This window comes from Lissotriton vulgaris, chromosome 10 (assembly GCF_964263255.1).
Source record: "Lissotriton vulgaris chromosome 10, aLisVul1.2, whole genome shotgun sequence".
Lineage (NCBI taxonomy): Eukaryota > Metazoa > Chordata > Amphibia > Caudata > Salamandridae > Lissotriton > Lissotriton vulgaris.
The window spans coordinates 480,012,566-480,084,654 of NC_141698.1; positions in this window are offsets into that span (position 1 = coordinate 480,012,566).

The window sequence follows — 72,089 nt, forward strand, 5'->3', positions numbered from 1 at the left end:
GTAAGAATCATAAGGCTAATTGTGTAATTACCTAATCCATATACTTCATTTTCTAGATCAGTTCCTATTCTAGTGGGGAGTCCCTCCTTATCAGGGTAACAGACGTCGAGCAGGACCAAGTTCAAGTTTCCCCAAACCCAGCCCCCATCGAAAACAGCTATGTCAGGATCTAAGGAATTAATTATTTTAAACCATGCACCACAGGAGCCATTGTGAGTGAACGGGTACGGAAAGAGGGGCAGAGCTCCCTTGTAATTCTGGTAGGGAGGGAGTCGGCCACATATCCAGCAGTTTGTAGCATTGTTAGTCTGATGGGAATGATGTAGCATACTAATGAAAGTGTTGTTGCGCAGCGCAAGTCTGTAGGAGAGTTCATGTGGAGGTAACTCGCTAAAAGTGTGTTCAGCAGAAACATTGTAAGCAGATTGTTCACGCTTGAAAATAGGGTAGTAAATAGGGAGAAGCACACTTACAACTATTATCAGAAGACTTAGAAAAAACATTATTAACAATGTCACTATACAGTGACTACGCAGTGATTTACAGTATGTACGTTTCTTGAATTGTCTTTCTCTCTCTCTATCTCGATCTAGGGGATACATGTCAGAAACTATTTAACCGATTCACCTAGGGGAGGACTTAAACAATTAAACTGTCTGACTTGCTAGATCGGAGTTTAAGTCTATACTCCTCTTGGGGAGTTTTCTCTCGTTCGGAAACTTTAAGGTCTCTGAGCTCGATACAGTCTTTGGGAGAGGTGGATGAGCCTGGGTCGGATTTCAGTTCATTACATAGCTTAACGTGGCTCATGTGGACCCACCCCTTCCTTCCCTCAATCTTCACCGCTGTCCTGGTGGTGAGTAGAACGGTCTTCGGCGATTTCCAGCGGGCTCCAGCGGACTTTTCCGATCGAAGTTCCTGATGAGGATCAGATCACCTGGACGGACATCATGTGGCTTTACATCGGTGTTGTCAGGGAAGGCTGCGGCAACCTGTGAACGACATGATTGGAGTGCAGACATCAAGGAGGCAAGGTAATCTGTCAACATATTACAATCAACATCAGTAATCTTCTTCGGAATGGGCGTCCCCCACATATTTGGTGGTCTACCAAAAACCACCTCGTACGGGGATAGCCCTGATCTCGAATGGGCAACCATTCTCATATAGAACAGTGCCACTGGCAGGGCGACTATCCAGTCGACCCCTTTCTCTTGACATATCTTTGCAAGCCGTGTCTTTAGTGTCTGATTATTCCTTTCTACAAGGCCTGCGGCTTCGGGATGTCGGACACAATGGAATTTCCATTGATATCCCAGCAGTAAGGAAACCTGCTTCATTAATTCGGAGGAGAATGGCTGACCGTTATCTGAATACACGACACGAGGCAAGCCGTACCGTGGGAAGAATTCACGAACCAACTGCCTGGCAGTGGTCGGAGCAGTATAATCTGGGACTGGATATGCTTCGGTCCAACGGGACAGAGCACAAACAATTACGAGGACATATTTGAATCCTCGACAACGGTCCATCTGGATATAATCCATCTGGAGGACTTCAAAAGGGTGATCAGGAGGATGAAATCCACCTTGCTCTACAGGGACGCTTTTACCTGGATTGAACTGACAACAGATCATGCAAGTACGCACTTTCTGTCTTGCTGCTGCTCGTAAGTGTTTATTGCTCCAAAGATTTTGTAAACTGTCTAACATCGCTTTCTCTCCTAGATGTGCTGGACTATGTGCTGTATTAATCATGACCTGAACCATAGAGTCAGGGAGAAACCATGTAGATTTTCCCTTCGTCATCCAACCTTGATCTGTCTGGATCCCTCCTAGTTCAATCCATTTCTTTATTTCGTCTGGGGTAGCATGTGTCTGAATATCAATAACATCTAGTGCGGGATCCCTGACTGTCATGCAATTTGTCGGTCCTATTGTCTTTGTCATGTCCGTTGTCTGAGTGTGAGTCAATAGTGTATGTTTTGCTGTCTGGTCTGCCAGGTCGTTACCCTGGGAAACAGAATCTGTGACTTTAGTATGTGCTTTACACTTCATGACGGATATGCCTGAAGGCAGATGTATTGCTTCTAACAGTGCTTGAATGAGGGGACCGTGTTGGATCTTGGCACCATGAGAGGTCAGAAAACCTCGTTCTTGCCATAACATGCCGAAGTCGTGTACAACTCCGAACGCATAACGGGAATCAGTGTATATGTTGACATTTCTGTTCTTGGCTAGTATACAGGCTCGGGTCAGAGCAATAAGCTCTGCCGCTTGGGCAGACAGTGTGTCAATACGATGTGTTTCTTTAACTTCTGTTTCAGTGGTCACGGCATATGCGGCCACTAATTCTCCTGTACTTGTTCGCATACATGAGCCATCCACATAAAGTGTCAGGTCTGGATTTGTCAATGGAACATCTGTTAAGTCTCGTCGGGGCTTTGTTACTGCATTAATGATCTCTATGCAATCATGCGGGGCTGGATCTGTCATAATTATAGGTAACAGTGTTGCGGGGTTCAGAATGCTGCAGCGTCTGATTTCTATGTGTGGTTGGAATAGTGTTAATTCGTAACCTGTCAGTCGTGCTATGGTCAAGTGCTGAGTCTGGGTTCTGTTTAAAAGAACCTCTACAGAGTGTGGAACTTGTACGGTTAACTGATGTCCTAAAACAATTGAATCGCTCTGTCTTATTGCTAACGCTGTTGCTGCTACTGACTTTAAGCATGCAGGGAGTGCCTGGGCTACTGAATCCAATGTACTTGAAAAATAAGCGCAAGGCTTATGTGAACCTGCTTGATCTTGAGTGAGGACAGACAATGCTGTACCATCACGTTCTGTAACAAAAAGTGTAAACGGTTTGCTGTAACATGGTGTCGCTAAAACTGGTGCTTGACATAATGCTTTCTTTAATTCCTCAAAGGCTTGTGTATGTTCCTGAGTCCAAGGGAGGACAGTCGAAGTTGCTGCCTCCTGCGTCGTTAACTGGATGAGTGGTTTAGCTAGAAATGCATATTGAGGAATCCATTGTCTGCAGTACGAGGTGAGGCCTATGAAGGCCCGCACTTCCTTTTGTGTCTGGGGTCGTGGCATATTTACAATTAACTGAATGCGATCGGGAGTGAGCTGTCTCCCCACTTTGGACAGCAAGTGACCCAAGTACACAACTTGCTGAACACAGAATTGTAGCTTCGAAGGAGACACCTTGTGTCCCTTGTCTGCCAGGAAATGTAAAACTGTCAATGATGCTTGTTCACATTCGGGCTCACTTCGTGCGGTAATCAGTAGATCATCGACGTATTGCAGTAAAGCGGTGTTAACTGGCATTTGAATACAGTCTAGTTGTCTTTTCAATGCTTGACTATAGATGCTGGGGCTTTCTGTGAATCCTTGAGGTGCGCGGGAAAATTTGAAACTTCGTCCATTTAAACTGAATCCGAAGAGATATTGGCTCTCCGGATCAATGGGTACACTGAAGAAAGCGTTCTTGAGATCAATTACAGTGAAGAACGTTGCTTCTGAATCAATAGCAGTCAATAGGGAAGAGATATCGGGGACCACAGGGTACTGTGGTACAATACATTTATTCAGTTCTCGAAGATCAATCACCAGCCGATATACTGGCGGTGCATTGGGATCAGTACGTTTAAGAATTGGAATGATGGGTGAATTACAGATATTGGAGTCGGTCTCTACGACCACTCCTTGGGCAATGAGCTCTTCAATGATTTCCAGTAAAGCCACTACAGCATCGGGTGGTAACTTGTATTGTCTGATTCGGGGTAGAACAACTCCTGTCTTGAGTGTAACACGGTATGGTGTGATATGCATGCAACCTACATCAGTTGGGCCTTTTGCCCACAGGTGATCTGGTACATTTTTTAATCTGACATCGAATTCTCGCACCACATAATGACCCTTGAAATCCCTCAGAAAGAGTCTAACTCCCTCCGGGGAACAGCAGATTATAGCTCCTAGAGCCTTCAATGTTTTAATTCCTAACAGATTTTCTGGACATGATTTCGTAAGTAACAAGTCTGTAACTCGTGATAATGGACCCACAGCCAACGGTACTGGTTCTGATACTTCATTTACAATGGGCTGTCCTGAAAAACCAAGGGAAACATTCTGTGAGCCTGAGAGGGGTGCCCCTGGGACTTCATTATGACTTATTGTAGTGCGGCTTGCCCCTGTGTCAATTAAAAACTTTCTGTCTTTTCCCAATACTTGACTGTGTACATAAGGACCTTCTTGATCTACAGGAATTTCAATAAGAGGCAAGCCAAATTCCCTCTCTAGGCTGTTTCATGTGTATCGTTGATACTCAGGGTAAGCAGATTGGGCATACTGGTACATCTGTTGGGAAACTTGTTGAGTCGTGGCAGTGGGCTGTGGTACTGCTACTGTCTGCGCTGTATGAGATGTGGCATGCATAGGTTGTGTGCTCTGCATGGGCTGTACATTTTGTGAGGTCTGTTGCTGGACCTGATCTTGTCTAGGTGGATGCGGTCTCTCTTTAGTTTTAACTGTTGCTATGTTATGTTTCAGGACTGGACATTCATGTACGTAGTGACCTGGCTGCTTGCAATAATTGCATGTCCCTTTAACGGGACCTGCGACGTGACCTGTTTGGTTCGTACCCTTTCTGTTTCCGTCGGTATGGACCGACTGGGCTACTAACATTTTCATTTTCGTGTCTTTCATACGTTTTTGTTCCTGATCTTGTTCTTCTCTAATTCTATTCTGATGGTATTGTAACATTTGTAACATCTGGGATGGCGTATTTGCTTGCCATGTACTCTCAACCTTGTATACACGATTTTTGACTGCTAACAGGGAATTCTCAACTAACTTTGATACAAAGAGATGCGGGTACGACTCGCTACTTGGTTTAAGACCACTATTAATAATAAAACATTTCTCGAATCTTGAATAAAAGTCACTAGTATCTTCGTCGGGTTTCTGCTTACATGCTGAAATTGCATCCCAGTCTTCTTTTCTAGTTGCCAATAATCTTGGCAGAACCTGTACTATCAAACCTGGTAATGCTTTAGTTCTGTCCCCAAGGCCTACCCCTGGGACACGTTTGCTTTCTTCGTCTTCTATTTCTGCCCATACAATCTTTTTCTCTCCCACCTCCCATTCCTTTTCTTTTAGTTTCTTGTAGATGCCCGTGGGCAGCAGTACCTTTAACATTTTCATGATATCATCATACGTGTAATCCCCCATCAGTAACATATCTTTAAGCTCTCTGTGAAAACCTGCAAGGTCTTTATCATGGCTCGGAACTAGTTTCTTAATTTCTAACAGTTCTAACTTAGTCAGTGGCGTGTGTACATATACACGTTTCAAGAGGTGATCCGCACCCATAACTGGGTGTACTTCTCGTAAGGGGTTCTGACTTTCAATGCCACTCAGACGTTGCATGTGATACATTTTCCTTTCTGGGGGCGGAGCGGGAACATATTCAGGGCTTATGAAAGTGTTATATCTATGTCGTTGTTCTAGAATTATTTGTATTAATTTGGTACTGAGACCTCTCCATCTATCCATGAGTAGTGCTTCTAATGTTTCATGTAAGGGACCTGGATCAGAATGTTGGTCTCTGTATTTCGTGAGGAGGTGCTGCATCATGTATACACCTGCTAATTTCTGCTCGTCTGGGGAGAGGTTCAGAAATGTCTGCGCTACTGTGTCATCATTGTACATATCCGGATTTTCAGCCCATAATATGGCTGACCGGGCTAGTTCTTGTTCATCCATCGAATTGAGTATGTGGTACCCCACTCGGTCTCTGAGTCTTTTATCGGTTTCCTGGAACTGATGTTCCGCAGAATTCGGGTTTGTTAAGGCAGAGAGAAAAACTCTCTTGCTTTCCGGACGGATACCTTTCCTAAGGTAAGTTCCCTTACCTACATACGCTATAGTATCTGTAGTCTTTTCTGGTTCTTCAAGTTCTTCTTCCTCCTCGGAGGAAGCCTTTTCTTTCTCTTTTTGGTGTATTTCTATTACTGTCTTTCTGATTTTTCTATACATACTGGCTATGCAAGTCCCCTTATCATGTTTTCCGTCAGCTATATTTTGACCCCACTTGTTTAGTGCATCCAATTCACTCTGATCTGTTCCAGGCCTGTCTCGTTCTCTTATTAGGCAATTTATGAAAAAACGTAGTATCTGTGCTTGAACGTCAACTTTCTGACGCTCCATGGCTTCCTGAATACTGTCAGGGTCTTTCCCTGTCTGAATAAACTCATATATTCTGTCTAGGCGGTCCTTCATTCCTGCATAGCACAGCAGGAAATCAGTGGCAGATCTTAACCGTAGTGATGCCAACATCATTATATCGTCTTTACCGGGTACTGGATCATATCTGCAAACTGAAAGGTTTTCTTTGAGTGCGTCAAGGCGAGGTGACTTGAACACAAAAGGATTCCGTAAATCCGCGAGCTGTAACCTGCGTGTTAACGGCGGTGTGTGTAGACCCCCGGCCGCACCCCCTGAGGCAGAAGCTTGGGCATTATCTCTCGGCGGAGTCTGTATCTGAACTTGAACTTGTCTTTTAGTAGGATCAGGTAGAAGTGGTTTCGGTAAATCAACTTTAGGTGCGGGGAGTGGTGGGGGTGGTGGAGCAGGAGCATTCTGTTGTGGTACTGGCGGAATAGGATTTTGGGGCGGGTTACCACCCCCGTCCCTGTCGTTAGGCAGGGTAAGGACAGGCAGATTGGTGTAAGCAGGTGCTACATCCTCTAGATAGGAATTCAGGAATATGTCTTTAGTAGTCTTATGCATTACTTTAGTCGGAACTAATGGTGGCGGCAGATTCTTTGGTATTTCTGAAATGGCTTCAGGCGATCCCTCGGCCGCGAGGTACATACCGTTTACGAGGTTATTTCGTGCGCGGTCTACTTGCTCTGATTTTACTCGGATCCCCTCGTTAACTAACTCGTTTTCTTGGGCCTTGTCTGATTCTTTAAGTCTGTCTTCTCTACGTAGTGCTTTTTCAGCACGCTTGTGTGATTCCTTACGCCAAAACTCTATGGCGTCTTTCTGAGATTGTCTGGCTTTCTTTTTCCATAGCACTTCCTCTACCTTCATGATGCACTCGGCATCCCATGTTCCGGTAACAGGCCATCTGTGTCTTTCGTCTAGATGTTTAGTATAGTCAGCCCATAAATCTAGATATAATATGGCATCTATGCCATGTTTGTGGTACATAAAGTTGCCTGGAGTGTCCCTAGGGGGGATAGGAATTTCTTCCTCTAGTATCCCTTTCCTAGTTCCTATCTGCTTTAACTTGTTGAAAAACGGCATCTTGTTTACTTGGTACTGAATGCTCAATCCTAACTACTTAATACTGGATACAGCTAGTTTATACAAGAAACACAATAATGCACATTTAAAACGGTCACATTCATACCACGACATTAATCACATGAAAAGACATTTGAGACATAGATGACTACCCCCTATACTGGATGTACTGCTAAACAGTACAGGTACACTGGTGTAACAGTGCAGAAATTCAGAAATTCAGAGTACTAGATATACTGCTAAACAGTACAGATACACTGCCTAAAAACAGTGCAGACCGGACTTGTGTACCCAAACCCGTCTAGATACGTCCCAGCAATGGTACTCACCGGGAAGCACGGAAACAGAAGGCCTCGGAAAACTCGACTGGACTGGACTCGACTCGGCTCGACTTCGGAAAACTTCGGAAAACTTCGGAAAACTGGTGGGCCTCTTGACACCTCGGACCTTGCTTCTTTCGGCTAGGCTCTGGTCGGGATCCTCCGCACTCCTCACTGCCTCGTCTGGGTACTGATCGCAGTCTTCGTCACCTCCGTGGGTCAGAGGGAGATGCAGGAAATCCTGCCGGTACGCGTAGTTTCCATCTAACTGATGGCAGGGGACAGAGCTTGCAACGCACCAACCGGCGCGTGAGGTGGGGGAGGGGTCCCTATTCGGGCGCCAAAATGACGTAAATATATAATTTACTCTCTTAATTTCTATGCAGGTAAGTACTTAATCAATAATAACTCAATCGGAAAGAAAGAAACCAGAGTCCGTGGTGTTAGAGTTCTTAGGGGGTTTATTCCTCAAAAGGAATGGTCATGACCAAGATATCATGTTCTTCCCACCACAGGGGTGGAAGAAGGGATAGTAAGAGCGCGCTACATTTTATTGACAATACATAGCTTATATACTTAATTCATGTCATAAGAAGTAATGCAGTAGGCGTAACAGCTGAGAGAAGACAAGATAACAGTATCCACGTGTTACTAGTACGTAATCAGAAGGCGTGGACTAGGCGTGAACTGAAGGGGTGTGCTGGAAACGTCACAGGTAGGTGTCACAAAGGGGTGGCACTAACAGAAATGTTGCAATGTCAGCAGAAATCGGAAGCTTGGATGCGCGCGCAGCTGCATGACGTGTGATTGACGTGAAACTGGAGGGTGCAGGGACTTGACATTTACACTAACGGAAAGAGACAGAAGTCTGGCATGTCAGATCAACTCGTACTTCTATCATATCTGATATTTGATGTTTGGGAACCATATTATCTGGACGGAAAGGTCTCTGGGGCAGAAGCTATTCTATACTGACTGTGAATGCGTGTATATGCGCCTGAGTGTCTGCATGAGAAGTGTGGGGGCACGGGGCCTTCCATGGGAGCATGGCAACAGAGGCTATGAATTACTTGCACTGAGACAGGTCGGCCCTTTGGCTCTGCAGCTGAGGAGGATGTTTACTGAAGCTAGTAGGCAGGAATGTATTTTCGAGGAGCGGAACAGATAACTCGAAGGTTATAGTCAGTCTTGGCAGGCAGCAGGCTGAGCTGAGCGCGGTGGGCCGCGCTGGAAGTAAGTCAGAGTTCACAGGTACAGAGGCAGCCTGGGCTGAGGCTCTCAGAGTCAGAAGCCAGAAAAGAGGCTCGATGGCAGAAATTCAGGGCCTACCTTGCCAGAGCAGAAAAACATGTAAAGTACACTACAAAAAGACGGTGGCATAGCATACTTAGGAACGGACTATTCAACCCGTTCAGGGTGGGTCTGAAAGAGGACATGTTGACGTTGGACGCAAATGTATTTGCGTCTTCATAGCTGGCACAGGAGGGAAGTTACATGCACTTTAAGCTGGTACATGGAGACGGTGGGGTACGCGCTAGGGAACACAACTTGACCATAAAATTTATATTTCCTCACCCATTTATCTGCCCTCTTTCCCAATTCTTGGGGAGAGGTCAAATCTGAGTCAACCAAATGTTGATGCAACTGCTGGTTCTGACAATTATTTAAAATGTGTTCTCTCATCAGCAAATTATACAATCCTTCATAGTCTGTAACCTTGCTTCCCAGCAACCATCCCTCCAGAGCCTTAGTGGCACACTCAACAAATTCAGACCAGTCCTGAGTCTGTGTCTTCTGGGTATCTCTGAACATTAACCTGTACTGTTCAGTGGTTAAGCCTAACCCATCAATCAGAGCACTCTTCAGGACCAGGTAGTTTCTAGAATCCCCATCACTAACTGTGAGGAGTCTGTCTCGGCCTCTACCTTCAAAGGAGAGCCACAAGATTGCTGCCCACTGCTCCTGAGGGATCTGCTGTACTCTGCAGGCTCTCTCCATTGCAGTAATCCATTTATGGATATCATCCCCAGCTTTGTAGGGGGGCACAATCTTACTCAGGTTTCTATTATCAAAAGACCTGTCTTTATCCTTGTGGATATTGCTGCCACCAGTGGGTTCTATTACCCCACTCTCTCTAGGCTGTCTTGCTCTAGCAAGTTTCTCTTGGGCCAGGGCAATCTCTAACTCTTGTCTCTGGACTCTCAATTCAGCCTCTCTAATTTGAGATTCTCTCAACTTGGTCTCATGTTCCCTTCTCTGAGGGCTAGTCATCCTCCTTCTGGAGTGACCATGAGAACCTCTAGAAGCATGGGAGTTGTCAGAGTCACCTGAGTGAATCCTTCTCCTCCTAGGCTCCTGGTTAAGTCCACCTGGGGGTCTGAATCGGTTGTTACCTGATTCATTCCCAAGTTGACTTAAGTTAGCCTGGTTCAGTCTACTGACCAGCACCTGACTATCTCTGTCATCATCTGACTCACTGCTTTCCACCTCCTCCTCTTCCTCCTCTTCCTCTACATCTACCTGAGGAGCTCCAGTGGTGGAGGCTTCCTCATCTACCAGGATGATAGGGGCAGGGGTGTCTACAGTGTCATCCTCTGAAGGATGGCCTCCTTCAGCATCCCCTGTGGGGTTTGCTTTAGAGGTCTTTAGAGCCTCAGACTGATCCAAGAGCTCTCTTAGGTGGTCTGTAGTAGGGGAAGGCCCTGTCTTCAGACCCCTTAAGACACAAAGCTGTCTTAGTTCCTTAAAGGGAAAAATAGCAAATTTGGATGGTGCCCTTGGAGGGTCACTCTCAACAGGAGTAAGTCCACTGGACCCCTCTGTTCCAGACATTGCTCTAGTGTGGGTGGATGTGTTGCAATCTACCTACACTGGTGTTTACCTACTAAACCTATCTAGTAGTTGTAGCTAGGGTGTGCTACTCCCTTTGCTCTACAACAACTAAGTTCAGTAGAACTTAAGTATACTAGTCTTGTTTTATATGTACCTAGCAGGTACCTGTATGATCTTTCAAATGATAATCTCAAAGATTGTAATGGTAAAACAACAGCAAGCTCAGATCCCAATCCGCTGCTCACCAATGTGAGAAGTTGGCCTGGTATATAATGCTCACTAATTCTAGTGATCACTTTGTACCATGCCAAGCAACCCTTATGATGATGGTTGTAATTCAACCTTGTAGACCAGTTATCCTAGTGGTAACGTGGACAAAGCAGTCTTAGGCTAAACTCTGAAAGGCATGTGAAGCCAGCTGTTATACCATACACAACCCCCTTGAATACCAAATGAAAGGGACACCACACAGATATATATTGAAAATATATATTGATTTATTAACTATTAAAATCCCCTGGACTCTTTATGAGCACAGAAGCACAAGCGTTAAATCACAAGACAGTTTAAAATACACAAAAGTTGCACAATATGGATGAGCCCTAGGGGCCACCTAAACCATATACTAAGAAAGTGGTATAAGAGATACCAGGAGGAAAGTGAAGAGGCCTAGGGCCTTGGGAATCGCTGGAGCTATTCGAGACTAGCAGTGACTAAGTCGGGAGAGGCCCACGGGACTCGGGTGCAGTGTTCAAAATGCACGCACTTTCCAATGCAAAGTCTATGGTGCGTAAAAAGTACAAAGTTAGAAAGTTAGGAACCTTCCGAGTGACCTACGGAGTTAAAACTTCAGACACAGGCCCTTGAGATGTGTACCAGTGCAGGAGCACCGGCGGAGCTGAGTTACCTCACCCACAGGAAGCGGGTGCACAGGGTCGAAGTAGTGTCGGGTTTCGTCACGCTGGTCGATGGTGCTTGGAGCTGAAGAGGCTGCAGGCGGGTCGATGAGAAGAGTTCCGGTGGATCCAAGGGTGGATCTGAAGATGTGAAGACCTGAAAGCAGAGGGGACAGTGTTCAAAGTCACTAGCCAGTGACTACCGTGGAACCAGATTGGAACCAGGCGATGTCGGGTGCAAACAGGCATTGTCGGGTAGCTTCTTTCTGCAGCCACGTGGATACCCGGGGTCGAGGACGTCCAGGAGTCGGTCACAAGCTGTCCCACGTAGGCTTCTCGCTGTTGGCAGTGTCTGCGACCTGATCGGAGCAAACAGGCATTGGCAAATGCAAGCCACGCAGAAGTTGAAAGATGCTGTTCACTCGGACCAGCAAGGTCAGAGCGGGTGCTCCTTTTCACAGGAGCTTGGGTAGGTCTGGAGCAACCAGACCTGCTGTGTAAATCTTCGGGTTCGTCGCCAAGATGGCCGCTGACCACGTGGCTAGTGGCCGGGATGGCGCGTCGAGTGGCACAATGCAAAAGGGCCCCACGCAGATCGTGGAGATGCTGGAGGGCTGATCTTCGGTGCAAGGGCTGCTCGGTGGTGGGGGTTCTCAGTCCCCAAAGCACAACGTCGAGGATGCCTCAGAAGCTGCGCAGTCAGCTTTTCGGGTGTCTTCCAAGAGGTCCGGTCCCACGTCACTCGGTGCCTCCACGGGTCCCTTCTTTGCAGGGACTGTGGATCGGGCTCTGAGAGGTCTGGGAATCTGGTTCTTGTCGGGCTCTGGGCTCGGGCTCCGGCGGGAGGCGGCGGCAAAGCAGACGTCGAGTTGCTGGTTGGTACCTGTGTTCACAGGGTGGCCACTCCTAGGCCACAAGGGAGATTCTCTTCAGTCTTCTGTGATGCAGAATGTCGAAGTCCAGTCTTCTTCTTTGTTTAAAGTTGATTTCAGGATGATCTGCTGTGCAATGGCACTGCTCCCCCTCTTATTCCCAATCTGGGGGGTGGATCACCTACTAGGTCCCTCCTCTGGGAGGAACCAGGAAGGGGGGCGGTTACACCCCCTTTCCTTTGTCCAGCTCCGCGCCAGGACTGGGGCTGGAAGGCCCCAGAACCGGTTTGGACTGGCCTATGCACGGGGACACCTTGTGTGCCCCGGGCATGTCTGATTCTATTCAGCCCTGTCCTACCCAATACACAAAATCCTGTCTGGGGTGGTGCTCGCACCTCCCAAGGCAGGAAACCCTTTGTCCAGGCCACCATCTGCCGAGTTTCGGTCAGCAGCAGGAGGCCAGACTCGTGTCTGTGGTGGCAGCATCCATTTTGTGATGCTGAGGCTCTGTTTAACTTTAACCGGGGTTAAGGCTACACACATGTTGTGTCCCTCTAGAAGGGTGGAATGCTATCCCCGTCGCCAGAATTGGCGAGGGGATAGTATTCCAATTCGTATGACACCTTACTCGACATGTTTTGATAAAGCCATACCAAAGATAGCAAATAACCGCGAGGATTATAATGCACTTAAGAGTATATGGTATGGCAATATCCCGGAACAGCTTAGGGAGTTGTTCCCGACAGCTGCAGACAGGCTCAGCTCATGCTAGAGCACCATCTCACATATTTCCAAGCACTCTGCCTCCAGGATTGATGAGGCCTTCCATAGGAGTGGCTGATAGGAACATATGTGTCCAGTTTAGGGTTAGGCACAGACATACTGTACCTAAGTAAGAGGTGGTTACACCGACTTACCCCAGCTGAGTGATCAGCCAGTTGTGTCAAATATGGAGGCCAGGCCAGGGGGGGCATAATACATGCTGCAGCCCCTGGTAGGCCTTGGATACACCTATGCCCTGGGCACCTAGGGTGCACTAGTACAGGGGCTCATAAGGTGAACCAGTTCCAATTCGTAATGCACCTAAAGTGCATTGGCATCAATTTAGAGAGAGAACAGCAGGCTGTGGGTCTGATTAGCAGGCCCACAGCCACATTAAGTCAGAAACCAGTGAAGCAAAAAGCAAAAATTTGGGGTGACCATAGGATAGCAGACCCTACTCTCCTACAACGACTGGAACCCAATCTCCACTGAGGACACCATCCGCCTGATGAACTCCATCCACTCAGGATCCCCAACTGACCCATGCCCTCACCACATCTTCAACAAAGCAGACTCCATCATAGCACCACACCTCCGAGATGTCATCAACTGCTCCCTCAACTCCGCCACCTTCCCGGAAAGCTGGAAACACGCAGAACTCAGCGCCCTTCTGAAAAAACCCACAGCTGACCCCACCGAACTCAAAAACTACCGCCCCATCTCGCTTCTTCCATTCCCGGCCAAAGTCATCGAGAAAGCTGTCAACAACCAGCTCGCCACCTTCCTCGAAACCAACAAATCCCTCGACTCCTCACTCCGGCTTCCGAGCCAAACACAGCACTGAGACCGCACTTATCGCAGCAACAGACGACATTCGAACTCTACTGGACAATGGAGACACAGTCGCCCTCATTCTCCTCGACCTCTCCGCTGCCTTCGACACAGTCTGTCATAGCACCCTTCTACAGCGCCTCAGAAACGTCGGATTCCAAGGAAAAGCACTGGAATGGATCACCTCGTTCCTCACCGGAAGAACCCAGAGAGTCCGCCTCCCACCATTCAAGTCAGAGGCCTCTGAAGTCATCTGCGGCGTGCCACAAGGATCGTCACTCAGCCCCACCCTCTTCAACATATACATGAGCCCCCTTGCGGCCATCGCTCGCCAACACAATCTCAACATCATCTCCTACGCTGACGACACTCAACTGATCCTCTCACTCACCAAAGACCCTAACACCGCCAAAACCAACTTACACGAAGGAATGAAAGAAGTAGCCGAGTGGATGAAGCACAGCCGTCTGAAACTGAACTCAGACAAAACAGAAGTACTCATCTTAGGCACCTCCCCCTCCGCCTGGGATGACTCTTGGTGGCCGGAGGCCCTTGGAAAAGCACCCATCCCGACGGACCACACACGGAACCTGGGCGTCGTCCTGGACTCCTCACTCTCGATGACCAGACAAGTCAACGCCGTTTCATCATCTTGCTTCAACATTCTTCGCATGCTCAAAAAAACATTTCGCTGGATCCCCACCGAAACTAGAAAAACGGTCACCCACGCACTGGTCACGAGCTGCCTGGACTACGGAAACACCCTATACGCCGGTACCACCACAAAACTCCAGAAAAAACTCCAACGCATCCAGAACGCTTCAGCCAGGCTCATACTAGACATCCCGCGTAAAGAACACATCTCTGGTCACCTGAAAAACCTCCACCTGCTCCCCGTAAATAAGAGGATTACTTTCCGCCTCCTAACCCACGCACACAAAGCACTTTACGAACTTGGACCCGAATGCCTCAACACACGACTGTCCTTCTACACCCCCTCCCGTCAGCTACGATCCTCCAACCAAGCCCTTGCCACTGTACCTCGCATCAACAAAACCACCATGGGAGGTAGATCCTTCTCCTACCTGGCAGCTAAAACTTGGAACTCACTTCCCACTCACCTTCGCCTTACACAGAACCACCTAGCATTCAGAAAGCAACTTAAAACTTGGATATTCGACATGTAATTCCCCACCCTTCCTCAAGCGCCTTGAGACCCTATGGGTATGTAGCGCGCTATATAAATCTTTTGACTTGACTTGACTTGAATGGTGACCCAGGTGTGTGAGTTCTCAGGAGACGCGTCGTACACTGACTGAGCGAGACGTGCGCACGCATAGGCTTTTGCTTGTAATGGTGACCGATGCATGCGAGCTCTCAGGAGATGCGTTGTACACTGACTGAGCGAGACGTGCGCACGCCTATGCTACTGCCTGCAATGGTGAACAATGCGTGTGAGTTCTCCGGAGACACGTCGTACACTGACTGAGAGAGCCGTGCAAACGCATTGGATAATGGATGTAATGGAGATGGACGCGGATTTGATCGTTGTAAGAATAGTGTCCAAATAAAATTCAGTAGGCTCCCTACAACAATGTATCAACAGCAATGGGATGATGTAGTTGAATTTTTGAATCATGCAGGTGGCGTGTATTGATTGGCCATTTTCATAACATGAAAACGTTTAGGACCTATCACATAGGTCGCCTGGGACAGATCTAACTCTGCAACACAGATATAAGACTGTTTGTTCCCCAGAGACTTCACTTGCCTGAACCAACTGCTACAGCATTAGATCTCCGCTACCACTGCTGCTGTCTCTGCATCCTCTGGCTTCAAGAATGGCACATACTGAGGAGAGAGCCCGAGCATTCACCAGAGAGGAGAACCAGGCCCTGCTGAACAGCCTCCTTCCACAGTAGAGCAAGCCGTGTGGGAAACCAAGGGAGCAGGTGAGTGTAAAGTCCAGTGTCTTCCAAATTGTGCATGGAGTCTGACTAGCACTATTAGCATTGTGGTCAGCAATGCCAAGCATGCTCACTTAGTATTTGTAACTCTCAAACAACTCTGTGGATACAATTACTGTACAGGTGCAGTGATGCCAATGTGTACATTTTATTTCTTGTGAGATTGTTCATGCTCAGTTTCCAGTTTGTTGATGCAGGCTTGCACACAGGACAAATTCCCATGACCATAGTTTCTCTACCTGTACACATCATATTCCCTTTTGATGACAAACATGTATGGTCAAATGTGTGATGTACAAACATGTTGCATGTGTAGAAATGGTGTCTTACATTGTCACCCTTACAGGTTGATGCCCATCACAAACAGGAAATCTGGAAGTCCATTGTACGGGCAGTTTGATCAGTGGGGGTCTACCAGCGCCACACCCACAACTGTCAGAAGAGGTGGCAGGACCTTCGTGGCTGGACCAGGAGGACATGCCAGGGTCCAACTGAAGCTATTGCCTCCACGCCGATGGGGTGGAGGACGGACACTGACCCCTCACATGCTGAGGATTTTGCCAGTGGTCTTCCCTGACCTGGATGGGCAGTTGAAGGCCAGACAGCAGCAAGGAGGGGGTACATTCATTCCTCTTTGGTGAACTATGGCTAACATGCTATTTGCACTCCCTCAGCCTCCGAACACTCCCACCATTCGTGTGTCTACTAAGACCACACTAATGTGGACACATTTTGTGAATCCCCATTCTCATCTGCTGACCAGGTGTGTGCCTTTTGGTGTCTGAGTAGTGTCACTAGTGCTGTGTGTCCTTGCTGTTGTCCAGGGATAATGTTTGGGCAGGCATCTACTACAGGTGCCTAGTTCTGTGCTTCATGAGTGTGGCAATTGCTTGACATGTGTCTGTACATAGACAGATGCCTGACATGGACTCTGTGTGTGCAATACAAAGGTGTTGTAATTGCTGATCTGAGGTCAGAGGGATTTAGCAGCCACACATGCATAATGTGATACAAATGTTGGTGACTCTGGTTGAAGAATGTCATGGTTGTGACACATGCATAGCCACCTGCCTACTGTTTCTAGTCATCACCTGTTGCACATGGACCAGGACAGGTATGCCAACTCCGCACAGATGAGACACTCGTACCTCCCAATCCTGGCTGTCAGCCAACAATGTGAGCATTCTGACATGTGCAATGGGGTGTCTGCCTCTGTATCATTATGGACTGGCATGGCTTCTTTTACTTCAAGAGTATTACAATGTTCGTAACGGTTTGCCTTATGATATGTGGCTGTTGTAGCAGCGCATGGGGCAAAACATAGGCGTGTAATTACTTGAGTGTGCCTAATGGTGGACTGAAAATTACAGTGCAAGCTGCTTCACTTTCTTCCCAACAGGCTGTGATGTGTCCATGTTTACTGATTTGTGTTAGCGCAAACTCAAATGTCTAATTTGGATACCATGTGATCATCTGATTCTTGGTGATGTGTGTAGCAGGGGCTGTACATGTGTACTTGATAGCTACAGAGTTTGCATTGCCTGCTAATGCATTGGTGTGACACACTGCACACAGTTGGTTTCTGTATGCACTGCCCCAGTGACAGGAGACACTACAGACTTATTGACCAGACATGCCTGTGGCATGTTGTGCCACATGCAAATCAGGATACTGCAGTATAGTCAGTTTTCCTGCATGCACTCTGTTGTAGCGTTGACTATCATGACATGTGGCCATCATAGTGTATTTGAATGGAATCATATCCATAAGGTTAACAGTGTCTTTGGCCATCCCATTTCCGGACACATGTACAGAGACACTGGAGAGAGATGTGATATGTACATAGTGACACATTACACTCCCAATCCTTGCAGATCTGACACCTGGCCCTTTGTGGGGCATGTTTGCACATATACTTAGTGACATCATACATGCACCAGACGGATGTGTCCATCCCCAGGATGGGTACTTGGGACATGGTTGACTGGCAGGATGACAAGTGGCTGGTTCACATATGTGTCAGTAATTTTTGCTATGCTTATCAGATGATGCCAAGACCTGCTTGGTGATGTGCTGCGATTATAGTCATGTGTCAGCTCAATATAGGTGACGAATGTGAATATGTTTTTCTTCAATTTTGCAGCAGCATCAACGACTACAGGAGGAGACAGCTCCATGGACCAAGAGGAGCGGCAGAGCCAGACTGTGTCTTCCGCAGAGGAGCTGGAGGGACCCAGTGGCATAGAGGGTTAGGGGAGCCACACTGAGGAACACTCAGCTACAACCACCTCAGCTGAGGACTGATCCAGTTCCAGTGATGACTCCCTTGTGGAGGTGGGTGTCAGCAGCCCCAAAACAACAGCTAGCATGTCTGTCCCCGCCATCACCACCATCTCTACCTAACCAGCTGCTCCCATCCCTGATGTCCGTGGAGGCTTCTGTGTTAGGGAGCATGTCTCCTTCAGTCCAGGCACTGCACCCTCTGCCGCCGCCACCCCTGCTGCCCTGAGTGTGGAGTCTGTGGACCTGCTTAAGCAGATCCATGTGGGGCAGACTTCGATGCTGAGTGTCTTCCATGCTCACACCGGTCTGTTGACACAATTGGTGTCCTTCATGGAGGGCATCTCATCAAACATGTCTGCCCAACAGCAGACCATTCAGTCCATGGCCTCCTCGCTGACAGCAGCAGTGTCCTTTCTCGAACAGGCCCTCACCCCTCCCACCTCTGCCCCATCCACAATCCCCACTACTACCTACCCAACACACACTCACACAGGCACAGGCAAGCACATCATCAGACCCTAGCAGCACATAGCAATGCAAGACAAAGTCTAGATGTGCAAGCACGCATACTCCGGGGCCTGAAAGCACACACACAGGGGATAAGGCACAGACACACAGACAAGCATCCATAACCACTCTGCAGTCCTCAGATACATCGCCCTCCAAAACCCCTTCCCTTGCCTCACCTGCAAAACCCACATCTTAGCAACTCTTCCTCTGTGCCCTTGGTATCTTCCCCAGTGCTCCATCTGACCCCACTCACAAGGGGAAAAGCCGGTCATCATGTACAGAGGGAAGTTCCTCTGCCAAACAGACACCCTCCCCCAGGTGCAGGGACACTGAGGCCCCCATCCACAAATCCCCCAGGAACAGGAGGAGCAAGACCCCTCCCCATTCAGCCCCAAGCCTGCCACTCCTACAGTTCCCCCGGACACAGATACACCATCCCCAAAGTGATTAGGCCCTCCTCCCTACCACATGCACTTCACTCACACTTCACACCCTCAGCCTCAGCCTGATCCTGCGACTGTTGTGGAGTCCGTGTACCCCCTATCCATCCTGCAAACTTCACCTTTGCCCCAAGACACTACCTTCGACTATGGTACTGCAGTGGAAACCCCGTCTGACTTGGGCACTGCTGAGGTGACAGTGCCCACTATGTCAGACACCCCCACTGCACTTGCCACTGGCACTCCTGCACCCACCACCCCTTACCTGCCCCATACTGCTATCCCCTGATCCTGTTCCTGCGGTGCCTAGCCTAACCCTATGTATGCCCTTCCAAGGGGAGATGTCCCCTGGCTGTAGCAGTGCAGGCTAGCAATGTGGGGCACTCATTTCTGTAGCACACCTAATGGACAAAATTAATGGACTGGCCATGAGCCTTTATGTTCTCTTTGGTTTCACCACATCCCTAATTTGAAGCTGAATAAAGCAATTTTTCATTCCAATGTTGTTTTGCATATGCTGTGCATGATGTTGTTAATGTGTATACTGAGTTGCAGTTGTAATACTTGTAATGTAGCTATTGATTGTTTTTTGATTGTGATGGACTGCAGGTAGTCCCTGGTATCTGAGTCCTATTACAGTATGTATCCATGTCATTCTTTGCTGCAATTAGAGTGTGTCATGATCCATACAATTTGGCACAGGGAGACTCACAATTCCTTTGCTGTGTCACATCTGTGGCTTGCACTGTTGCACTTATGTTGTGCTTACACTTGTGCACAAAGTCATTTCTTAGAACAGTGGGCACTTCTACACTGGACATGCAGGTTTTAGCAAACATGGTGACCAAGTCATCTGTGGCGTCAGTGCAATTGAGTATGTGCACCGGACTTAAATACCCTCCTGAACACAGTCTGATGTGACATGAGCTTTCAGTGTGCTCGAATTGTTGGCTCACTAACCACACTTTAGGCAGACATGACAGGGCCCTGCACAGACTACTTTTTGCACACCTGACCTTCCACAGGAGTGGAGTCGCCTCATGGCAGTGTGTCATTCCGTGAAATTGCCTAAGCCCATGGGGTATGTTCTGTGAGCATGTCTCTGTGTGTTACCTTCCATTTTTCTACACAGACTATATTCCCTACAGATGTCCTTGTCTGTGATGCTTGATGAGTTGGCCTGTGTTCATCCAAGATTTTTGTGTTTTCTGGGTTGTAGGTGTATGGGAAACTGCTGGCCATTAGTGTGTCATCCCGCAGTGTGTTTGTTGTTAGGGCCTGGGAGGTGGGCAAACACAAGTGTGACATATTTAGGATTTGCCCAGGCAGTTTAGCGTTTCCAACATCAAGTTAATTTCCTGATGGGGTATCTTTCTGTGACTGAGTCACTTTTATGTGTGTGTAACTGCTCCCACTGCCCAGATTCAAAGGTGCATGGTTTTAGGTTTCAACATGTGTTCTTTGTGGGTCTCCTTGTGTTCCTCATTGTTCTGGGACCGTGGCAGGGATCCCAATTATTCAGATATATTTCACGTCAGGCACATGTCCCGCATACTGTGCATGGTGCTTGTGCAATCTCCCCAGGCCATGTGGGATTTGCAGATGCACATTGGTGCCTTTCATTGTGTTTGGTGTTGGGAGTGTCCTTATGTGAGTTGTGGCATGGCTATGCCCCTTCCTACATTTTGACCTTGGATTACAGGCCATGGCCAGTGATTTGTGTTTGTGTAAGTGTGAATGTAGTTGGTGTGACAAGACACATGACCCAGTGTGCACAGGTGACTGAGGTCCACAGTAGGGGCAACATCCCAATTTGTATTCACAGAGCTGTTATCATGCAGGCTACTGTCACCTCAATGTAGGGTCCTTGAGGGTACAGATGGAGTGGACCCGTCTCTTGCATGTGTTGGTTGCTGTTCTACCCAGCTTGTGTCACCTGAGTCTGTTGGGATTCCATTCATCTAACAATGCTTTCTTGCCCACACAGGGGTAGCCTATTCATGATTTACTTTTGTATGGCACTGTGTACACAAATGTGTAATTTGAGTGCAGCACACCATCATGTGTTGCAGACCAGCCTGGGTACACTGACACACACACACATACATGTTGTGTTTGAGATGCAGTGTGAGTCAGCTTGTTTGTGTTTGTGCATCTGCACCAATGCCTGCTATGGCTTGTGTGTGCCATAGGCTGGATCTTGTTTTGACGTTGTCCACTGCTATCCCCGTGTCTCCTACATCATCCGTCAGCACATTCATCCTGGTTGGTATGTCTCATTGCTACCATGGTATGTGGCTGAGTCACCTCACATCTACAGTCTCCACAGGATACCTTCGTTTGTGTGTCTGAGCCTGCAGATGTTTGTGTATGCATTCTGATTCTCACTTCTTACATGGTCTGATTGCCCACAGGAGCATTGTCAGTCCCCATGGGCAATGGTTGTCTGCGCGTGGCTGAGTGTATATTTGTGAGACACAACTATCTTTCCTTCAACAGATCTATGTTTGTTTGGCACACAACCACTACTTTGCCACTACATTGCTTGTTGTGTACGGGCTAGGTATGATACCTGGTGTATTGAAGTGGCAGCAGAATTTGTGACCACACTCACCTTTTGGACTCTGTAGTGATGGTGTGTTTAGACCCCATTACCATGATGTTCCTGATGTGCTTGATTATTGAACACCATGATCACCTTTTGGTCACTGTGGTGTGGGGATGTTTAGACCCCATTATAACACTTTTATGGTGTCAACTGTGTGTTTTACCCTCACATTCACCTTTTGGTCACAACGGTGATGGGAGGACGTTATGTGTTCCCATTCAGTGTCACAGTTGCAGGCAGTTGACACACAATATACGATCTTCTTGATGTGATGGTAGGGGTGGTGTGTTTGTCCTGCAATGCCTATGAGTGAGGAGTACAGTAGTGATGGGCATCCCCCCCTATGAGTAGGGGTACCGGTAGTGATGGGCATACCCCCTATGAGTAGGGACTGCTGGTATTAGTAGGTATCCCCCTATAAGTAGGGGGTACTGGTAGTGATGGGCATCTCCCTATGAGTAGGGACTGCTGGTAGTGGTAGGCATCCCCTCCATGAGTAGAGACTGCTGGTAGTGGTAGGTATCCCCCCAATGAGTGGTGACTGTTGGTAGTGGTAGGCATCCCCCTATGAGTAGGGACTGCTGGTAGTGGTAGGTATCCCCCCTATGAGTAGGGAGTACTGATAGTGATGTGCATCCCCCACCTATGAGTAGGGACTGCTGGTAGTGGTAGGTATCCCCCCCTATGAGTAGGGACTGCTAGTAGTAGTAGGTATCCCCCTATGAGTGGTGACTGCTGGTAGTGGTAGATATCCCCCCTATGAGTAGGGACTGCTGGTAGTGGTAGGTATCCCCTCTATGAGTAGGGGGTACTGGTAGTGGTAGGCATCCCCCCTGTGAGGAGGGACTGCTGGTAGTGGTAGGTATCCCCCCTATCAGTGTTGACTGCTGGTAGTGGTAGGTATCCCACCCCCATGACTAGGGAGTACTTGTAGAGATTGGCATCCCCCTATGGGTAGGGACTGCTGGTAGTGATTGACATCCAACCCCTATGGCTTGGGCAATGCTGGTGGAGAGGGATATCCGCCCCCTATGTTTGTGTTGCATTTTGGTGGTTTGTGACGTTTTTTTGTGTGGTGGGTGTCTGACTTACCTTCTGCGGCATACGCATCAATTACTGTTGTTGATACGGTCATGGATGTACAGTACAGGGATGACCTGCGCGATCCGATTCATGGTTGGTTTGTCTCGTAGGCGTGGATCCTTGGTTCGTCTCATTGGCATTGTGCGTTGGTCCTGTCATGGTCCTGGTGGTTTCATGCCCCCCCCCCCACCCTCTTCTTCTGGGTTCCTGGTGCGTGTGTTGTGAGCGCTAAAACCTCCATTCTTGCAGAAGCGAGTAGCTCATTTCCGCGATGCCTGCGGTTAGAGGCCTAGCCTTCAGTGGCCGGTACCACCACCGCGTCACAGCGCTTCGGGGGAAACCGCATAACAGCAGTGGTTCCCGCTGGCTCGGTGCTTCGTATTGACACCATAACCTGGACCGGAGTATTCTGTTCCTGCCGCTGTTCCAGGTATTTCAGAGGCCGCACAGGAGCGCTGCCTCATTCTGTGTTCATAACTTTTTGTTTATGTTTGCCTGTTTGCGCCTTGCAGGAGCCTCGCTTCCCCTGCCACCGTGCACGCACTGTGAAACCTCAAGGCAGCTGGTTTGTGTTTGGCTGAGCTTTCTTGGGGGTCCGATACCGGGTCTCTGATAGCTCTGAGAGCTCTTCTGTTACTCCGCGCTGGAGCGCTTGGTGAGCAGCATTCACCACACTGGAGCGCTTGTTATTTTGGGCTCACCGCGCTGGAGCGCTTGTCATATTTATTTGTACCCCGCGCTGGAGCGGTTACATTATTTTGGGTTTACCGCGCTGGAGCGCTTACATGCAGAGTGCTAGACATCTTGATTTTCCCCGCGCCGGAGCGCTAGCTACATTGGTCTTCCCCGCGCAGGAGCGCTAGTTACTCTGGTTTTCCCCCCACGCAGGAGCGCTTATCTGTACACTTCTCTTCATTGACTGCTTCCAATATGGTGTTCAATTCATGAGGTAACTTCGGCTTCCGCATGAGTCTTGGGGTGACAAGAAGGGATTTGTTTGTGCTTGTGGTGATTGTGTTTCCCTTGTCTCCCTCCTCTCCGAATAGAAGGGGGTCCTCTACTGGTTTCCTGGATACCTTCCCAGCCATTTTTAAGCTTCATTCCCCGATCCCATCTTCATCCTGGTTCGTGTCCACATCTCGATTGGGGTAAGGTGGGTACGGGGGCGATAGCTCATGTCGTCTCTGTAAGATCTCTCCGCAAGCAACAGGTAAGACTTGTGGGAAACCTGACAGAATACGAAGCCCAAGTGTTCTATCTTACCCAGACGACATGAGCGATCCCGAGATCACATTACAGGACATAGCTGCGATGCTTACCAGCATGCAGACAGAAAACCTCAGCTTGTGCCAAGACATGACAGCTTTGCAAAGCCAGGTAGCGCCTGGGGTAACAGGTCCTTGGGGTCCTTCTCCTCTACTAGGGTTAGGCAGGAAGGGATACTGCGGACTCCCTTGTTCACCTTTGGGGGACACCCTCTGCTTCACAGCAAGACCACGCCATACATGTAATAGCTCCCCACCCTGTACAATTAGCCCCTCCGGAATGCTATTATGGCGACAGCTCCAAGAACAGTGTTTTTCTTCACCAGTGCCATCTGCACTTCATGGCCAGAGAAACAGCTTTTCCCGACAACGCATCTAAGATCGCTTCCATACTTTCATACATGGGTGGCGCCGCCGCCCAATGGGCCATCTCCTTGGTGGACAATGACGACCCCATGTTGTACAACCTGCCGGTTTTTAAGGAAACAATGCGGTGAACGTTCGCCTGTCACACCTTTGTTCAAGCCGCAGACAATGAACTGCTCAGTCTGAAGCAAGGGAACACCGACCTGCTCCTCTACATCATGACTTTCAGTAGACTCGTCATTGAAGCACGTTGGCCCGAAACCACGAAAGTGTCCGAATTCTACAGGGGCTGACGCGATGAACTGAAGGACCTGATTTCACAGATGCCTGATCCTCCAGAGGAAATAGGACCCTTCATCGATCTAGTGGTCACGGTAAACTAAAGGCTACAGGAACGAAAGAATGAGAGTACCAAAGGAGGCAACAGCCACTTTTTGTCCTTCAAGAATAAAGCGATGGATGAACCGGCTCGACCCAGTGACATGCCTGAACCGATGCAAATAGGTGGTATACGGGGACCTCTCACCACCGAGGAAAAAGAAAAATGGAGGAAACAGAATCAGTGCCTGTGCTGCGGCAAGAACGGACACTCTGTTAGGGAATGCCCAGTGAAGCCTACCTGAGCCAAAGGATGAAGGCCATTCGCATTCCCCATAGCCAATCGGTGACAAGGCGGGAAACGGAGAAACGCAGTAGGTAGCGGGGTCCGACTACTCGGTTCCTCGTCCAGCAAGACAGCGACCCCTGCCCTTTACGGTGGCAATCATCATCTGGGTGTTGAGGTGGTCCTTCAATCATGGACAGGCAAGGATTGGCAGGTAATCGCCCTTCTCGATTCAGTAGCCACCAGCAATTTCATCAACACCCAGTATGTGAAGGACCTAGGTATGGTCACGATACCTAAGGCAAAACCAGAGACAGTAAAGGCAGTGGATGGTACGGACCTCACCTCCTGTCTCATACGGTACCAAATGGTATACAACCTTTACAACAAATCTTTTACCACGCACTACCATTACAACACAGTCATTATAACGCAAACCATTACAACGCATTGCGCTGGGGGGGTGCTCTAGGATAGGGAATAAGTTTAATTTACCATCCAACACCTTCCCTAGTGTCCACGGGGACTGGAGTTGGAATAGTAAATTAAACTATTCACTATCCAGCACCCCAAAGCGCTATGCGTTGTAATGGTATGCGTTGTAAAAACAGCGTTGTAATGGTATGTGTGGTAAAAGTATGCGTTGTAACGTCATACATCCGTACCAAACAGAGGACATGGTTATGTCATTCAGTAACAGAAAAGCAGGGTAGTCCCTCTTATTTAATTTAAGAGAAGGGGGATAGACCTTGTTATATCATGCCACCATAGCTCAAGAGATCTACACAAATAAAGCCACTAATAACAATTCTCACAAAAATACAAATACACTTAAAATAAAATCTCACAGATTTATTACACAAGATTTGTACAATATCAAATATCAAATAACTGTGCCACAGTGGTAAAATTAAAAAAGAGTGTCAGCATCATGCACAACTGATGTACATCTCTATAGTATATACATTACACAATTTAAAAACAGCAATAGATTAAAAACCAAGTTGTCGACGCAGCGTTTCGGTTTCCTAAGTTGACACCTTCATCAGGACAGGGTTCTATGCAATAAAGAGACAACGAATTAACACAACATTTTCTTTCGTATCATATATATTTCTTTCATACACCAACCCCTTATTCTCTGTTTTTGATGGCAGATTATCCAATATTTACACAACCATATTCTTTTATTAACAAAGGGACATTTTACTCACAAGTTAAATGTAGTCTAAGGTAACATATTTCATCTAAGTGCGCATTCTAACAAAACAATCAGGTACCATGTGGCACACAGCATCGTGGCAACTAGATCTCATGAGCTAAGTTGGGGGTTGTGGTGGATATTAAATAGTGCATGGGCTAATACTCAAGCAAGAGTGAAGGGATGAAAAATATTTCCACACGTGGTATTCTATAGACTTACTAAAAAACGGACTCCTGTGGTCTTGGAGCCGTGACTTCCTCTCATTCAATCTGAGGAAAGAGGTCCTTAGTACATCACAGGACACCGTGTAACAAGCGAGTCAATTTCAATGATTCTAATAGACTCTCCTTATATCTGAAAATGCATAAAACCTTTTATTAAAGGAATTTTACTCCTAAAAATGCCGGGGAGGTTGTGTTCTGTAACCTCTGGGTAATCATACCCCTTAGTTATTATGGAAGGTATCAAAACCCTTAGCTATAACGAAGAACAATTTAACAAAATTATCAACGGGACGGTTAAAAATATCTCCACCGTCAGGATAGATAACTCCAATGAAGACGAATGGCGAAATCTCTGGAATGCCAAAAAGAAAACAATAAGAACTGAGTTACACTCAGACTTTCTTATTGATTATTGTAAACGAGGCATAATTCCAAAAGGCCTCCAGGTCAACAACGAACCAGGCATATTTATAAATAATCAAAAATTCTTAGAGAACTGGACCCTGGTTGCCAACAGGTGCAGCCGTGACTGGATGCTTTTAATTATAGAAACAGCTACAGACATCTTAGTCATAGAGAGGCAAGAAATAAAAGATTTGGAACAAAAACTTTCTGACAGTACAGCCTTAGACGACGCCCGGAAAAAATTAGAAGATATACAGAACGACGTAAATAGCTATAGGGACTACCTATTCAATAAAAAGAGCAATAAATTTGTGAAAGATGTAGAAAAATACAACCCGGAACATGTGTATCCCTATCTCCAGAAAGATTTTTATGACCGCCCAAGAGAGTCCTTTGCCAATCGTAGACCCTGGCAGCAAAACCAGAATCAAAATTTCCAAAAAAACAAAACAGTAAGATTTTTTGATACCTCTTACTCAAGCACGGACTCTGAGGCTGAAAATCAGGAGGAAAGTAGAACTACTAATAGGGACAGAGAAGGAACATCCAGTAATACAAAAGACACACTTCCTTTTTTAGCACAGCGCCAATCCTACGGACAACAGAGAGGGAGAGGCAGAGGGAGAGGGAGCTATGCCCCTCAACCTCAAGCATATCAACGCCCCTACACCAGGAGCCAGAAAACATGGAACAAGTAAAGCAAGCCCCTATTATAAACCTTTCTGACACTATCCTCACTGACACAGAGACGAAACTTTTAGAAAAAGGGCTGGGCTTTGCCATAGCAAGTCCAATAGATAGATTCAATTTGGAAAGAGATTTACAAAATTTTTTTAGAAAAATTAGACTCTTAACATTTTTTGACGGTAAAGAGAGAATTCCATCCTCCAATAAATCAGGTCTTAAACCGAAATCAACATGGACCCCACATATTGGGCAAACTAATAAGGATATAGAGGCCTTTGAGAGGATCGTAGAGAAAAGTGTAATGGATCTAGTAGACCAAAAAAATTGGATTCAATATAACCTAAGTAAAGAAGAGAAAGAGGCTCTTAAACATCTAGAAAACTGCCCCGAATTAACCGTTAAACCGGCTGATAAAGGCGGTAGTATCGTTATCATGAATACCGCCCAGTACAATGAAAAAATGATTCTAATGCTAGAGAACAAGGATCATTATCAAAAAGTTAGTAGGGAGAACTGGATCCAATTAAAAGAAGTAATAAAACGTACACTTGACCTGGCTAAAGAAGATTCGGTTATCTGCGAAGAAGAGTATAGATTTTTATGGAACAGTAATCCCACCACCCCTGCTTTGTATGGACTACCTAAAGTCCATAAGAATATCCATGACCCTCCAATGAGGCCAATCGTGGCAAGCATTGGCTCATTGACGGAGCCACTCAGCAAATACGCTGATATTTTTCTACAACCGTACGTAACAAAACAACAGGCATATATCAAAGATACAGGGGCCATGATCCAAAAAGTAGAAACCTTACCATTCAACCCAGACACCCAGTATCTAGTGACCCTCGACATCGAGGCACTGTATACAAACATACCTCAAGACAGCACAATAAACATGATAAAAGAACTTCTGTGCCCAATAGATAGAGACCTAAACTCACAGGAAACGTTTATTATTGATTGTGTCAGCCTCGTTTTAAAAAATAATATTTTTATTTTTAACAATGAATATTACAAACAAACAAAGGGGACCAGTATGGGAGCCACCTGCGCTCCTAGTCTGGCCTGTCTTTATGTATCATCATTCGAGAACATCCATATTTTTAACCCAACAGCCCCTTTTTTTGAAAATATATCTGAGTGGTCCAGATATATTGATGACGCTTTTTTTATTTGGTCAGGTTCCCAGGACACTCTTAAAGAATTCATTTTATGGTTAAACCTAGGTGATCCAAATTTGAAATTCACTGCAAACTATGATGCCTATAAATGTGAATTCCTTGACATCATTATCAAACATGAAGACCGAAAACTGTCAGTGGAGCTTTTCACTAAAAAGACGGACAGGAATACTATGCTCCACTATTCCAGCCACCATCCACCCTGCCAGAAAGATAATATACCCTTCGGGCAATTTTTAAGATTAAAACGCAATTGCAGTAATATGAGAGACTTCGACAAACATGCGGCCGTACTAACCAAAAAGTTTCAGGAAAGAGGCTACCCCAAGCGCATGATCAGACATGCTCATAAACGAGCTAAATATTTCAATAGGGAGAATCTTTTTACAAAAAAAGATAATACACAAGAAGAAAAACGGCTCATATTTGTGACTAATTATAGTAATATCAGCAATAAAATCAAAAATATAATAAACCGCAATTGGAAGCTGATTAATACACCAAACAAAGAGAAAGTAGCTAAACCAATGTTTGCATTCAGACGCAATCCAACCATCAAGAAAAGTCTGGTGCACACTTATAGAGAGTTACCTAAAAATACACAATTAAGCATAAACAATGCCCCTTTGCCCACTGGCACTTTTCCCTGTGGGAATTGCTGCAATTGTGAAAACATCATAAAAGGAGACCATATAGAACACAACAAGGCAAAACACAAAATAAACTCATTCATTAACTGTAGGTCAAAAAACCTCATCTATATGATTAAATGCCCATGCAATTTAATATATATAGGTGAGACTAGTCGTGAAATACGACTTAGAATAACGGAGCACAAATCAGCGATTCGAACCAGAAAAAGAGGTGCTCCTTTGACTGAACACTGGCAAGAGGCCAATCACACAATCAATGATCTTGCCTGGTGTGGAGTAGAAAGTATCCGAATGAACCTAAGAGGAGGTGACATAGACCTGAAAAGAAAAAAACGGGAACAATTTTTTATGTCCCGATTTAACACCGTGAGAATCGGGTTAAATAATAAAGAAGACTGGGAGCGAATCTTATAAATTATGTTACTGGATCAGGAACGAATCTTAGAAAGAATTCTTCAGAATTGCATGATAAAATGTATTTGACTAGTTTCCTCCCATAGTGCGCCCTTTGTCGATACCGCTTGTTTTAATATAATATACCAACGGGTGACGAAGAGCAACCACCTATCAAGATAGACTATAATTTAATGTGACACAAAAATGCTGTAATATAGCCACCATAATTGATGAGAAAATTGTAGATCTTTGATGGAATAACTTTGACAAACAAATCTGTTTTCATAAATGATAACCAACTTATGTATAATATAATACCACGGAACATATAGTCTGAGAGTATGTTGATCAATAGCATGTCGATAAATAGCTATAATCATAATAAATTCCACATAATCTAAGTTGTAGTAATAAAATTTGGTGAGCCATAACAGTCGATATGAAGAAACTGTAAACAGACCATTACAAAAGTCGATAGGTAGGAACCGAGAACAGACCACTGCTGTAGTCTGTACAAACTGTCGCGGTTTTTTTGCAGTTTTTTAACCAAATAAATCGTAAAACATAGCTGTATTTAAATGACCTGGTACTCTAAAAATCTGCAATAAATTACTACAGCAGCTCATTGGGATCAACTTAATAAAAAGTTCCCATTCGACTACTGAACTACCCAGGTAGTCCGGAAACATACCCGTCGCTCAGAGTGACACGCAAAAACAAAGCCATAATCTCGCGAGGGTTGCGGATTTAAGCGCGAACCCGAATGACTTAAATTAATGGAAGTCCTTGTTTAGCCAGCTACGACCCGATGAACCCGGAGAGAACAAGGAGCAGGGAGGCCGAATTACGGACGAAAGGTGAGCGCTATAACCCGCTTTTAGTGAAATGAGAAAGCGCAGTTAGTCACTCGCTACCTCTTCACAAAGGAGGCGCCTGCGAGAAGCAATAGCGAATTAGCGCACTTACAGCTCGGTGTTTAATGCTTAACGCGACCTAATGAACTTAGTATGTGCAAATTAACTTGCCATAATTTAAATAGCCCGAGATAAGAGTACGATCTCCGTCTTAATCTGCGAAAAGAGAGATTAAAATGCACTGACCTGACGCAAATATAGATCGCTAAAACCCATATGGTTAGCGATTGGTTAACTACGGAGATCTGCCTGATCAGGGTTTTATTTCCTTTTTTTTAATTATTAATATAATTTACAATGTGCACATGCGAACGCTGACGCATGAACATGACCACTGTAACCACGATCAATTAGAATACTGGCTAAAGTTTACGTTGAATACCATTAAGTGTATACTATGGCATCAACAGTTACTCCAGACCATAGAAATCAAAGTTGCAGGATAAAGACTGGTGGAGCAGAAGAATTGAAAAATGCTTCATGATTGTATATTTATCTCAGGTGGTGAAAGCGAATAATACCTCCTAAATCCTGATAAGGAATCAAACCCTCCTGCAAAAGCAAATAGCCTGACGACATCCAGTCACGTGCTACATTTTCTGCTGGTCCCTTATCCGAAAGGGGTGAGTTCATCAATAAATGGCACAATGATGGTGAAAGTTTAACACTTATATTTAAATACTAAGCCTTGGTCTTAATCTGTATACCATTTTGTCCCCCAAAAAATTTTTTTTGTTTGATAGGAACTTTGAGAAATTAATAGTCCAATATACCGGTGGCTCCTTGTTCCTCCTTATTAAAGCCATCTCCTTGATATTACCAAGGTAATCTGTCTTAATCATGAGATACAAACCCAGAATGCTATCAATTTAACAGGTGCATTTTTAGGAGTAAAATTCTTTTAATAAAAGGTTTTATGCATTTTCAGATATAAGGAGAGTCTATTAGAATCATTGAAATTGACTCGCTTGTTACACGGTGTCCTGTGATGTACTAAGGACCTCTTTCCTCAGATTGAATGAGAGGAAGTCACGGCTCCAAGACCACAGGAGTCCGTTTTTTAGTAAGTCTATAGAATACCACGTGTGGAAATATTTTTCATCCCTTCACTCTTGCTTGAGTATTAGCCCATGCACTATTTAATATCCACCACAACCCCCAACTTAGCTCATGAGATCTAGTTGCCACGATGCTGTGTGCCACATGGTACCTGATTGTTTTGTTAGAATGCGCACTTAGATGAAATATGTTACCTTAGACTACATTTAACTTGTGAGTAAAATGTCCCTTGGTTAATAAAAGAATATGGTTGTGTAAATATTGGATAATCTGCCATCAAAAACAGAGAATAAGGGGTTGGTGTATGAAAGAAATATATATGATACGAAAGAAAATGTTGTGTTAATTCGTTGTCTCTTTATTGCATAGAACCCTGTCCTGATGAAGGTGTCAACTTAGGAAACCGAAACGCTGCGTCGACAACTTGGTTTTTAATCTATTGCTGTTTTTAAATTGTGTAATGTATATACTATAGAGATGTACATCAGTTGTGCATGATGCTGACACTCTTTTTTAATTTTACCACTGTGGCACAGTTATTTGATATTTGATATTGTACAAATCTTGTGTAATAAATCTGTGAGATTTTATTTTAAGTGTATTTGTATTTTTGTGAGAATTGTTATTAGTGGCTTTATTTGTGTAGATCTCTTGAGCTATGGTGGCATGATATAACAAGGTCTATCCCCCTTCTCTTAAATTAAATAAGAGGGACTACCCTGCTTTTCTGTTGCGCCTTAGCTCCTCGTCCCTGGATTAGCTTCTAGAGGAGACCTCCCTTTCTGTTTTTTTATTCAGTAACAGACACACAGAAACCATTGCCTTTCAATCAATCAATCATAACACTTGTATAGCGCACTACTCACCCGGAAGGGTCTCAAGGCGCTTGGGGGAAGGGGTCTGCTACTGCTCGAACAGCCAGGTCTTGAGTTGTCTCCTGAAGGCGAGATGGTCCTGGGTCAGCAGAAGGTGGATGGGGAGGGAGTTCCATGTCTTGGCCGCCAGGTAGGAGAAGGATCTGCCTCCGGCGGTGGCTCTTCGGATGCGTGGTACGGCGGCGAAGGCGAGGCTAGTAGACCGTAGCTGGCGGGTGGGCGTGTAGAAGGTCAGGCGGTCGTTGAGGTACTTGGGGCCCAGGTCGTGGAGAGACTTGTGTGTGTGGGTGAGGAGCCTGAACGTGATCCTCTTGTTGACAGGGAGCCAGTGCAGGTCCCTCAGGTGGCAGGAGATGTGGCTGCATCGGGGGATGTTCAGGATGAGTCGGGCGGAGGCGTTCTGTATGCGTTGGAGTCTTTTCTGTAGCTTGGCTGTGGTCCCGGCGTAGAGGGTGTTTCCGTAGTCCAGTCGGCTGGTGACGAGGGCCTGGGTGACCGTCTTCCTGGTTTCCGTCGGGATCCATCGGAAGATCTTGCGAAGCATGCGTAGGGTGTGAAAGCATGATGAGGAGACGGTGTTGACTTGTCTGGTCATCGAGAGGAAGGAGTCCAGGATGAAGCCTAGGTTGCATGCGTGGTCTGTTGGCTTGGGAGCGGTGCCCAGGGCTGGGGAGCCACCAGGAGTCGTCCCAGGCGGAGGGCGATGGTCCCAGGATGAGGACTTCCGTCTTGTCTGAGTTCAGTTTTCAGGCGGCTGTTCTTCATCCATTCTGCGACGTCTTTCATCCCTTCGTGTAGGCTGGTTCTGGCGGTGTCGGGGTCTCTGGTGAGGGAGAGGATCAGCTGGGTGTCGTCGGCGTAGGAGATGATGTTGAGGTTGTGTTGGCGTGCGATGGCAGCAAGAGGTCTCATGTAGACGTTGAAGAGGGTGGGGCTGAGTGATGATCCTTGCGGAACGCCGCAGATGACTATGGTGGCCTCGGATCGAAACGGGGGGAGGCAGACTCTCTGTGTTCTACCGGCGAGGAACGAGATGATCCACTCCAGTGCCTTCTCTTGGATGCCGTTGTTGCTGAGGCGTTGGACAGTGTCGAATGCTGCAGAGAGGTCCAGGAGGATGAGTGCTGCTGTTTCCCCGTTGTCGAGCAGGGCTCGGATGTCGTCGGTGGCTGCGATGAGGGCGGTCTCGGTGCTGTGGTTGGCTCTGAAACCGGACTGTGAGGGGTCGGGGGATCCGTTCGTTTCGAGGAAGGTGGCAAGCTGTCTGTTGCCGATCTTCTCAATGACTTTGGCAGGAAAAGGGAGGAGCGAGATGGGGCAGAAGTTTTTGAGGTCGGGGGGGTCCGCTGTTGGTTTCTTCAGTAGGGCGCTGAGCTCGGCATGCTTCCAGCTCTCCGGGAAGGTGGCGGTGTTGAAGGAGGTGTTGATGACGTCCCAGAGTTGGGGTGCGATGATGGAGTCGGCCTTGTTGAAGACGTGGTGGGGGTAGGGGTCGGTCGGAGATCCGGAGTGGATGGTGTTCATCTTGCGGGCTGTATCTTCTTTGGTCACTGTGGTCCAGGTGCGCAGGGTGGCGGTGGGGGGCGTTGGTTCGACGGTTGGGTGCGTGGATGGTGCGCCCAAAACTGTTGTGGATGTCGGCAATCTTGCGGTGGAAGAACGAGGCGAGAGAGTCGCAGAGATCTTGTGAGGGAGTGATGTCGTTGTTGCCGGTGCTGGGGTTGGAGAACTCCTTGATGATGGTGAAGAGTTCCTTGCTGTCGTGGGCGTTGTTGTCCAGTTCCTTCAATGATTTCTTCTTGGTGGTGCGGATGAGCTGGTGGTGCTTGCGGGTGGCGTGTTTGAGGGCGGTCATGTTGTCAGTGGTCTGGTCGAGGAGCCAGGCTTTCTCGAGGGTGCGGCAGGTCTTCTTGGAGTCCTTGAGTTCGTCGGTGAACCAGGAGGCCTTCTTGCTTCTGGGTCTGCTGGGAGGGTTCTTCAGTGGTGCGAGGTCGTCGGCGCAGGCGGTCAGCCACTGCGTGAGGTTGCGGGCTGCTTTGTTGGGGTCTGTTGTGCTGGCGGGTGGGTTCTGGCTGAGGGAGGTGGTGAGCTGGTCGACGGTGATCTTGCTCCAGCTTCTGTGAGGAACCTGTTGTGGGTGGTGGTGGGTTGTGGTGCTTCTGAAGCTGAAGTGGACGCAGCTGTGGTCGGTCCAGTGGAGTCCGGTGGAGTGGCTGAAGGTTATGTGCTTGCTGGATGAGAAGACGGGATCAAGCGTGTGGCCGGCGTAGTGGGTGGGGGTGTTGACCAGTTGCTTGAGTCCGAGGTTGGCGAGGTTGTCCAGCAGGGCGGCGGTGTTGCGGTCCTTCTTGTTCTCCAGGTAGAAGTTGAGGTCCCCTAGGAGGATGTAGTCGGCGGAGTGGAGGGCGTGTGGGCTGATGAAGTCCGTGATGTCTTCGCTGAATTGTGTGCGTGGTCCCGGGGGTCTGTAGATGAGGATGCCTCTGAGGGTCGTCTTTGGGTCGGTGTGAATCTGGAAGTGGAGGTGCTCGGAAGCTGCGAAGGTGTCGTTGGAGTCGGTCGTGATGCGGATGGTGTTCTTGTGGACGATGGCGATGTCTCCTCCGGTCTGGTTGATGCGGTCCCTCCTGATGATCTTGTACCCGTCCGGGATGGCGAATGGCAGGGGGGCGGGGCCTCAGGGATTCAGCGGCGGCGGGAAAGGAGGTCAGAGGGCGGCTCAGCGGCGGCTGGGCCGTCCTGGGAGCGAGAGAAGGAGAAAAAAGAGGGGAAAGATCGGGAAAAAACACACAAGGTAGGCAGAAACACACAAGGTCGGCAAAAACACACAGGCAGGTAAAATCACACAAGGCAGGCAAAAGCGATGCAGAAGAAGTGGTGTGTGGGGGCGACCTCGCCTGGTTACAGGCTCAGCGGTTGCTGATGTCATAGATGCACCCCAGTTCTGTGTGATATTGGGCCTTCTGTGGCTGGTAAGCCACAATCCACGGATTGACTGGGCATCCAGGAGCTTGCACTTGGATTCAGCCCATTGCAGTACCTCCTGTTATACGCACAATGATCCTTTCTGTGCTCCTGCTGTACAGGCCCTTTTTCTGCCCCTGACGGGAATGTGCATGACGGCACCGGAAAACGTACCAGAAGCATACCTGGACCCGGCTGCAGTTTTCGACAAGAAAGGAGCCAACACCCATCCTCCTCATCACTCGTTTGACTGCAGAATAGACCTGATTCCTGGCTCCACCTGACCTTGTAGCCAGATCGATTCCCTCACGGAAAAGGAAAACGAGCATCTCCGCTCCTACCTGGATGAATACCTGCGTACTGGGTTTATACGCCATTCCAGGTCCCCGGTATGCTCTCCTCTTTTCTTCGTGGCCAAGAAGGAGAGGGATCTCAGGACTTGCATAGACTTCAGGGCTGTGAACACCATCACCATCAAAAAGAGGTATCCGTTGCCTTTGATATCCATCCTGTTGAACCAGGTGAAGAACGCCTCCATTTACACCAAGCTTGACCTGTGAGGGGCGTATCATCTCATCAGAGTCCGGAAGGATGACGAATAGAAGACATCATTCGGACCCGATTTGGCCTTTTCGAGTAACAGGTCATTCCTTTCGGGCTCTGCAATGCCCCACTGCGTTCCAGTACTTCATTGACGAGGTGTTGAGGGACTACATCAATATCTTTTGCATAGTGTATATCGATGATATTCTGATATATTCAGGAACCATCATAGACCACGACCAACACGTACGCACCGTCCTTAAGCAACTAAAACACCATGGGCTGTACGTCAAACTGGAAAAATGTGTCTTCCACACCACAGCCGTCAAGTTCCGAGGACACATCATCACACCTTCAGGTATTCGAATGGACAACAAGAAAGTGGAACCCATCTTGTAGTGGCCGTCACCAACCTCAGTGAAGCACATCCATCGGTTTCTGGGGTTCGCCAACTACTACTGCCGCTTCGTTACTGGCTTTTCCAAGATCACTATGTGAAAAACAAGGACCCCCTGATAAGGATAAAGTTCCGGGGTCAGGGCAATTAATTTGTGGATTATAAAGCACCCAGGTAACACATAGACACTGGCAAAGTTCAGGTAACAAATTCATATTAAATATTAAATACTAAGGCACTAAATTAGCACAGAAATTTCATTTTAATAAATTGTATAAAAGTGTCACAAAATAATTCATTGACATATTGATTAAAAGAAAATAAAATATTTCTTTCATTGAGTATTTAGCAAATGCATATTGTATGTTTATATAATCAAATGGTAAGGTAGAGAGATGGTTTCCGTCTACGCGTTTCGACACGTTGAAAGTGTCTTCCTCAGGACACTACCATCTTGTTACTGAACATAGATAAACAATATATTTTGAAAGTGTGTCTCTGTGCTAGGCAGTGCAACAAATGTCAAAACATTTTACTTTAACACATTAGGCCAGTGATTTGATGAAATATCATGATATACCACATTACATCAGTTCATTATATTTTCTTTATCATAAGGAAACTATTGGCAGGACATGATCCAGATATAACAAACATTTTTCTTTTCATCACATAAAAACATAATTAGAAACAGGGGAATCACAAAGGTTAAAGGAGAAGATGAGAATAATACAGAGATGCTTAACAGAGAGAAACAAACTGGTATGCATCCTTTACAGAGAGAAGATTGGTGTTACTCCAGTCGATGATTTAAGTATATATCTATTAAGATGGTCAGGAATTCTTTTTGGCCTATTTAGCTGTATTACAGGCAACTACCCTGAGCGGACTATAGGGCACTACAGATGGTTAATGATTAGATAAAGGAGATGCCCTAGTGGTTGGGAGTATTGTTTGGTCGCTCAAGGTATGAATTGTCAGTGTTTACTAGGTCTCATATCTGAGGAAATTGTAAGATTTCATTATTTATACCCATCAAAAAGACAACCAGGAGGGCCAGCTGTTACACTCAAAAACACAGTTATATTTAGCAGAATGAAAAAAAAGGTTAACTACGACTAGTTCTTCTAGGGTTACCTTGGTTGGAAAGTATCTGGCATCCATAGCTAATGGATGAAAATATCGCTGGCAGAGATGAATACGTAACTATTGCAACTCATTTGTAAGAGATAAATCAATAAGGATGGCCTTTACATTTCATTTGATGATGTTGCTGGGCTTTCCTATTATGAAAATTGATATATATATTACAGATAATTCACTATTACTGGAGAAATAAAAGCATGCATTGTCAGATTAATAGGCATTATTCTATAGAATTTGCTAATGCCTATATAATATTTGTATTTGCCAACAGTTCTCGAATCTCGGCCCACCATTTATCGTAATTTGGAATATGTAAACGAATCGGCTTGACTGCACCGGATCTGAATGACTTTATGAGGTATCAATCGTCAGACTACGTTGTTTCGGGTAACAACACGGCTCTTAATACAGGTAACACCCGTCCCCTTCCTTTTATAAAACAACACTGTAGGACCTCGATAAATAAGTTTGCGACACTACTTAATATGTGTTCTGCCTAGACCTTCAGATAGTGGTTAATCAGACTCTTCCTCTACCGTCAGGCTACTTTGCTCTAGTGATCGACGCGGTATTCAATATAGGCAATAGCCGCTTACACTTTTTTTTTTAAATAACATAACTGTAGAATCTCGAAATATGAACCTGCAATACCGTCCAATAGCTTTTTTGTCTTTATCTTCAGATAGCTGGTAAACTGACCCCTTCTATTGTGCCTGGATTATCACGAATTTGAACATCTTCAATTTATCACTGCTCAATCATTAGCAGAGCTGCGCTACTCATATTGCCAGGTAAAGAATGTTCTCTGTTGATAAGTTCATGCTAATGAGGACGCCATTATTCATCCTGTAGTTAGAACATTAAGTCCCATCCATGTGACATTCTTGGGGTAATTAATCTGACAATGCATGCTTTTATTTCTCCAGTATTTGAAGACGTTTTAATGCTTATTTGGCCCACTACGGAAACGCTGACCCCACCTCTCAGCACAAGGAGTTTTACATCACGGACTAGTCACACCTCAGGTATTTATTCTAAAATAGTGACTTATCTGTAATATATATATCACAATTTCCATAAAAGGAAAGCCCAGCAACATCATCAAATGAAATGTAAAGTCCATCCTTATCGATTTATCTCTTACAAATGAGTTGCAATAGTTACGTATTCATCTCTGCCAGCGATATTTTCATCCATTAGCTATAGATGCCAGATACTTTCCAACCAAGGTAACCCTAGAAGAACTAGTCGTAGTTAACCTTTTATTTCATTCTGCTAAATATAACTGTGTTTTTGAGTGTAACAGCTGGCCCTCCTGGTTGTATTTTTCATGGGTATAAATAAAGAAATCATACAATTTCTGCAGATATGAGACCTAGTAAACACTGACAATTCATACCTTGACCGACCAAATAATACTCCTAACCACTAGGGCATCTCCTTTATCTAATCATTAACCATCTGTAGTGCCCTATTGTCCGCTCAGGGTAGTTGCCTGCAGTACAGCTAAATAGGCCAAAAAGATTGCCTGACCATCTTATTAGATATATACTTAAATCATCGACTGGAGTAACACCAATCTTCTCTCTGTGAAGGATGCATACCAGTTTGTTTCTCTCTGTTAAGCATCTCTGTATTATTCTCATCTTCTCCTTTAACCTTTGCGATTCCCCTGTTTCTAATTATGTGTTTATGTGATGAAAAGAAAAATGTTTGTTATATCTGGATCATGTCCTGCCAATAGTTTCCTTATGATAAAGAAAATATAATGAACTGATGTAATGCGGTATATCATGATATTTCATCAAATCACTGGCCTAATGTGTTCAAGTAAAATGTTTTGACACTTGTTGCACTGCCTAGCACAGAGACACACTTTTAAAATATATTGTTTATCTATTTTCAGCAACAAGATGGTAGTGTCCTGAGGAAGACACTTTCAACGTGTCGAAACGCGTAGACGGAAACCATCTCTCTACCTTACTATTTGATTATATAAACATACAATATGCATTTGCTATATACTCAATGTAAGAAATCTTTTTATTGTCTTTTAATCAGTATGTCAATGAATTATTTCGTGACACTTTTATACAATTTATTAAATTGAAATTTCTGTGCTAATTTAGTGCCTTGGTATTTATTATTTATTATTAATTTGTTACCTGAACTTTGCCAGTGTCTATGTGTTGCCTGGGTGCTTTATTTTCCAAGATCACTCCCATCACTTGATTGCTTCGCAGAGGAACACAGCACTGTTATTATTAGCACTGCTGGGACCCAGAAGCCAAACGCGCCATCCAGGAGCTGAAAAGGAGGTTCACTACAGCTCCCATTCTGATAAACCCAGACTCTGATCAGCTGTTTATCGTGGAGGCCGATGCCTCACAAGATGCTCTAGGAGGTGTATTGTCGCAAAGAGACACAGGAACAGGTCTCTTGCATCCTGTGCCATTCTATTCCAGGAAACTACAACCAGCCGAACGCAACTATACTATATCCGACTGAGAACTCCTGGCCATCAAGACAGCATTCGAAGAGTGGCTCCATTACCTGAAAGACGCCAAACATCCGGTGACCATTTACACAGATCACAGTCTCGGCTCGTGCCCTCACATCCAGACAACTACGTTGTACTCTGTTTAACAAATAGGATTTCCACATCATGTACCGACTGGTAGGGAAAATGCCAAAGCCGACACGTTATCCCGCCTTGGAAAAACAGACGAAACTATGTCTGTCGTTGAGCCAGAACCAATTCTCCCTGACCATTGTTTCGAGGGTGTGGTTCTTACCTCTGACTTCCTTTCCCAGCTCCATGACGACATACATCAGGTTGATCCATCTGCCTTGGCAGGACACCATGAGGGCATAACCACACAGAATGGATTTTTGAATAAAGAAGACAGATAATACCTTCCGCTGGTAGCCCGCCAACAGCAAGCCCTGTACATGTGCCATGACCATATACTGTTCAACCATCCAGGCTATCACAAAACCGTGGACCTATTAAAGAGACGTTTCTGGTGGCCTACGTTGGAAGCAAATACCCAAGCCTATATAGCCCGTTGTGCTGTGTGTGCCCAAGGAACGAACACGTCAGGGCCTTCTGTTGGACTGCTACATCCCATTCCTGTTCCTCCTTACCCCTGGCACACCATCGCCATTGATTTCGTCATGGAACTGCCAGCCACTGCATCTGGTTACACCACTGTCCTTACCGTAGTGGATCACCTCACTAAGATGGCTCATTTTGTACCTTTAAAGAAATTGCCTTCGGCAGCTGAACTTCCTGTGTTTTTTCTGCAGAACGTGGTTCGATTGCATGTTATACATAACAGACCAGTGTTTGCAATTCATGTCCCGCTTCAGGACTGAGGTGTGCACTGCTATGGACATGGATGTAAGCTTGTCGTCCGCGTACCACCGACGGTCAAGCCGAGAGGACGAACCACACTCTGCTGTTTGCTGTTGGCAGTGTATAAGGAGTGGGTTGAGGTACTATGGATGGTGGAATACGCATACAACAATAAGCATTCTGCCATCGGGATGTCTCCCTTTTATTGCCTCCAGGGGAATCATCCTAGAACAACACCATGGGAAGAACAGCAGAACAGCCCCTTGCCCACGGTTCAGGCACACCATGCCAGGCTCTGCGGTCTCTGGTAACACGCCCGATTTGAGCTGGCCAAGGCCAAAGAGGCCTACAAACAACACGTGGACGACCACCGGAAGATAGAGCCCTCTGACAAGAATGGAGACAGGGTATGGCTCTCCATTCGAAACCTCAATGTGCACGGCCCCAAAAAGCTTTTGCCCCATTTTGTGGGACCTTATGTTATCGAAAAGGTGATAAACCGCGGGTCCATGAAACAATCTTTGCCTCCACAGATGAAGATACATCCCGTCTTTCATGTATCCCTTCTATGTGCCGTGCACCCTGGGTGCTCAATATCCACTCCTCCTTCTCCGGGTCTTAGGGGCAATCACGTTGAGTATGAGGTCGGGGCTATACTGGGTTCCAGCTGCACTAGGGGGAGGCTCTTCTACTTGGTGGACTGGAAAGGGTACGGTACGGAAGAGCGTGTCTGGGAACTACTGCCCCATGTACGTCATACTTCCCGACTGGTTTGTGCCTTCCATGGTCATCACCCGATTAGCCCTCACCCTGTCACCCCTGTTTGAGATGGCTGTTGTGGTTCGGGGTTCTGTCCGGGTGGTTTCCTGCCCCCCACTGAAGGACTGGGTTATTTAGAACCCAGCGGTGCCAGGGCACAACACCTGAAACCTTCGTGGGTAACCTGCTCCGGCGTACTAATCACAGAGACACGGGACACTTCCTTCGACGTCAAAGATTCAAGGTTTATTTGCTGCAGGGAACACAGAAATCACGACAAGTACAACTCGTGCAACTTGGGGAGACTGCTTCAAATTGGTTCTGTGGATCGCTCCTTTTATACACGATTTTCCCATAGAGTTACATTGAACACAAAAGTTTATGACCCGGTTCCCACAATTATCCCCCAGAGGGGTCGCTTTGGTCACTTTGAAACGCACAAGGTCCGGGACATAAGTGCGGAAACATTTGGCGGTTCCCAACTGTAAAAACCCATCTTCCCACCATTAGCGCATTCCAATCAGTGGTAAAACAGATCGAAATAGGAACAAGGACAGGTGCAGAGGAAGAGGGAAACAGTGGAGAGATCGGAAAGGGTGTAAAAGGGGAGGTATCGGGGAACACGAGATACAGGCATCAAAGGGACGTGCCTAATGAGATGCACGGCTGGAACAATAAACCGGCACGGCAAGATGAGCCTCGAGCGGGGCCATCTGCCTTACAACATCATCCCCCTCGTCATAAAGACACTTACAAAGGACATGTGTCTTCCGCAAATATCTTGGGAGTCCCAGGGTCGCGAAGCGGACAACGTCCGTTCGCTGGCTACTTGAGGGCAAGAGACAAAATGGATGCCGTATCTAAGATGGAACCCGTGGGTACAGATGAAAAACCCACATAACAAGCGAACGGTTTAAGTTAGCACAGCGAAACTGCGCACACTTACTAAACTCGTCATTTGCGGTTCATAGATACCAGACTTGACTATATTCGTGCGAGTCGAAAGCACCACTTACAATTGTCACGGAACCTCAGACGCTCCTTTTGCCCTCATGTAGGCAAGCACTAGTCGGAATCATATTCGATATTCATCAGACCATCTAGATGTTGCTGTAGCATAGCTCTGTCCAACCGAGTTCCATTGGTAACAGGCGGCTGTCTCATACACGTTGTAGCACAGAGGCCACATAAGGCAGGACCGCACTGCACGCAAAGGCAACACGTGAACAGGAACGCCACGACAATTCCGATAATCATCAGAATCTTCCAACCCCAAGTCGACATTAGGCCCCAAAACCACCCAAGTAGCGTCCAATCCCCTACATCCACGTGTATGGATTCAGAGATCTTATGCAACTTAGAGGTGGCTTGATAGACAGTCGGAGCATTATCTGGAATGAAAATGCAGCAGCTCGAATGGATCACCTTACATACCCCACCTCGATCTGCTAAGATGACATCTAAAACCATACGGTTTTGCAACGTCATAAGCCTATCCGCCTGAAGTTCTGTGGTGATATTACCAAGGGCACTGGCAGTAATATTAGCTGTTGATTCTACCACTCGAGTCAACTGTCTCAGGTTCCTACTATTAACCATAAGTCCCCAAAACGGGAGGAAACCCTTGAAAAAGTCTCCTGCCTCTTGACCGGCAGTATCCTCTTCGCTAATTACGCCTCGCACAACTCTAGTCTTATGATAATCGGCATCTACAGTGAACGTCGGAGGCAACAGATTTGCAATGAAACATGAGCCCATGAAGTCAGCGGGCAACCATGCATATGCACGATCATGGCAGATAAAGTATGTACCCTTGGCAGCCAGAAACACAGGGGACGAGACCATCGGCAAAATGTAATTTTCAGTGCAAGCACTCTCTCCAAGTCGGGCTTTCGATCTTCGGCCACGACCCATTAGACAAAAATTACCAATGTGGGGTACGACCCATATCGGAGGTGAGCTTTTAAGCTGCTTTTCACTAGTGAACACACTATACTCGCCTCGACTCAGGACCCTGTAAGCTTGTACCTCTTCTTCGGGAATAAGCGAGGGATCATAGATATCGCTGTCTAAGTCCTCTATTGCTATCGACAAAGGTTTTTGGTACGAGGTAGGACCAGAGTAGGGGGAACGTGGTTCTCGAATGGGGTGGAAACCTAGTGCGCTCCGAAACATTGTTTGGAATGCTCGGGCTGACCCTTGGGAACTATACGGTAACACCAGATATGGAATTCCCTTATCCGTAGTATGTGGCATCAACCCACACACCCAACAATTAGTAGTGTTAACCACTAACTGATGCTGATGAAGGAGCTGATTAAAGGAGTTGTTGCGGAACTCTGCGCGTCTAGCCTGCTCGTGTTCGGGTAAGATATGAAAGGAATGAGGAGAAGCAGTGGAGGTAAGTTTAGGGTCAGAGGTAGGAGTAGGTATAGCAGAAGGTAAGAAGTAAAACATCGTGTAATACACCCCACCCGCCAATAATGCAGAAACAGTCAAAAACAATACGAATATTTGGAATACAAAACATTTGGTGCGACTGAGTTGCTGCAGCTTGAATCTATGAGCCTGAGCTCCTTCCAAATCCGTCAGCTTCGAAAATGCCATTCCCTACGACCGTCCGCAACGTTTCTTGACGCACTTCGTTCTGTGTAGCAATAGTCAATCCCTAGGAGTTCCCAGGAACCGACGGCCTTTAACCTAGCGTCAAGAACTACTATCCAGAAGGAAGTACGCGCGCGGCCCTACGGCCTTTAATGCACTATTATATATGCAAAAACAATGTCTCTCAGCTGTGGAAGCAAAAAGTGTAAGGAACGAAGCTCAATGAATATGTACAAAATAATTACAATGGTACGAATGTTCAAACTGATCATTGAAAACGGGATAATGCAGTTGTCAATACAGCAAAGCAGGATCTTTTATTAGTCTTTAGTGCTAGATCGCAAAAAGTATCGGGTTTTCCCAGGACGTGTCTGCTCGTCGAACAAAGGATCCGTTGAAGGGACCACGTCCTGTTGATCAGCTGAAAGTTCTGGTCTTGAGTCTTTTGCTGACAAATGTTCAACAATGTCTTTCTGCTGCACTGACGATTCTCCAACAGGCTGTGCGTCGCTGAAAGGTACAAACGCCGGCAATCCTTCGGTTTCAGTTGATGCAATGCCTTTCCTCACCCACGAGTCTGCTGGTAACGGGATAGGGACTTTCTTTGTATGGGTGGCATGCACCCAATTCTTCCGCCCCTCAAGACGAACTGCAGTTCTCGTGGCAAGGAGGACCTGGTAGGGTCCAGTAAACCTCGGGTCCAAGTTGTTCTTGCGTGAAAAGTTGCGCGTCACCACCCAATCTCCGGGCTGGAGCTGGTGGCCTGGACCCTCCGTCTGCGTCGGCAGTGCGTCGTAAACCTGTTGGTGAATTAACCTCAGTTTAGCAGTCAAGTCATGAAGGTAATCGATCAACATTGGGTACTCAAGATCAGAGAAAATACCTGGCCTAGGAACCCCCCAAACATTCTCAGGACGACCGAACACTATTTCGTAGGGACTAAGCCCTACTCGGGAGTGTACAGTCGCCCTAGTTGACAGTAATGCTAAGGGTAAAGCGTCAGGCCACGAAAGACCAGTCGTAGCCTGAATCTTTGCTAGCTTTAGTTTAAGGGTGCCGTTATACCCTTCAACCAAACCAGCTGACTGGGGATGATTGGCGCTATGGAATTTCTGATTAATTCCAAGGCCCTTACACACACTCTTCATCACACTTCCCACAAACTCACTTCCGTTATCTGACCACACGACTCTAGGCATTCCATACCGAGGAAAATATTCCTTCAGTAGGATTTTCGCAGTAGACAAAGCAGTATTGTCTTTGAGAGGATAGGCCTCGATCCATCGGGAGAATGCGCAAACCACAACTAAAACGTATTTCAGGTTATTGCATCGCTCCATATGGATGAAGTCCAATTGGATCACCTCAAAGGGACATGAAGGGGGAGCAAAACTGCCAGGAGGAGTTGGGGTTCCTTTGCCAGGATTGTACATCATGCACACCATACAATTCTTCACCAGACGTTCAGCACATTTCGTGATACCATCATTCTTCCACACAGGGGACAGCAACTTACAAATACCTTTCGCGCTAATATGTGCTAACCCATGCGCCATTGTCACAACGGCCAGCACATACGCATCGGGCAACAACCATCTTTTCTGATCCGACAAATCAATCCAACAACCATTCGCATCCAACTTTCCCGTGCTTTCTTTCCACTTCGCCTTTTCAGTCTCGGTGGCCTCATTCTGAATTTCTTTCACACTTTCGATAGTGTCTTCACACATGCTCGACTCTGTAGGCCACCTAACCGAACTCGTCACATACATTCGAGTGCTAAGGTTCCGGGCAGTCTCCTTAGCAATCTCATCCGCAAACGCATTACCACGACCAACATCATCCGTCACCTTACGATGCGCACTACATTTAACAATCGCTACCTGCTTAGGCAACGTAAGTGCATCCAAAAGATCATTCACAAGCTGGCCATGCTGAATCTTCGTACCATGCAACGTCAAGAAACCTCTCTCTCTCCACAATCGTCCGAAACTATGAGCGACGCCAAATGCATATTGGCTGTCGGTAAACACATTCACACGTTTCCCTTTTGCTAACACACACGCTCTAGTGAGAGCGATCAGCTCTGCAGCTTGGGCAGAATTCTGATTTAATCTCGCAGTCTCAACAACAGTATTCAATGTTACAACAGCATAAGCAGTAGTCACATCGCCATTCGGCAACTTGAAACATGAACCATCCACATACAGTACACCATCTGGGTTTTCCAATGGGGTGTTTTTAAGGTCCACTCGACCTTTTGTTTCCTCCTCTGTCCTCAAGTAGCAATCATGTTCTGCTACTTCATCTAACTCTGCGCTAATTGGTAACAAAGTTGCCGGGTTCAGAACATTGCAACGTTTTATCTGAATATGACTTGCCAGCAACGTCAGCTCGTACCCAGGCAATCTCGCACTCGTCAAGTGCTGGGTTTTCGTGCGATTCAAAAGAGTGTCAACTGCATGCGGAACCATCACCGTAAGCATATTATCCATGACCAGTCCTGCTGATTGTCGGATGGAGACCGCGGCTGCCGCAGTTGCTCTCAAACAACTCGGCAATGCTCTAGCTACTGGGTCCAAGGTCGAGGAAAAATATGCACATGGACGCTGTTTACCACCAAAAGGTTGCGTTAAGACGCTCAAAGCACAACCTTCTCTCTCGTGAACATATAATGTAAACGGCTTGCTATAGTCAGGAGTACCTAACACAGGAGCCGAACACAATGAATCACGTAATTCAGAAAAACTTTTCTGACATTCTTCCGTCCATGGTAAAGGAGTCGAAACATCCTTGCACGTAAGAGCCACCAATGGTTTCGCTAGCAATGAAAAATTAGGAATCCATTGCCTGCAGTACGACGTGATACCTAGGAAGGCACGCACATCTCTTTGGGTTTTTGGCACAGCCATTCGCGCAATCGCTGCAATCCTCTCTGGGGTCAACCTCCTTCCCTCCTTTGACAATAAGTGACCTAGATAGGTTACTTCTTGACAACAATATTGGAGTTTAGAAGGGGACACCTTATGATTCAACTCACAGAGATGTTGCAGCAACGATACCGTAGCAATTTTGCAAATGTCCTGAGTATCAGCAGCCACCAATAAGTCATCGACGTATTGGATCAGGGCCGCACCGGCCGGCAACCTAAACGCATCCAGTTGACCCTTCAAGGCTTGACTGTAAATCGATGGACTTTCACAGTAGCCCTGATGAGCGCGTTTAAACCGGAAGCTGGGTCCACCAAGAAAGAAACCGAAAAGGTCTCTGCTCTCCTCTGCAATCGGGATGCTGAAGAACGCATTCTTCAAGTCAATCACCGAGAACCACGATGCAGAAGCTGGAATCAGAGTTAGTAGCGCCGTGATGTCAGGCACAACGGGGAATTGAGGAACCACAATTTTATTCACCTCCCGTAAATCGATAACAAAACGATAAACAGGCGGTTTTGAAGGATCAGTACGTTTAAGAATGGGCAGTACAGGGCTGTTGCACACGTTTCCCCAAGTCTCTTCAATAACGTCTTTCTCGATCAGATCATAAATGATCGCTAACAATGCTCGTTCACCATCAAGAGAGATACGATACTGGGGAATACGTGGCAATCGCACATTAGATTTCAACTGAACAACATAAGGTGAGATATCAAGTAGGCCCACATCATTTGGACCTGTTGCCCACAAAGACGCAGGAAGAGAACTCAATTCCGGTGGAAGCTTACCGAGAGACAAGTACATAGGAGAGACAACCCTCTCTCCTAACGTAAGCTGTACACCCGCAGGAGAACAATACAAAGTTGCATACAAACGTTTAAGCAAATCCAGGCCCAAAAGATTTTCACCACAACCAGTAGTCAAAATCAACGGAGCTTGAAGCTCACGTGGCCCAATTGTAAGGAGCAAAGGGCGCGAAACTGGATTGCTAACGGGGGCGCCAGAGAATCCAACGGAGACATTTGTTAAGCCAGACAAAGGTGCGCCAGGGAGTTTCGAATGCATAATAGAACTTTTCGCTGCACCAGTGTCCAACAGAAAAGGCTCAACGACGCCCGATGTAGCAACTGCGACGTAAGGCCCTCTCTGGTCAACCGGAACTGATACCACTCCCTCTCCTTGTCTTTGGCTGTCCTAGTAATTACTGTCGTCAGTTCCCTGATCGACGTAATAATCGTCTACATTGTACTGCGCAGATCGTCCTTGCGACGATCCACGTTGATCAAAGCAATTATTGGAATTAGAGGAGTTATCAGAACGATCATTTTGAGCACCATGACCCCTACCACGTGATACCTGATGCGAACCACCACGACCTCCTTTGGACGAATTACCACTATTGCGATCATTCAGAACAGGGCAATTGAATTTAATGTGTCCCTCCTGTCTACAATAAGCGCATTGATTGTACCCTAACGATGATCTTTGGGAAGGGGAATCATTACGCGGCTGCGATCGATTAGATTGCGACTGTGATCTATTCTGTTGGGATGCATTCTGATTTGAACGCGGAGGATATGCTTGTTGCAACAACACTTTAGTTTTTAGCTCTTTCGTCTTTTTATCAGCACGGTCGCTTTCTTCTTTCTCTCTATTCTCATAATATTGCGCTGTAGCCAATATCTGAGCTGAGGTAGAAACGGCCCATGCACTTTCTGAATTCTTCAATTTATTGCTCAAATCGGGCAATAAGTTCGAAACAAATTTATCCACGAACAACCTTTGACCACCCTCAGTTCTCATATCCTGACCACTATGGTCAATGAATGCCTCCTCGAACCTCGTAAAGAAGTCGGAAACACTCTCGTCCTTCTTCTGCTTACAAGCTGACAATTTGTCCCAATTTACCCTCATAGCTGGCATAAGAGTTTTCATTAACGTTATTATTCTTTGAGGGAGAGCAGCAATCAACTGTTCAGGCTTAGCACCACCAACTTGCAACCCATCCGCCGCTATAATGGCCGCCCAATCACCACCTAATTCGTTTGCGTGATCTTCCTGACGAATCTTGGCCCATACCGGTTGCGGTACAACATTGCCAAACAGCATATCAATATCGGCAAGATTCATTATCGTAGCATCCACAAGCTGCGATAATTCCTTATAATACCCTGCAGGATTTTTTCGAGGGTCAGGCAAAGATTGCTTCACCTGTAATACTTCCGAGCGTTTCCACGGGAGATGTATCCATACTCTCTGAAAATACGGCAGGATAGGTGGAACGTGAGCAGCATCCCCTGGCATTAACACGGGTGGAACTTCACGCATAGGAAACTGACCAGACTCATCTGGCAGTCTTTCGACATCCTCAACAAACAAGGCTTGAGGTATAGGAGTGGGACGAAGAGATAGCAACCGCTCAACAGCACGTCGAACGTTGGTATCCATTATCAGTCCAGCCGAGAACTGAAGCTGTAGATCAGACAAAGCGGTCAGCACCTCGTCAGGTGCGTCGGTCGATATCTGATCACGAAGGACCTTACACATTTCTTCAAACACAAATCTCTGGGTTGGTATATTGAACTGACAAAACGTGTCGAGCACAATACGTGAAGGATTTCTAAGGGGGTGCGTCATCCAACCCATTGCCATATTATATAGCGAAGCAAGTTCTCTGTTACCAGGAAGCTGACTACGTCTCTGAGGACCATCGGAACCAGCGGACCCAAGAACAGGTCCGAGCGAATGAAAGAAGCTAGCCGCAAGAGGAGAATTACGACTACGAGTAGAGGGAGAAGTATAGGACACAGGACTAACAAGTGAAGGGGTAGAAACAGAAACAACAGCAGGAGTTAACAAAGCAGGAGAATTAGCGTGAGCAGGAGTATGTGGAAGCGGAGGAGCAGTAGGGATAGCAGTAGGCAAAGGAGCAGGAACAGTCGGAAGAGCGGGTGCAGGTTGAGGAACAGGCAAAGGAAGAATAGGTGCGGGAACAGGTACAGGGGGAATCGCAGGGGGTGTGATACCCTGTACGTACGGAGGTGGCGACTTCATAAGATAGGACATTAAAGGATCCTCAACTGACTCATCCTTCTTTTCCGACTCCGTAGGCAAAGCAGGATAGCACTTATCTATACTCATACGCTGTAATCTATCAAACACTTCCTTATCCTTAACCTCCTTATCATGCTGAAACTGCTCTGCTTTCTTTACAATGGTAGCAACATTATCTCGCTGATTTCGTTTAGTCTGTCTGATTTCTTTCTGTCGGGCTTCTTTACGCCACAACCGAAAGGCATCAAAGATGGCCGGCCTTGACTTTCTTTCGAACAATTTAACTTCTAGATTATCTAAGATCGGGGCCTCGAAGCTACCATGTGGTGGCCAACGAAGGTCACCGTCCTTCTTCGTGTATTTGATCCAGTATTCATTAAAAGTAATCGGGCCTAGCCCATGTTTACTGTACAGTTCATAAGTCGGAGTTCCAACCGGAGGTATCGGACACGAGTCCTCCAGTCGGGAATCCACACCACAAGGTCTGAAACAACTAAACAAAGTACTGCGACCAGGCATCTTGCACACTAGCCGAGTTTCACAAACTTCAAGGGTTACGGGATTTACCAAGTCCCAGCAAAGAACAAAAAACCCTCGGTTTTTGGCGGCTGCAGTCGTCAAATAACACAACAAAGTACGCTAGCAAAGTGTCACCGACAAAAACACTCACACAGCGTCAACAACAAAAACACTCGCTAAAGTGTCAACAACCAAGAACTCTGGGAGCGACCCACAAATACTTAACTCAAAGATCGATGGCGTCACCAGGAAGGCCCGTCAATCGTCTCGCTCTACCAAGGTCTACGCCAGGCGCCAAAACAGGTCTACAGTCAGGGCAGCAGTCCGTCGCAGCCGTCAGGAGGCGGGAATCTTCGCGGGAAAAGTCTTCGGGCCACTTATTTCGACAACAGGATCGTTGAAGCGGAGTGCACCTTCCCTCGGAGATTTCACACGAAGTTCCTCACGATCGTCGGGCTTGGACCGGTACCACTGATGCAGCCCCATGTTGGGCGCCAACTGAAGGACTGGGTTATTTAGAACCCAGCGGTGCCAGGGCACAACACCTGAAACCTTCGTGGGTAACCTGCTCCGGCGTACAAATCACAGAGACACGGGACACTTCCTTCGACGTCAAAGATTCAAGGTTTATTTGCTGCAGGGAACACAGAAATCATGACAAGTACAACTCGTGCAACTTGGGGAGACTGCTTCAAATTGGTTCTGTGGATCGCTCCTTTTATACACGATTTTCCCATAGAGTTACATTGAACACAAAAGTTTATGACCCGGTTCCCACAATTATCCCCCAGAGGGGTCGCTTTGGTCACTTTGAAACGCACAAGGTCCGGGACATAAGTGCGGAAACATTTGGCGGTTCCCAACTGTAAAAACCCATCTTCCCACCATTAGCGCATTCCAATCAGTGGTAAAACAGATCGAAATAGGAACAAGGACAGGTGCAGAGGAAGAGGGAAACAGTGGAGAGATCGGAAAGGGTGTAAAAGGGGAGGTATCGGGGAACACGAGATACAGGCATCAAAGGGACGTGCCTAATGAGATGCACGGCTGGAACAATAAACCGGCACGGCAAGATGAGCCTCGAGCGGGGCCATCTGCCTTACAACATCATCCCCCTCGTCATAAAGACACTTACAAAGGACATGTGTCTTCCGCAAATATCTTGGGAGTCCCAGGGTCGCGAAGCGGACAACGTCCGTTCGCTGGCTACTTGAGGGCAAGAGACAAAATGGATGCCGTATCTAAGATGGAACCCGTGGGTACAGATGAAAAACCCACATAACAAGCGAACGGTTTAAGTTAGCACAGCGAAACTGCGCACACTTACTAAACTCGTCATTTGCGGTTCATAGATACCAGACTTGACTATATTCGTGCGAGTCGAAAGCACCACTTACAATTGTCACGGAACCTCACCCCCTCTTCTGGGTTCCTGGTACGTGTGTATTGTGAGCACTAGAACCTCCACTCGTGCAATGCCGGCGGTTAGCGATCTAGCCTTCCTTGGCCGGAACCACCATTGCGTCACAGCGCTTTCAGGGGGATCCGCATAACAGCAGTTGTTCCTGCTGGCTCGGCGCTTTGTAATGACACCGTAACCTGGACCAGAGCATTCTTTTCCTGCCGCTGTTCCAGGTATTTCGGAGGCTGTGCCGGAGTGCTGCCTCATGCTCTGTTCATGACTTTATGTTTACGTTTGCCTACTTGCGCCTTACAGGAGCCTAGCTCCCCTGCCACCACGCACGCACTGTGAAACCTCAAGGCAGCTGGTGTATGTTTGGGGTGAGCTTTCTGGGGGGTCCGATACCGAGTCCCTGATCGCTCTGAGAACTCTTCTGTTACTCCACGCTGGAGCCCGTGGTGAGTATCAATCACCGCGCTGGAGCGCTTGTTATTTTGGGTTCACCGCGCTGGAGCACTTGTCATATTTATTTGTCCCCCGCACTGGAGAGCTTGCATTATTCTGGGTTTACCGCGCTGGAGCGCTTACATCAGGAGTTTCTTGGCAAAGCCCAGGAGCGCTAGACATCTTGGTTTTCCCCGCGCAGGAGCACAAGTTACATTGGTCTTCCCCACGCAGGAGCGCTAGTTACTTTGGGTTTTCCCCCGCGCAGGAGCGCTTATCTGTACACTTCTCTTCATTGGCTGCTTCCTATATGGTGTTCAATTCATGAGGTAACTTCTGCTTCCGCATGAGTGTTGGGGTGACAAGAAGGGGTTTGTATGTGCTCATGGTGATAGTGTTTCCCTTGTCTCGCTTCTAAGTGAGTCTTCACAGCCTCTCCGAACAGAAGGGGGTCCTCTACTAGTTTCCTGGATACCTTCCCAGCCATTTTTAAGCTTCATTCCCCTATCCAATCTTCATCCTGGTTCGTGTCCACATCTCGATTGGGGTAAGGTGGGTACAAGGGTGATAGCTCATGTCCTCTCTGCAAGATCTCTCCGCAAGCAACAGGTAAGACTTGTGGGAAACCTGACAAGTCTGTCTCGTAGCCGTGGATCGTGTTGTGGCGTTTATGGGACCTGAAAAACTGTTCTTCTGGATGCCGAGACGTGCTGGAGGTGGCAACGCGTTCGGCGCCTAAGAAGTACACATTGTACTTGCCCTCCTGGAAACTGCTGTTGTTTTGACTCTGTGCCACTCGTTTTAGCCTTTCCAGATACGGCTCGTATGTGAACTGTGGCTCGAATGGAAGGGTATGGCTCATTTGAGTTTTGAACACATTTTCGCATCGTACTTTATCACCCGGATGGACCGGCTGCCGGAACGTGTCGTTCAGAAGGTAAGCCTACGAGCGGCTCTTTGGGGACACACCGAGCGAGATCGGAATCAACCCCATAATGTTTTTTTTTAACAAAATTAAATCACATTTATATTAAAACCTAATAAAAATTGAACATAAATTAGAAATCATACTTAATATCATATAAACATTTACAATTAATCCATATATAATATATATAATTGCGAATAATGTTTTAAATTAAATGTTACTGCAACATTTTAAATAAATATAAAAAGTAGAACATTTTAAATTATGTAAATTCTTGCATAACAAAATAAAACATTAAGCCATACATATAAAATTCCTTCAGAAATATTTTAAAACTTTGACAGTAATAAAGAAGTTTGTAAACAATAATTACAATCTAAAATATTTACATTTGAAAACGAATTTAAAAATGCTTTTACTTAATTATAGTTAATATTTATAAAAACAATAAAATAAAAGTCAATCAATCAATCAGTCATTTGTTAAGCGCACTACATACCTGCGAGGGTCTCTAGGCGCTGGGGGGGGGGGGGGGGGGGTGGAGGCTGCTACTGATCGAACAGCCAGGTCTTTAGCATCCTCCTGAAGGTCAGCAGGTCTTGGGTCTGTCGTACGCTCAGTGGGAGGGTGTTCCATGTCTTGGCAGCGAGGTGGGAGAAGGTTCTCCCGCCAGTGGTTGTTCTTCGGATGCGCGGGACGGTGGTGAGTGAGAGGTTGGTGGAGCGTAGCTGGCGGTTGGGGGTGTAGAAGGAGAGTCGTTAGTTGAGGTAGGCTGGGCCGGTCTTGTGGAGTGCCTTGTGTGCGTGGATGAGGAGCTTGAAGGATATCCTCTTGTTGACGGGAAGCTAGTGCAGGTTTCTCAGGTGGTGGGTGATGTGGCCGTGTCGTGATACTCCGAGAATCAGTCATGCCGAGGTGTTTTGGATGCATTGTAGTCTTTTGATGAGCTTGGTCGGGGCTCCCGGGTAGAGGGCGTTTTCGTAGTCGAGTCTGCTGCTGACGAGGGCCTGGGTGACTGTCTTTCTTGTATCTGTCGGGACCCATCTGTAGATCTTGCGGAGCATGCGGAGGGTGTTGAAGCAGGAGGAGGATACAGCATTGACTTGCTTGGTCATTGAGAGCATGGATGATTCCCAGGTTGCTTGCATGGTCGGTGGGGGTCAGGGCTGCCCCCAGTGCCTTGGACACCAGGAGTCGTCCCAGGCTGATGGGTTGGAGCCGAGGATGAGGACCTCCGTCTTGTCCGAGTTCAGCTTCAGACGGCTGATCTTCATCCAGTCGGCGACAGCCTTCATTCCTTCATGGACGTTGGCTTTGGTGGTGATGGGGTCCTTGGTGAGGGAGAGGATCAGTTGAGTGTCGTTGGCATAGGAGATTATGTTGAGGTCGTGCTGTCGGGCTACGTGTGCGAGCGGGGCCATGTAAATTTTAAACAGCGTCGGGCTGAGGGATGATCCATGGGGTACGCGACAGATGATCTCGGAGGCTTTGGAACGGAAAGCGGGAGGCGGATGCTCTGGATAGTGCTGGAGAGGAGGGAGGTGGTCCAATCCAGAGCCTTGTCTCGGATCACTGCAGCATGGAGGGTGCGCATAGTGTGCGGTGGCAAAACGGTGTTGAAGGCGGCAGAGAGGTCTAAGAGGATGAGTGTTGCGGTCTCGCCATTGTCCAGCAGGGTCCTGATGTCGTCGGTGGCGGCGATGAGGGCGGTCTCGGTGCTGTGGTTGCTGCGGAACCCTGACTGTGAAGGGTCCAGGATTCTGTTCTCTTTGAGGTATCAGGTTAGCTGTCTGCTAACGATTTTCTCGATGGCCTTCGCCGGGAAGGGGAGCAGAGAGATGGGTCGGAAGTTCTTGAGGTCTCTTGGGTCTGCCTTGGGTTTTTTGAGTAGGGCGTTGATCTCGGCATTTTTCCAGCTCTCTGAGAAGGTTGCGGTCTCAAGGGACAGATTGATGACATTGCGTAGGTGGGGTGCGATGGAGCTGCTTGCTTTGTTGAAGAGGTGGTGGGGGAATTGGTCTGACGGAGATCCGGAACGGATTGTGCTCGTTTTCTTGATGGTGTCATCGACGCTCACACTGGTCCAGGCTAGCAAGGGGACGTGGTGATTGGTGTGCGGAGGGTCTGTTGTGTTGCTGTCTGTTGGGACTGTCTGGGTGTAGAAGCTGTCATGGATGTCTGCTATCTTGCGGTGAAAGAAGGTAGCGAGGGAGTCGCACAGGGCTTGCGACGGCGGGATGTTGTCAGTGTTGGAGAGTTCCTTCATGATGTGGAAGAGCTCCTTGCTGTCGTGTGCGTTGTTGTCGAGGGGGTCTTTGAAGGAGGTCTTCTTGGCAGCCCTCATGAGGTGGTGGTGGTTGCGGACGGCATCCTTGTGTCATTGTTCACTGTGCCATTTCTTCTGTAGTTACAGGCAGGCTTGCTTGGAATCTAGGAGTTCTGGGGTGAACCAGCTGGCCCTCTGCTGGTGTCTCTGAGGGGGGGTTGAGGGGGGGTTTCTTCAGCGGGCGAGGGTATTGGCGCAGTGCTTGATCCAGGTTCTGAGGTTGTGGGCAGTGACGTCAGTGTTGGAGGGTTCGGTGGGTGGGCTGAGAGCGAGATTTGCATGTAGTTGGTCTTCGGTGATTTTGCTCCAGTGGTGGATCTGTTGGGTGCGATGGTGTGTGGTGGGTTTCTGGAAGGTGAAGTGGATGCAGCAGTGGTCGGTCCAGAGGATTTCGGTGGTGTGGCTGACGGAGACGTGCGGGCTTCAGGAGAAGACTGGGTCGAGCATGTGGCCGGCGGAGTGGGTGGGCGTTGTGACGAGTTGCCTCAGTCCGAGGTTGGCGAGGTTGGCTATCAGGATGGTGGAGTTGCTGTCATTGTTGTTCTCAAGGTGAAATTTCAGGTCTCCGAGGAGTATGTAGTCGGTGGAGGTCAGGGCGTGCGTGCTGATGGAGTCGCTGAACTGGGGGCGGGTTCCGGGGGGTCAGTAGACGAGGGTGCCTCTGAGGGTGGAGTTGGGGTCTGTGCAGATCTGGAAATGCATGTGTTTGGCGGTGCTGAGCGCGTCGTCGGTGCTAGTTGAGACCCTGATGTTGTTCTTGTGGACGATGGCGATTTCTCTTCTGACTCCGTTGGTGTGGTCTCTGCGGGTAACCTTGTAGCCGTCTGGGATGGCTATTGCGATGTTGGGTGCGGAGGAGTTGTTCAACCAGGTCTCTGTCACGAAGGCGACGTCCGGGGAGGTTGTGTTGAGCAGGTCCCAGTGCTCGACGGTGTGTTTGCGTGCAGAGCTGGTGTTCAGTAGTACGCATCGGAGGTGGTGGAGGTCTTCCTTGGCGGGTGGTTCGTCGGCTCTGTGGCTGGTGTAGCTGCAGTTCTGGCAGGTGAAAGGACGTGTGTGCATTTCGGGGCAGCCTTGAAGCAGTTGTGGGTCCGTCCGGGGTTGAGAGCGTGCAGAGTGCTGGCGTCTGGCGTCGTAGTGGCTGCGGTCGTCGCGGCAGATGCGGGGGCCAGGGGTTCTGGCGCTGGGCGCGGTCCTGGCCCAGACGGGTGCAGATGGGCTTGCCGCGCACCAGCGGTGTGACCGCGCCAGCACCGGCATGGATGTGGGAGTGAGGAGCAGCTGGGAGGCGGGGGCAACAAATGGGCAGTCAGGGGGGCAGAGCCGCAGGGGATGCAGCGACGGGTGCGGTGAGGGGCGACGAAGGACACAGAAGGCAAAATGGCACAACAATTGAGGGGGAAACAAGTGGCACAGAGGGCAGAAAGGTCACAAAAAGGACAAAAAGGTCCCAAGAATACAGGGGGAAACGAGTGGCACAGAAGGCAAAAAGGTCACAAGAAGGGCAATAAGGTCACAAAAAATGGGGGGAAATGAGTGGCACAGAAGGCAGAAAGGTCCCAAGAAAGAGCCGAAAGGTCACAAACACGGGGAGAAACGAGTGGCACAAAAGCAGAACGGTCACTAGAAAAAGCGGAAAGGTCACAGAAAATGGGGGAAAACGAGTGGCAAAAGGGCACAAAGGTCCCAAGAAAGGGCAAAAAGGTCACAAAAAACAGGGGGAAACGAGTGGCACAGAGGGCACAAATGTTACGTGAAAGGGCAGAAAGGTCACAGAAATGCAGGGGCAGCTAAGCAACAGAAGGCAAAAACAGGCAGAGATACATGGGGGCCGCGAGGGGAGCAGAAGGAAAAACCTGGCAGAGAGACACGGGGCAGCGAGGGCACAGAAGGGAAACCGGGCAGAGAGACACGGGGGCAGTGAGGGGAACAGAGGGAGAGAATGGGCACAGATCATGTACAGGCAGTGGGGGAGACAGACAACAGCAGTCACAGACACAACAATGAAAATGCAGTTACAACGGGAGCAATGAAAGAAAATACAGGGAATACAATGAAGGATGAGCAAACCTACGGCCTACCACTGGCCATCAGGGATGAGGTGCAGGTGGTAGCCTGCGGGAGGTGGAGGGCCTTGAACTTCCTCAGCAGCTGCAGCTGGGCAGGGAGGCACAGGCGGTGCTGTGTGGACGGAGGGCGACCTACCTGGAAGGGTCGCAAATATACCAGTATAACAAAACAAAAATCACATTTGTAACTATTTCGTCATACAATAGAAACAATAATTTAAACAATCAAATGACTTTTTAAAAATGTCATATTGCAACTGATACATCAAATTTTAGATAAAATAAATGCAAACATGTTTTAAGAATCTCCCCATACTTTTCCCCTTAAACCCAACATTCTACTCCCATGACATTATAAAACTTATAAAAGTACAAACTCCTCTAATTAGTATAAAAATGTTTATTATAATATTCACAAATTACTTTAAATAAATTAGAAACAAAAACATAACAAAATAAATAACATATAACACTAATTAAATACTAAAAACCAAAATAAAATAACCATAAAAACAGCATTATATGCACGGATAATTTAGAAATCATTATTTTTCATGGCAATAATAAAAACAGTACGCAAAACAATATTCTTACTTTTAACACAATATTTGTAATCAATAATTTGTCTAAATATTCAATACAGGTCTAGGTTCTGGCGCACAATCTGCTTTACCTTGGATACCAATGATTCTCTGTCCTCTGGTTAACAACCACATTCAAATGTCCTGACAAAAAGAGTCAGTCAGAGCCTAGTGCAATATCTGAGATGTCACTGTAATGTCACTAAAAAACAACTGGGCGTAATACCTATCTTTAGCAGAGTAGTCAAAAAACAACTCTGGGGCATAATCTCAAGGAGCTATCGCTGAGTTATCGGCACTTTATCGCAGCCAAAGTCACGATAAATGTATCTCCCCATTCACAAGCAGGTGCAAGCAGCCCATATCACCGGTTTACCTGTGATAGCAGCCGCAAAAAACATCCCCAGAGATGACCCCGGTAACTATCGCTAATGAGATGCAGAGTTGGCGTTCACATGCAAAAAGAAGCGACAACACCACGTCACAACATATTCAACGACCAGCCAGATCTGCGATAAGAACCCAAAACAGGCGATAAGGCGTGTTAGAAGCAGGAAATTAACACCTGCTCTGACCTGGTGTAGAGTCGGACTACAACCTGCACCAGAAAAGGGAGCTCAGCCCAGAGCCACACCTGAAGAACAACATATGCAATGGAGCCACTGATCATACAGCGCGGACACCCAAGAGGGTCACAACACCCACCGCCACCCCGGGCACCCCCCACCTACCCCGGACCAAGATATTGCACATCAGCGTCACAACATCATGAACAAAAGCAGTCGCCTGATGTCGCACAATAACAATTAACTTACATGTGAGAATAGAAAATAAGACTCATTCATTCACCATTGAAAGTCCAAACAAAATATCACAATCAAATTTGTCTCCAAACAACTATTTAGAAGAGTCATGGCGGGGCATCCCTTGACAATCTGTATGTCACAGCCTGCAAGACAATATCCAAGTTAGGAAAGTGTGTCAGGCACTCATCAAAGGAGAGAGAGAGAGAGAGAAAGAGAGAGCGAGAGGGAGAAAGAATGAGAGAGAGAATCTGAACAAGGAGCGCAAGGCCAATCGGGCCCTCGGCTCATTCATACATGCCAACTGGTGCGTGTGTTTCGCAATTGGTGCACCCCAAATCTAAGGCCTGGCATCAATGTCAGCACGAAGTCCACTTCACATTCAAGAAATGCAAGCAGTAGTCAGACTAAAATTAGGTATGAAAGCTCCTTTGTCTCAATACACAAGGAAGAAGGACAACCAAACTGCCGACCTTGGTTTTGAATGCAGCTGTCACACCCTGCGTGAGATACTATACCAGACTCCAACGACTCCCAAACCACAAACTCCGCTAACAAAAGACCAATGTGTCAATACCCCACACACCCTTGTCCCTGCTCGAGCTACACCTGCCAGAGATGCCCTTGACACATTGGTAAAAAACAACTCATACGTCCAAACATTGCACACACACATACAACTCATTGCCCAGAGCTGTGGCATATCATCCACAGAACTGCCGCCAGTCTGAAGATTGCCTGTGCTACGAGACCAACAGACACAAAGGAGCTCATCCCGGGCACATGCACAACACCTTTCATGTGGAACTGTACTGTGTACGAATTATGCATCTGTTAGGATTACTGCCAATGGCAGTGTTGCGGATCAGTTTCAGTCTGAGTTTTCGACTTGCGTACGTCACATGCATCCAGCCCTGGTTCCACTGTCGATCATGCACATTCGAGTGGCCCATGGAGGTCGTCCTATCCAATGCAACTGTAGCTGAATTGGATTATGACTTGACTGTGCACCCCCTGTTTGCCCATGAACAAGAGTGTCACTGGGATACCCGTGCATGGGATGCCTTGATCTTTGGTGTATGTGCTGGTATTTGTGCATGGGAGATTGCACAACTCCTCGTGTGCAGTGACCACATCGAGGTGCTCCCCTAATGGTCTGTGTCACGGATTGGTGAAACTGCGTGGATGGAGCACATCTGCCCGGACCAGTTAATGGATTGCCTCTCCCTCGTGTTCCTTGAACTCGACAACAACGTACTCATCGAACAGATTGCCCATGAAGCTGCGCTCGCATTCATGGACAACTAACTACGTTCCTGCTGCCACATCTGATTGTCACCCACAGCACAGGTCCCCACACCTTGTTGCATCTTGGGAAATGCTCACATAACTCACAACAACAGTGGACATGTCTGCATTCGCCTGGACTCAGAATGCATGTGCATGGAACTACTCGTGTGTACACACACCTGTACAAGGTGATGCAGTCCCATGGGCGAAGCTTCACAGCTTCTTTTGGCAACATTCCCAATTTGGACATACTGCTGGGAGAGAGCACAGACATGGCAATGTAGTACGACATGTGACCTTGTAGGACCCTTTCACCTGCTCACTGTCAGCAGAGCAGAGAGTTGGCGCAGTCCGATGGTACAGCACCATGCAGATCCCATGGGCTGTGAGTCATGTCTCCTGACACGGGGCACTGAGCATACACCAAACAGTACATGACTCGTCCAGCAAGGAAAGGTGGGCTGAGAGCGTCGCCATCCGTAATGATTTGTGTTAATTTTTGTCTCCCCATTTCTTGCATCTCAACATGTTCCTATGCTGCCTGTAAGTGTCTTAAGCATTGGTCTGTATCTTGTGGCCCTTGCCTTGCCCCTACTGACACGCGCATGCTAATAAAGTCTACGCAACTTTACTAGTTTTCAACTGTGATGAGTGTTGATTAGAATGACCAATCGTGTGCCTCAATGAGCATTGTCCATACACAGGGAGGCACTGACTGATGCCTGTACAATGGGGGTGAGTCCCTATCGACAGCTCCACATCCGCCAGACATTGTGTTTGGGATAGTTCCTAGTAGACCTGTGCACTTACGTGTCTTCGGCAATGTGAGTATGGTGGTGTCCAACTTCTGGCCATGAAGAGCAATGTTATCCATCTAAACAGACTGTGCCCACACAGATGTGTGTGAGTATGTATGCAATAAGACATTCTGTTGTCACATGTGATGGGGGACACCACTTCTGGCCTGCTATCGATTTTGTCATTTCTACTTACAGCCCTATTTAATACATGGACGTGGGGTTATGTTGGGGGGTTGCGAGATTGTTGTTCATGTTTAATGAGGCGACAGCTAGTTCACACCTTCACAGTCATCAAATTGGCCATGTGGCTCAGGCTAAAACATGCGCATTGATATCATTTATCAGGGTGTACCTTTCAGTGCAATCAATGTACCTACATTTATCCATACTTGTATACTTGAGTGAACATAGACATGACACATCTGTGTGATTTTGAATGTTTTATTCACATTCTGTAGGGTGTTGGAGCTGGAGCAGTACATGGCCATGCCAGGCCCACATTACATGGTTGCCCAGTGGTGGGCCAACCAGAGTCCTCTGGGGAATGAAAAGTGAATTGGAAGAGGATGAGTTCAGTCTGCAGCTGGATTGCTGTGTCATTGGTAACCACAGCAGATATGGCAGTCCATGTCGGGGTCCAGGTGAATATCGCAGAGTGTTTCGGGGGACAGTGGGAGGTGTTTCTTCAGAGGGCTGAACCGGGCAGGGACAGGCCATGTGGCAGTGATGGGTGCTACAACCTCCTTCCAACCCAGTCATTACCACCCACATCTTACTCCTCTGATATGTCTTGTGTGTCCAGTGTGTCCCATGTGTTTGGTGGTATTATGGCTGCATCACTGTGTGCCACTGGCACATCAGGGGGCAGAGGTGATAGAGCTGCATCACTGTGCGCTACTGACACATCAGGGGTTGGATGTGTGTGTCAAAGTTCCCACAGCAGTTATCTGGGACAGGCTCAGTGGCAGCAATGTCAATATGAGGAACTGCAAGTCGTGGAAGATCCCAGCTACATCTCGCTGGTGTTCAGCGGTGCAGCCATACTTCCAGCCGGCATCAGTTCCATGGTCTCCATTGTCCTGCACATCTGTGCCAACTCTGTGCTGTCATCGCTGGTACCTGTCTGACTAGACAGCAATGGCCCCAGCGATGTCAGCCAAGGATTGTCAGAGTGCATGGTGCGGACAGTGGGTGTCCATTAGGGACTGTAAGTGGTCCCTAATGGGACTCAGACACCCACGTATGGCATCGAGCTTGACTGCCACAAGGACAAAACCCACCCACAGCTGATCAGACATCTCCTCCTGGCAACCCAACACACAGCGTTGGAACTCCATGTGTTAGTCGTGGGGGTCCTCGGAGCCAGCTGTGTTGGTGTGTGCTCAGTGGCGGTGTGTCTATTAGGGTACTGGGGCATTGCCACACTAGTACCACAACCCCATCCATCTTCATCCTTTAAATAAATTAACAATAACAAATTATTCGTTTTACTTCTGATGCTAATTCCAATCAGGACTTCTGAATGGAATTAGCTTCAGAAGTAGAACAGGGATGCTGAAGGGGGTGTGGTTGTGGCAGCACTTAGGGTTTGAGTGACAGCGCACGCATTAGACAGCAATAGTGGGCATGTTCAGTTTTAGGCTGGTCATTTTTACGACCAGCCCAAACATGCGCACTGCCTTCCCCTTAGGAGAGCGAGGGTTGCTTCATGCCGCAGCCCCCAGTCTACTAATGGGCGAGGAGCATTCCTGCTCAAGCCAATCCTGGCTGAGAGGGGTTGGCAGCCACTCCAGTAACGCAGAAGACGTTGTGGAAGGCGTCAACACAGGACCCCTGCCCAGCAGTAGAGGCAGCATGGACCTGGGCGGTCAGGTAAGTTTTCTTTTTTTAAACATTTTTAACTCCCCCACATGACCCCCCCGCAAGTATTGCAAGCCGCGACTGGTCTTAAGACAAGTTTGCTTGTCTTCTGTAGTGGGTGTGTGTTTCAGGGGGCTGTACCACGTATAGCATAAGTGAGCTTACTAGATGGCAGCATTCATGGTGTTGGTGTGTGAAAGGGTGACCGCCTGCATGTTATTGTGTGAATGCAGCTTCGTGCCAGTATTGATGGCATCTCCTTATGAGGGGGAAGTCCATAATTTTTTGGGGAAGTGTCAACCAGCATGTTACCTGTTGTGTGTGATTGGCAATACCAGAAGCATGCAGTACGGGGTTTGTGTGCTTGTGACGGCAGTGCTAACCTGCGATAGCTGGCCTGCGTGTTATATTTTTGTGAATAAAGAGAGCAACCTCGCATGATATGTGGGACTAGGCAGCACGCGCTAGCAGATTATAGGTAAGATCTAGACTGCATGTTATGGGAGTAAATCCTGTTAGCCTGCACGGCTGAGTGACGAATACCGGAATGCATGCATGCTATATAAGCATGACGACGGGGTCAGTCTGCATGCCTGAGTTATGGGAAAGTCTTATGTAAGAAATGCAAGTCTGCATGGTGTGTGATTAATACCAGACTGCAGATTATAAGTGTGAGATCACTGTTGCTTGTATGTATGTATGTTTGTGTGTGTGGAGGGGGGTGAGGCAAAAAAATAAGAAGCAGCTTCTAATATGGCGGTTATGATAGGCCTAGGGGGCGAGAGGTGAGCTATCGATGCTGAGGTGATGAGGTGCTGTAATGCTCCATGATGGGATGCTCTGGAAGTAAACTGAGGAAGCTGGCAGCATTAAATGCACTGCTGGTCCAAGCTATGGCGCTTGAAAACAGATAATAGAGGCTGAGGTGTTTGTGAGAACTATTTATACTGCTGGCGTTTGTGGTGCCTTAACTACATTAAAACGTACAAGTATACCTTCTTGGCAAAGAGGGAAATCAATTTTGCTTTCACAATGATGATGTTTGATGCTGCTGTCAGGTGTGAGGCCACCCTGGCTTTTTAGTTCTTTGCAATCTCCTTCTTGTATTACTACATTTTAAATTAAAACCAGTTATGCATTCATAATGAGAACTACTAATATACAAAAATCAAATGTGCAATTCAACCTGTATTGATTCAATTTTTTTATGCAGGGTGGGGTTGTCCATTTACTTGATATGTCTGTGTCCATTCTGGGTGTTTTTCATAGGCATTGGACATCTCTATTGAGTAAGAGAGTTGGGGGTTCAGGTGCAGGAATATGTGTAATACTGAATGCCCAGTCCTGTGTGAAACATGAGCAGTTGATCCAGTCCTTGGTAATGTTTTGACCTCCTGTGCTTGCAGTTTAGCTCATCCTTTATAAGCACAAGACTTTGAGGGCTGATGGGGTGGGTTATGTATTGCACCTGGCACACATCTTTAACCTTTTTGTAGGGTGAGTGTGACAAATACCTTGCATTTCAAGTATTCCAAAGAAAAGTGGGTCATTTATGTGTATTATCACACCGTCTGGTTTGCTTGAAAATGCACCACTTGCCCACTATTTTTTTCAAACTGTTCTCAGGGCGAAGAACCCCCTTGAACCCCCCATAGTTGGTTTAGGGTCACTCGCTACGCTCGCTCGCCTCAGTGAAGTACGACAATTGTGTTATGCCTCACCACTTTCAAATGTCACCAGCCGCCACTGTGTGTGCTTCCTCCTGTGTGGTCTGTTTAGAGGGTGGGGTCACCTTGAGGCAGCTGGGCTGCCCTGCTCCTGGGGGTGGGGTGCAGAGGCTGTCCATTAGCCATTGGAGGGTGCCTGAGCATATGTGCAGGGTGTCCTCTTCATCGTCACTGAAGAGATATGTGGTCTGCTCTGCAGGAGGCGCTGATTGTCTCTCTGCAATGTAAAGGGGAGATGCAGGTTAACTGAGTGTCCCATGTATGTTGAAGTTTTGTAGATGTTTACATACAGACTGCATGACAATGTACATTGTGACTGTTTTGGTGGAGCTGGCTATTTGACGGGAGACATTGGACATTTCGACTACATGACGGATGTGTGGTTGTTTACATACATTATCATCTCACAGTGTCATGCAATGCCCGATGTGAGTGGCCTGTTACTACGCACATGTGGCACCATTTGTGTCCTCTGTGGTGTAAGTGTTGCACTTTGTACCACATTGCCGTCAATGTTGAGGTGCTGTGATTGCTATGTGTGTGTGCTGGATTGTGGGAGAGTCAACCCTACAGGTCTGATTTAGTGGCCCCTTATCCCTTTGAGGCAGTGTGCCTTTGACTTGTGTGCTTTTTGGGTGCTGGGATGTTTGAGACTTGGGTCATTTGTGCTCTTGGACTGATTTTGTGCTCTTGTGCATTTGATTTTGTGCTCTTGTGCATTGTTTGTCTGCAGATGTGTTTTTTACGACATGGGTTGTAGGTGCACGTGGATGTGTCAGGGTGCACACTGGGGCACCTCAGTGTCCACTCGTGCACCATGTCAATTATTTTGACTGCAGCCATGCTATCGGTCATGCAGTGTCACTTGCATTGTCAGTGTGGCTCATGGATCCGCTGCTTTTCTGGATTCTGCACATGTGCATGGGTTGGTTGTGGCATTGTGATATGGAGGGGGCCCATTTGTGCACATTGTGGACTGGGGCCTACTTGGTGTTTATATGTGTGCTGCAGTGTGCCAGGGGTATCAATTCAGGGACATGTTAAACTATCATTGTGCGTGTGCAGTGTTCTACACATGATTGTGCATGTTTGCCATTGTGCCCATCTCCCTCGGACCACCCAGTCTGTGGTGGTTACTCACCCTGTTGGTGTTGGGTCAGGTCATTTCGAGCGGTGTCCAGGCCCCCAACTCCTTGCACCGTCTCCATTGATGACTGTGACCACCATTTCCTCCAGCTCAACCAGCTCCTCCCGTGGAGCTGGGCTCCCACCTCCAGTCGCCTTTGCTGCCTTTCTTTTGGCGGCGAGTTTCTGTTTGGTCTGGCTTTGCACATCATGGCAGCGCCTCTGGACCTCCTCCATTGACCTCCTCGACACTCCGACTACCTTGACGTTTTTGACGATGGTCTGCCATATTTCCGTTTGTGTTGCCAATGATGCAGTGGAGGTGACGGACAGTTGTTGGTAGTGTTCTATCACCTTCATGATGATGATCCGGTGTTCCTGCGACCTGAACCCCGTCTACCTCTTCCTCTTCTCCTTGCCCTTCCCCGTACCTGGCTGGTCCTCCATGGGGCTTGTGGGGTTCGGGTTGTCCTCTGCACTCGGTCCGGGTGCATTCATGGTGATACGCAGTTAGCTTTGTTTTTTGTGTGTTTTTTTGGGATACTTTTATAGTGCATTTTCCCGCATGACGCGTGGGAATTGCAGGCCTGTCGCTGGTTGCTGCTGATTTTTGTATCACGATTTGGGGCATCGCATCTTTTTTCACGTTCATGTTTCACATTTTTTCGGGGTCACGTTAATTTTTAGGAGGTCATTTGGCATGTAATCCTGCTACTATCGCATGGTGCCGCCAGGTTGAGAATACAATGTTATTACAGTGTTATTTTGTTGCGATAGACTGCGATGTGAAGAGTTGCTTTAAGTTAATTTGGCGATGGTTATCACACGTTCTTGAGAATATCCCCCTCTGTTCACTCTGCTACTAAAGCCGCCCCATTCTATTGCATCCAGGGTTTCTATCTTTAATATTATCCCTCATCTCCGCTGTCCTCTCCTCTTGTGTATGCTGCTGTGGATTTTGTAGAGAAACTTGGTTCTGAAAGGAAAGAATACACAGTGACTGTGTCCCAAAAAAAAAATGGGATTGCATTTCACATCCTTCACCCACCATCCCTCGAGAAGCGTCACAAGAAGCCCAGAAGGATCATGTGAAGGAGGCCCTGATGAAGTCTAATGGTGGAAACAAAATGCGTTGGCTGGGCCACCACTGCACACGTTGACCTTTGTAATGAAGGGTGGAATAAAATTGCATGTTTTCGCTAACGAATGGAAGAATCCAGAATAAAGTGCTTCAAATATGTTCCTTGAATTTGATGCTTCTTTACCATTGATTATTATTTGTTTAGTTCTTTATTGCTTTTCAAAATATTGACTTTTCCACATACAGTGTCAGTCATAGTCATCAATACAGCCGCTGCCATTGCAGGTGTGCATATGTACTGTGAACTTACATCATCATGGAGCCATCATATCATAAAACCTCATTATCATTGTATCTAATCAAACATACTTTGAAACAATTTCAATGCAACCCATGTACACATATCATCCAATCCTCTGTTCCCTCTGTGTGTAGAACACCATCACTTATAATTCTGTTGTGTATTTGTCTATTTGGTGTTCCATGCAACATGTGTTTAGTAGTATTCACCTCACACCTGAACGGAATGGATAAGTGCATACATGCTGTCAATTACCAGGTCATTGTTGCAGTATGTCTATGTATGCTGACCGAGCTCAGTGTGCAGTGGTCATGGAGGCATGTCATCAGATTTGGCCCGTAAGGCCAGGAATATTGTGTTCCAGCGGGTGGTCCTAGTCTGTGGGGTGGGACTGTGAAATGCAAATGGAATACTGAAGTGATCAGAACAGATCAGATGCTCTGGACCATTGACCTGCATGCTAGAGACATTAGATGAGATTAGGTCAAGCATATGGCCAGTCCTATGGGCGGGGGACTGGATATGTTGGATAAGGTTAAGGCCAACAAATGTTTGAATGAGCTGCATGGCCACGGTGGAGATGGGATCATCTGCATGGACATTGAAATCACCCAAAACAATCAAATTGGCATATTGAAAAGAGTATTGTGCAATGATGTCAAATATAGCAGTAAAGCAGCTGCTAAGGCATTCGGGAGGTCTATACATCGATAGGCCAGAAAAGGAGAAGGAGAGAATTCGTTTATTTTGCCTATTTAAGCAATTTGTATTGCGTGCAAATACCCTTAGGTGTCTCGGCACTGCGGACTGGGCAAGGGGAGGGTCAGGAGCGGGTGGATTGTTGGTTAAAGAGCCAGGTCTTTAGTTGTTTCCGGAAGGTGAGCAGGGTGGAACTGGTCTTATTGTGAAGGGGTGTGGTGTGGTGTGGTGACAGTAAATCTTCTTGGTTCGAGGGACAATCAGCAGGTTCGCTGCTGATGAGCGCAATGGTCTGCCAGGCATGTAGGAGCAAAGAGTATTCTTCAGACACTCAGGTCCTGTGTTGTGGATTGCTTTGAATGCAATGCATAGAGCCTTGAATTGTTTTCTACTCCTGATGGGTAGCCAGTGGAGCTGTCGCACCACCTTGGATATTGGTTTAAACTTGGGGGTGCCTGACAAAATCATAGCAGCTGTGTTTTGCACCAGTTGTAGCTTGTTTAGGACTCTTTCTTGAGCATTGATAAGTAGACCATTGCAATAGTCAACCTTTGACATAACTATTGTAGTGACAAGAGTTCTGCCGGCACTGGCTAGGAGAAAAGGTAGAAGTTTTTTATCATCCTGATGAGATGAAAGGATGATGAGTCAACTGCATTGGCGTGGTGTATGAAGGACAGCTTGTCGTCGAACAAAACACCCATATTTCTAACCTTTGTGACGGGGGATGGCGGTGAGCCTAGCTTATCTGGCCACCATGTGGGGGACCAGCTAGGAGAAAGATTACCAAAAATCATCACCTCCGTCTTGTCTGAATTTAATTTGAGGCAATTATTTGCCATCCATGCACTAATGATTAGCATTCCGTCATGAAAGTTTGCTGCAACTGACCCTCCGTCGTTATGTACTGCTAGCACCAATTGTGTATCGTTAGCATACGATGTAAGTTGCATATCGTAGGATTTAATAACCCTCGCCAAGTCTGACACATATATATTAAAGAGTTTTTGAGAATAATACCCACTCCACACCCTGCCTTGTTCTTGCCTCAATTTTTATACCAGATGCAAAAGCCTGGTGGAATTTCAAAGGCTAGTTCCGGGTTAGAGCTGTCCTCCAACTATGTTTCCATGAGGAAAATAAAGTCTCAGGTTTTGTAGGCCAGGAGGAGGACATTTTTAACGGATGTTTGGGTAAGGACCTGCAGTTGATAGGGTAGGCCTTATAACCCACTGAGATTTGCAATAAAGCAGGTGCTGAGCTAGGTGGTGGTGAAAAGGCACTAGCATCATAAGTAATCCACCTTAGTTCAGAAGTAACATTGTTATTTAAGACTAAGCTACCTGCGAAAACATAAACATGCACTCAAACACACACACACATTCTCTCACACCTTCAGTTTTACACACAAACTCCGTCTCAATATATATCCCTTGCACTTTTTCATACATACATTTATGCTCGGTCCCACTCATTCACTCACTCACACACGCCCAATTATTTTCGCATTAGTCAATCTGTTTGTATTGTACTAGAAATGCTTGCACCATTGTTTCCCCTACTATATCTATCTTGCCTCATAGTGAAGCTTAATAAAAACATTTTCTCTATAGGCTATTAAAAATTAATAACATATGTTCTTGTCAATGCTTCTTACAAGTATGATGTGAATGAAAAAAGTGCACTTGCTTAAAACAGCTGTATAAAGAGTATATTTGGTTTCAAGCAGTTGCCGTATTGTAAATAAACGAATCCACTTTCTATATTTTAATATTATAGCATCCAATTAATCGATCTTGTGAAATCCCTGCTTTCTTTGGCACCCATGGCTTTTTACCCAGTAGCACTTTGCATGTTGAGTAGAGGTGGGCAAGCCACTGAAAGCTTGAGACCGGCTAGGGCCAGATGCCTGGCACTGGCTCAACCCAAGGGCATCTTTGGCCCTCTAGCAGAAAACAGGCCAAGATTTTATGCAGCTCCTGCCAGCAACCCATGCTCTAAACTAATTCCAAGAATTAAACAATAATCTTTTATGTAAACCAGGAGAGGGAATGAGATTTCTATCTAGTGGCTGAATAGTCCAACATGAAATCAGAAAACCCAGGCCCTTATTTATGAGGCCTTGCGTCAGTTTTGCGCCGCCGGTGCGTCACTTTTTGTGACGCACCAGCAGCGTACAAAATGCGCCTTGTTGCGCCATATTTAAAAAGTGACGCATCTAGGTAGATGCGTCACTTTTTAAACCCCTGCGCCACATTATACCTGCGTCAGGTATAATGTATGCAGAGGGGGCGTTCCCCCGCAAAAAGCCTCGTAATAGTGACGCAGTGAAATCTATGAGATTTCACTGCGTCACTTTTAGGATGCTGTTGCGTCAAAATCTTGCGCCTGCCTCACAGCAGGCGTAAAACTGACGCAAGCCCTTTCACATGGGGCTTTCCCCATGTGAAAGGACGCATTGCTGGAGTTGCGTCACTTTTGTGACACACTCCAGCAATGCGTCACTTTTGCGCTTACAGATGCGTCAGAAATACTGACGTATCTGTAAGTCCTTGCGACATGATGCGTCATACATTAAATATGACGCATCATTGGTGTCGCAAGGAGTGCGCAGTGAAAAGTGACGCATCGCTGTTTTCACGCAGCGATGCGTCACTTTTCATAAATGAGGCCCCCAGGATTCTTCTCAGCTTCCCCTGTTGACCAAATTGCGTGATTGTAGGCAAATATTTTATTTCACAGTGCTTCTTTTTTTAGGTCGAGCCAAACGCAGCGCAAATGCGCTGCTCTATGGGAAGCTTCTTGTGAGCACTCCACACTGTTCCTAAACTTCTCCATGGCTTTCAGTAAGGAAAGCACACAAATGGCCAAAGACGGCAGCATGTCCCACCTTTTATTTTAAAGTTAACTCTCCTGGCCTAGGGGCCTCGAGAGCGAGCAGCTAGCTGCATACCTCCCTTACCGTCATCTTGGCTCATTTCCTAAGTAAACAAAGCACGGTTGCTTTCGCGACCGCGCTTGTTTGTAGTTTGGATGTGTCCCATCTGAATACTGTGTTCCATCACCTTACACACTCAACAAAGACAAGTCTATAATGTCATACTAAGGTAGAGAATGTTACTTATGGCGGAATTGTAATTCAGAACCCTTCAGAGGGCTTCTATTCCATAACGTGCTGCCCATTCAGATTTTGCCCTCTCTGTTTAGAATGGCATAAAGGCAGACATCTGGTAGCCGCTGAGAAGAGGAGTGGCTGTCTGGGGGGTACTTGTTTTTCTCTCTCTCGTCACATGCGAGAAGGGCCTGAGAACCTCTTCTGGTACCGGTCTTATCTCATCCCAACCGCAGCAGGACCACTCTAGAATTCATCGAAGTCTTTGTTGTAATGCAAGATGCTTTGTGGTGATGGACAGACACACAGATTAACAGCGGAGGGTTTATTCCAAGTACATAGGTACACGAATGACCCCACGATGACACCGGCCAACTTGAAGTTAAGGAGCCCCCACCCTTCCCTGCCATTCTGTGACATTATTAGCACCCTGACGAGCAGCACGCACCTCGTTCCTAACGAGCAGCAGAGCACGTTTCTGGGTCGTGGGTGTATGCGTGCGGGTAGTAGGGGTTACAAATTATATAGGTCAATGATAAATGGCGCTATAATGCGCTGTTGCAGACACCTGTGTTTGATATGCGGAAGGGCAGGTTAAAATTCTAGGGGCCATATTATCAAGCAAGGGCGATACATTATCGCGGCTTTTATCGGTAGGAAACTGCCGCTAAAGCAGCGATAATGAGCTTGATAATATGCCCTTGTGAATTC